The sequence below is a fragment of the Musa acuminata genome, chromosome BXJ3-1 (genome assembly GCF_036884655.1).
Source record: "Musa acuminata AAA Group cultivar baxijiao chromosome BXJ3-1, Cavendish_Baxijiao_AAA, whole genome shotgun sequence".
NCBI classification, from domain to species: Eukaryota; Viridiplantae; Streptophyta; class Magnoliopsida; order Zingiberales; family Musaceae; genus Musa; species Musa acuminata.
This window is the reverse complement of record NC_088349.1, coordinates 27,119,500-27,191,588: the sequence shown is the minus strand read 5'-3', so window position 1 is coordinate 27,191,588 and position 72,089 is coordinate 27,119,500. Positions and strand designations below refer to the sequence as shown.

General features: G+C 41.8%; 1 long non-coding RNA gene, 11 other non-coding genes and 3 pseudogenes across 12 annotated transcripts; all 15 read right to left on the bottom strand.

Moving 5' to 3' along the window:
- Window positions 1-30,804: 30,804 nt before the first annotated feature.
- Window positions 30,805-30,923, bottom strand: LOC135630028 (5S ribosomal RNA). The gene has a single exon (XR_010493587.1). It is a non-coding gene; the product is annotated as a 5S ribosomal RNA (ribosomal RNA).
- Window positions 30,924-31,273: 350 nt separating this feature from the next.
- Window positions 31,274-31,392, bottom strand: LOC135630025 (5S ribosomal RNA). The gene has a single exon (XR_010493584.1). It is a non-coding gene; the product is annotated as a 5S ribosomal RNA (ribosomal RNA).
- A 350-nt stretch (window positions 31,393-31,742) lies between these two features.
- LOC135629884 (5S ribosomal RNA) lies at window positions 31,743-31,861 on the bottom strand. Its single transcript, XR_010493447.1, has one exon. It is a non-coding gene; the product is annotated as a 5S ribosomal RNA (ribosomal RNA).
- A 349-nt stretch (window positions 31,862-32,210) lies between these two features.
- LOC135630078 (5S ribosomal RNA) lies at window positions 32,211-32,329 on the bottom strand (annotated as a pseudogene).
- A 350-nt stretch (window positions 32,330-32,679) lies between these two features.
- Window positions 32,680-32,797, bottom strand: LOC135630044 (5S ribosomal RNA; annotated as a pseudogene).
- A 350-nt stretch (window positions 32,798-33,147) lies between these two features.
- Window positions 33,148-33,266, bottom strand: LOC135630047 (5S ribosomal RNA; annotated as a pseudogene).
- An 851-nt stretch (window positions 33,267-34,117) lies between these two features.
- On the bottom strand, window positions 34,118-34,237 carry LOC135630023 (5S ribosomal RNA). Its single transcript, XR_010493582.1, has one exon. It is a non-coding gene; the product is annotated as a 5S ribosomal RNA (ribosomal RNA).
- A 350-nt stretch (window positions 34,238-34,587) lies between these two features.
- On the bottom strand, window positions 34,588-34,706 carry LOC135630024 (5S ribosomal RNA). Its single transcript, XR_010493583.1, has one exon. It is a non-coding gene; the product is annotated as a 5S ribosomal RNA (ribosomal RNA).
- Window positions 34,707-43,721: 9,015 nt separating this feature from the next.
- On the bottom strand, window positions 43,722-43,840 carry LOC135630026 (5S ribosomal RNA). Its single transcript, XR_010493585.1, has one exon. It is a non-coding gene; the product is annotated as a 5S ribosomal RNA (ribosomal RNA).
- A 349-nt stretch (window positions 43,841-44,189) lies between these two features.
- Window positions 44,190-44,308, bottom strand: LOC135629976 (5S ribosomal RNA). Its single transcript, XR_010493536.1, has one exon. It is a non-coding gene; the product is annotated as a 5S ribosomal RNA (ribosomal RNA).
- Window positions 44,309-44,658: 350 nt separating this feature from the next.
- Window positions 44,659-44,777, bottom strand: LOC135630323 (5S ribosomal RNA). The gene has a single exon (XR_010493851.1). It is a non-coding gene; the product is annotated as a 5S ribosomal RNA (ribosomal RNA).
- Window positions 44,778-45,125: 348 nt separating this feature from the next.
- On the bottom strand, window positions 45,126-45,244 carry LOC135629946 (5S ribosomal RNA). The gene has a single exon (XR_010493508.1). It is a non-coding gene; the product is annotated as a 5S ribosomal RNA (ribosomal RNA).
- Window positions 45,245-45,594: 350 nt separating this feature from the next.
- Window positions 45,595-45,713, bottom strand: LOC135629920 (5S ribosomal RNA). Its single transcript, XR_010493481.1, has one exon. It is a non-coding gene; the product is annotated as a 5S ribosomal RNA (ribosomal RNA).
- A 349-nt stretch (window positions 45,714-46,062) lies between these two features.
- LOC135630002 (5S ribosomal RNA) lies at window positions 46,063-46,181 on the bottom strand. Its single transcript, XR_010493561.1, has one exon. It is a non-coding gene; the product is annotated as a 5S ribosomal RNA (ribosomal RNA).
- A 14,144-nt stretch (window positions 46,182-60,325) lies between these two features.
- Window positions 60,326-62,795, bottom strand: LOC135628445 (uncharacterized). The gene is made up of 2 exons (XR_010492857.1): window positions 62,319-62,795; window positions 60,326-60,602 (listed from the first exon to the last, which is right to left on the bottom strand). It is a non-coding gene; the product is annotated as an uncharacterized LOC135628445 (long non-coding RNA).
- Window positions 62,796-72,089: the final 9,294 nt, after the last annotated feature.

Here is a 72,089-nt window from a genome sequence, read left to right as displayed (position 1 = left end):
ATACGGTTTCTACTCGAGTCTCGCTCTAATCGGATTCTCCCGGAGAACTCTTTCTCTCTCAACCCGAATGACCCTGGCCAGGGATTTGTCTGAGCAAGAACACATGGGATATTCCTCTCATGATACCGAGAGTGGATGATCCTCTATCGACACTCAATAGCCCTCGTAAGGTCGACTACCACTCCCAATGACCAGCTGTACTAGATTTGGGAACAACCAAACCTATAAGTCTGGTATCAAAGAGTGGAGCACTCATACAGGACATCCTTGGTGTCTCAAGTCTAAGAACCAGATACACCACTAGGACTACGGAATCGTTGTCTGACAATAAGGCATCATCAACCATCCAGCATTCCGTAAGCGGATCAATCAGTGAACTCATTCTCCAATGAGCACCTGTACTGTATCCCTAGTGTCCCTACACGAGCAGCTATGAGACCAGCTGCATCCATCATATGGATGGGTATACAGCACACCAGTCTATCCGGTTATCACGATGTCCCTCTCGAGTAACCTATGACCGGGATTATTTAGGATATGTGTTTAAAGGTGAATCGATCTCATTATCGTGATCTCATCACGATCCGATTCCCATTGCACAAATCCAAGGACATCACAATATATATGCATTTATGCAATAGTTATAAAGTGATATATGCCAAAATATAATAAGCAAAAAGATTCTGTATCAAGTCACACGTGCCATCACTCACGTGATTGGCTTGCTGGGCACTTATGACTAGCAATCTCCCACTTGACCTAAAGCCAATCACCTATGTGTCTGATCCCCATCAGACCCCTGTGACGCTCAAAGACAATCTGAGACAATGGCTTTGTAAGTGGATCTGCAATGTTATCTTCGGATGGAACTCTTTCCACTACTACATCTCCTCGGGTTACGATCTCTCTTATAAGCTGGAACCTCCTCAGAACACTTCTGATGAGACCCGGGTTCCCTTATTTGAGTAATCACCCTATAGTTGTCGCAATATAAGGAAGTCGACTTGTCGCTATCTGTATCGACTCCCAAATCTGTGATGAACTTCTTCACCCAGACTCCCTCCTTTGCTGCATCTGATGCAGCAATGTACTCCGCCTCTGTGGTCGAGTCAGCAGTGGTATCTTGCTTGGAACGCTTCCAGCATACTGCTCCTCCATTCAAGGTGTACACATACCCTGAATTTGACTTGCTATCATCGACATCAGACTGAAAACTTGAATCAGTGTAGCCTTCAACCTTAAGGCTATTACCTCCATATACTAGTAAAAGATCCTTAGTCCTTCTCAAGTACTTAAGGATACACTTTACTGCTTTCCAGTGCTCCAAGCCTGGATCCGCCTGATACCTGCTCGTGACACTCAGAGCATGCGCTATATCAGGCCTAGTACATAGCATGGCATACATGATAGACCCTATTGCTGAGGCATAAGGTATCATATCCATGTTCACCCTTTCTTCTGGAGTCTTTGGGGACATACTCGTAGAAAGCGATATCCCATGTCTCATCGGTATGAGACCTCTTTTGGAATTTTCCATGCCAAACCTTTTGACAATAGTTTCTATGTACCTGGACTGGGACAAGCCAAGCATCCTTTTGGATCTATCTCTATAGATTCTAATCCCCAAGATATAAGATGCTTCTCCTAAGTCCTTCATGGAGAAGTGTCTAGATAACCAAGCCTTTATTGTGGATAGCATTCCTATGTCATTCCCAATGATGAGGATGTCATCCACATATAACACCAAAAAGCTAATAGCGCTCCCACTTACCTTTCTGTATACACAAGGCTCATCTTCGTTCTTAACGAAGTCATAAGATCTGATTGCCTCATCAAATCTTATGTTCCAACTTCGGGAAGCTTGCTTTAGTCCATAAATGGATCTAAGCAACCTACACACCTTATCTGGGCAGTTCTTGGACACGAATCCCTCAGGTTGCATCATATACACCTCCTCCTCCAGGTTCCCGTTGAGGAATGCGGTTTTCACATCCATCTGCCAGATCTCATAATCATAGTGTGCTGCAATAGCCAATAGAATTCTGATGGATTTTAGCATTGCTACGGGTGAGAAAGTTTCGTCGTAGTCAACACCTTGCCTTTGACGATACCCCTTAGCCACTAGCCTTGCTTTATAGGTCTCTACCTTTCCATCTACTCCGATCTTTTTCTTAAAGATCCACTTGCAACCGATGGGTACAATACCTTCGGGTGCATCAACTAGGTTCCAAACCTTATTGGAGTACATAAAATCCATCTCAGAATTCATGGCTTCTTTCCACTTCCCGGAGTCTATACTCATAATAGCCTCCTCGTAGGTCTGAGGATCAATATCCTCTACATCCTCTGCTCTAATATGTCCCACATATCTCTCAGGAGGATGGGATACTCTATCAGACCTGTGTAAAGTTGAAACTTGTGTATTAGATACCTGAACAGACTCGGGCTGTAGAGTGGTGCTTGAGCTTGGTTCTCCAACCTCGCTCAACTCTATCATTCTCCCACTGTCTCCGCCAAGAATGTGTTCCTTCTCAAGGAACACTGCTCTCTTAGCTACAAAGACCTTTTGGTCCTCGAGATGATAGAAATAATACCCACAAGTTTCCTTGGGGTATCCCACAAATTTGCATCGCTCTGTCCTTGATTCTAACTTATCGGGGTTGTGTCTTTTAATGTGGGTAGGGCAGCCTCAAATCTTAACAACCTTAAGATCAGGCTTCTTCCCTTTCCATATCTCATATAGTGTAGACACTACCGACTTAGTTAGAACTCTGTTCAGAAGGTAAGCTGCGGTTTCTAGGTCATATCCCTAGAATAAGATGGGTAGGTCAGCGAAACTCATCATGGACCGTACCATATCTAATAATGTACGATTTCTCCTTTCAGAGACACCATTGAGCTGAGGTGTATAAGGAGGTGTCCATTGGGATAATATCCCATGGTCCTTGAGGAAGTGAGTAAACTCTGTACTTAAGTACTCACCTCCTCGATCTGATCGAAGAGTTTTGATACTCTTTCCAGTCTGGTTCTCCACCTCATTCTTATACTCTCTGAATTCCTCAAAGGCCTCGGACTTGTACTTCATTAAGTACACATATCCATACCTTGAGAAATCATCAGTAAATGTAATGAAGTAGGAATAACCTCCAATGGCATGAGTTGACATGGGTCCACATACATTACTATGTATGAGTTCCAACAACTCAGTGGCTCTCTCTCCAGTTCCACTAAATGGAGAGTTGGTCAGTTTTCCACGAATGTAAGGCTCACAAGTTGCATATGACACATAGTCGAATGGATCTAGATATCCATCATTTAGCAACTTTTGAATCCTTCTTTCATGGATGTGACCTAGCCTACAATGCCACAGGTATGCACTGTTCAACTCATCTCGTTTCCTTTTGGACACATTTATATTCATGATATGTGGAGTGGTGTCTAACATAAATAAACCATTATGCAATGTTCCTTTCGTGATGATCTTATCATCTAATAATATCGAACAACCATTGTTCTCAAAAACAAATTTATATCCACTAACTGTTAAACATGAAATGGAGATAATGTTTTTGATAATAGAAGGAACAAAATAACATGCATCTAATGCAATAAAAGCTCCACTAGGCAGATGTAAGGCGACCTCGCCAACAGCTAATACAACAACTTTTGCTCCATTACCCATCTTGAGGTCCATCTCGCCTCTCTCTAGTCTCCTAGGCCTTGCCAGAACCTGCAACGAATTACATATATGATAAGCACTACCGGTATCTAATACCCATGTGTTATCATAAGAGTCTGACAAATGGAGACTGATCATGAATGTACCTGAAGCTTCATCAAGCTTTTGTTTTGCCCTTTCTGCAAGGTACTCTTTGCAGTTTCTCTTCCAGTGCCCATCTTTACCACAGTGGAAGCACTGGCCTTTGTCCTTTGTTGGGTCTTTCTTAGCAACCTTTGCTTTACCTTGTTTGCCCTTGCCCTTTCCCTTCTTAAGGGACCTTTCTGCTTTCCTTTTCTTTCTGGTCTCACCAGTGTAGAGAACTGGCTTCTCTTTCTTAATAGTACTCTCTGCCTCCCTCAACATATTGAGGAGCTCTGGGAGAGTCACCTCAAGCTTGTTCATATTAAAGTTCATTATGAACTGTGAAAAGGAATCTGGTAGGGACTGAAGCACAATGTCCACACACAAGTTATCCTCTAGGACCATTCCTAGACCTGTGAGTTTCTCTATCCACTCAATCATCTTTAGGACATGGTTCTGAACCGGTGTCCCCTCAGTCATCCTAGCGCGGAAAAGGCTCTTGGATATCTCATATCGTTGAGTCCTTCCCTGTTCCTCAAACAATTTACGGACATGTAGGAGAATGGATCTGGCATCCATCTTTTCATGTTGTCTCTGTAACTCTGGAGTCATAGAGCCCAACATATAGCACTGAGCAAGAGTGGAGTCATCAATGTACTTCACGTAGCGAGCGATCTCATCCTCGCTTGCCCCTTCTTCGGGCGTAGGCATCACTGTATCAAGGACGTACACGATTTTCTCCGCTGTGAGAACAATTCTCAAGTTACGGAGCCAATCCGTATAATTTGGACCAGTGAGGCGGTTGACATCAAGTATGCCACGTAAGGGATTTGAAAGCGACATTTTCTGAAAATAAAGATGTAGCAAAAATGAATAACATGCAGATTTTGCAAGAAATAAACTATCAAGATATGGACTTCTATCTTAATATGCTCCCACTATTTTACTAACGAGTCACGCGACACCCTCAGCACGTGAAACGGAAGTCTCCGGCAGACTTCTAGTGGGGATCAGGATCCAATCAGCGTCTTAGTGTAACCTCGAGGGACTCGACCAATCACACTAAGCCTAAAAGGTAGACAACTCTTGCCGATCACAACTCCTTGTGATTCCCGTCCTGTTCGGCCTCCGAATCACCATGGCCTCGAGGGACTCGACCAACCATGATGCTCGGTTAAGTCAACACCTTCGTTACAAGATGAGTCTGATTTGATGATATACCCTCGAGGGACTCGACCAAGCATATCATGCCCTCAGGTCACCGGTGACATCTCTATGTCGTAAGCAAGATAGCGAATCGCGATATAGGTGAGTCTCGAGGGACTCGACCAACTCAACCTACACCGGGATTCGGTTCCTACTCATAACGATGGAAGGCCATGTGGGTCAATCTAATTGCCTCACGTTTACCGACTTAATATTATCGAGAGATGTTTCTATGATTTGGTCTCCTAATATGACATGTCACACATATACATATTTAATATATATCTACATCGCATGCAAATATATATACATATCTAGTATGTGTATAAGCAATCACACCAGATGATCATGGACCACAACCTAATATGATTAGGCCCGAGCCAGTAGGCCTAATCACTCACATCAAGATCTATGTGTGCAACGGTGCATCTCCATGCCTTGTGATCGTCCATCTCGTCCTCGTCGGTTCCGTCGACATCTTGATGCATCTCCATGCATCACGATCGTCCGTCTCGTGGGTCCCGCTATGGCTTCCACGCTCCCGCTGCGCCTCCTCATGTGATTACAACTTAATCATAGGCACGCAGGCCCGACAATAAACGAGAAATATAATGGAGGTTCGCAGACCTCAATAATAATAATCACAAGTACACACATCACACGATCCATGATCATCCGTCCACTCATCATACATCACATGTATAAATAATCATCATCATGTAGGACTACTAGATAATAATAAAAATAATAATCAACTAAACCTTTTAATTAATTAATATTTTCTGAAATCAGGGATATATAGGGAATTTCTCAATTCCTAAGGGTATTTTCATAATTTGGACAAAAGACAAAAACTGGAATTTCTCAAATTTCGAGGGGCAAAACTGTCTTTTGCACAGAAAACCCTAATACCCTTTCCCCTTTTCGCTGCTGCCGCCGCCGCCACCCTGCCGGCGGCGGCCTGTGCGGCGGGGCGAGGGCACTGCCCTCGCCTGCAGGCGGCACGCCCGCTGGCGGCGATGCCGCTGCGGGTGGGCGCCCTCTTCGGGTGCCGCTGCCTCCGCAGGCGGTGCTGTCCCGCCGGGCGGCCGCCCCTGTGGGGGGGGTTTCGCCCGCGGGAGCAGCGGCAGCAGGCGTCGCGCGTCGCTGCCCTGCGGCGGCAGGCGTCGCGCGTCGCTGCCCTGCGGCGGCAGGCGCCGCTTCCTTTCGGCGGTAGGCGCCGCTGCCCTGCGGCGCCTCTGCCCGTGGGTTGCCAGCCCCGCCGGCAGCAAGCCTGCTGCAAGCAGGCCGCCGGCCGGCTGCTGCAGGCACAGCGCTTGCGCATGCGCCGGCGCTGTGCTGCCTGGCTGCGGCTGCGGCTGCCGCTGTAGGTGGCTGCGGCTGCGGCTGCCGCTGCAGGTGACTACAGGCATGCAGATCGAGGGCAGCAACTGTTGCTGCCCTTCCTCGCTTTTGCGTCAACGATTTTGACGTCAAAATTCTTCCTAAACACAACACACGCAGTTCAAAACCAAACATTCGCACGAACAACCTGGCTCTGATACCACTGTTGGGGAATCATAGGGGGGGGCGACATCATATGCGCAGCGGAAGAACAAGAAAACAAAAATCTCCGATTCCCAAAAAGATGTTCATCGTCGTGCGAAGATTGGTGCGCAAAATCCGCAAAAAACACAAAAACTGCATATAGAGATTGTGTTACCTAGGGAGATCGTATATCCCTGTTTCCTTGCAGATCCTTAGGAGAGGGTGAAGGAGGTCAAGCGTCCTCCTCTCTAGCGGTGATCCACACAGCAGGGTTGCGACGACGCTCCTCAAAACTCCAGGCCTACTCTGAGGTGGAGAGGGAGAGGAGAATAGGAAGGGCAAGCAAAGACTCTAGCCTATGAGGCTGTGAATCCCTCCTATTTATAGAGATCCCGTGTCAAAACCCTAATGGGTCCTTTCCCTAGTGGGTATTGGATCTGCATCCAATAAGACAAGGGCTCCGTCGGATATCTCATATCCGAACCTCTACTCATCGCAATGCCTACCATATGTGTGTGACCCTCTAGGCCCAATATCGAGCTGGCCGTGAGTCATACCTGTCAGAACTCCTTCTAACTCAGTGAATTATTATCTCTGTAATAATTCACTCGACTCATCGACTACGGAAGTACTAGGCCACTACGCCGTAGTCCCCAGACGATACAGGGGAATCCAATCCATTTGACCTGTCTGTCCTCAGTTACCATGTACCTATAGTCCCTCATCCATCTAATATCCCAGAGACCGTATATCGAGCATGGTGCTGTCAGACCCATACGGTTTCTACTCGAGTCTCGCTCTAATCGGATTCTCCCGGAGAACTCTTTCTCTCTCAACCCGAATGACCCTGGCCAGGGATTTGTCTGAGCAAGAACACATGGGATATTCCTCTCATGATACCGAGAGTGGATGATCCTCTATCGACACTCAATAGCCCTCGTAAGGTCGACTACCACTCCCAATGACCAGCTGTACTAGATTTGGGAACAGCCAAACCTATAAGTCTGGTATCAAAGAGTGGAGCACTCATACAGGACATCCTTGGTGTCTCAAGTCTAAGAACCAGATACACCACTAGGACTACGGAATCGTTGTCTGACAATAAGGCATCATCAACCATCCAGCATTCCGTAAGCGGATCAATCAGTGAACTCATTCTCCAATGAGCACCTGTACTGTATCCCTAGTGTCCCTACACGAGCAGCTATGAGACCAGCTGCATCCATCATATGGACGGGTATACAGCACACCAGTCTATCCGGTTATCACGATGTCCCTCTCGAGTAACCTATGACCGGGATTATTTAGGATATGTGTTTAAAGGTGAATCGATCTCATTATCGTGATCTCATCACGATCCGATTCCCATTGCACAAATCCAAGGACATCACAATATATATGCATTTATGCAATAGTTATAAAGTGATATATGCCAAAATATAATAAGCAAAAAGATTCTGTATCAAGTCACACGTGCCATCACTCACGTGATTGGCTTGCTGGGCACTTATGACTAGCAGTCCCTGCACCAAAGAGGTTAACAGGAGAAGAGCTTCGGGAGCGATATGCGAAGGGGTTATGTTGGCATTGTGACGAGCCGTGGAGCCGTGAGCATCACTGTAGTAAAGGAGGACTTCTTATGATTGAACCGATAGAAGAAGAGGTCATTGAACATTCAGAAGAGAGCCTTAAACATGAAGAAAAAGATGCAGAAGAAGAGCCACAACCGACTGACGTTACAGTACACGCACTAGCCAGCTACTCAAACTCGCAAACGATAAAAGTTGGAGGCCTTCTCAAACAACAACCGATCACTATTCTCATCGACATGGGCAGTACTACTAACTTCCTAAATAGTAAGCTTGTTGTTCGGATAGCATTACCTATCGAGAATCGCTGCAGGTTTGATGTTAAGGTCATCGACGGACGGATTTTGAATTGTGATCGTAGGCGCCTGCAGGAGAAACTATTGCTGAAGGACCAAGAGATAATTGCAGATTTCTTCCTTCTCACTCTTAACAATCATGAGGCCATGCTCAGAATTAAATGGTTGATGACATTAGGTGATATTTTCTGGAATTTTATGAAACTAATTATGAAATTTTACAGTAAGGAGAAACAAGTGACATTGCATGGGAAACGTGGGGGCGACATAACAACGATTTGCATACAACAAATGGAGAATGTTTTGCATAAAGCATGCAACGGCTTTTTGGTACAACTTGAGCAGCAAACTAAGGAAGAGCCAATAGAATTTGAAGATCCAAATCTACTTCCTTTGCTTGCTGAATTTTCAAATATATTTGACGAACCGTGCAACCTACCTCTCACCCGTCGGCATGATCATTATATAACAATTCTTCCAGGCAAATCTTCAGCAAATACTTGGCCATATTAGTATCTACATCTCCAGAAGGATGAAATAGAAAGGATTATAAAAGAGATGCTCGAAACAGGAGTTATTCAGCCGAGTTGCAACCTCTACTCTTCACCGATGCTACTTGTACACAAGAAGGACGGAACATGGCGAATATGCGTTGATTACCGAGCTCTCAATGGCATAACCATCAAGGATAAATACCCTATTCTAGTACTAGATGAATTGCTATATGAAAGGGAGCACAAATCTTCACAAAGATGGACCTTTGATCCGGGTATTATCAAATACGAGTGTACGAAGAAGTCATACCGAAAACCGCCTTTCGAACACACAACGACCACTAGAAATTTTTTCTTTCTTCAACAAAAGTTGGGATATCTTGGGCATATCATATCAGAGGAAGGTGTGACAGTGGACCCCTTCAAAATTGGAGCAATGCAAAACTGGCTTATCCCGAGAAAAATAAAATTGCTATATGGCTTTCTGGGTTTAAAAGGCTACTACCGCAAGTTCGTGAAAAACTATGGAAAGATCAGTGCACCACTTACTTCCTTACTGAAAAAAGATGTCCTCCAATGGTTGGACAGAGCCTCCATGGCCTTCGACAAACTTAAGACAGCCATGACGACAACGCCGATGCTAACACTACTAGATTTCAACCGACCCTTCATTATTGAGGCCGACACATCTGGAGTCAGAATTAGAGTCATTCTCATGCAAGATGGTCGAACACTCGCATACACTAGCAAGGCATTATCTCCCTCCAATCAAAATAAGTCAACATATGATAAGGAGATGCTCGCCATTGTGCGTGCAGCAATGCGGTGGAGACCCTACTTGATTGGTCGACGATTTCAAATTAAAACCGACCAAAAAAGCCTTAAGTACTTTTTGGAGCGAAAGATATCATCCCTTGAGCAGCAAAAATGGGTAACAAAACTTCTTGGATTTGATTATGAAATAACTTACAAAAGGTGGAAAGAGAATATTGTTGCAGATGCGCTTTCGCAACTAACCGAGCAAGCTGAAGTTTCGACCGTTTCACTTCCGACCAGCAACTTCCTTGAGGATATTAAGATAGAATGGCAGGAAGATTTAGAGACTAGTAAGATTATAAGCACCAAGCAGATTTTACAAAAATTGGAGGAAGCACCAAGCTCCGTGGCTCATTACAATTGGGACTCAAAAGAATTACACTATAAGGGACGCATTGTGCTTATGATAAATTCTACTTGCATCTTCACGAGCAGATTTTGGACAAAGTTATTCCATATGCAGGGTACTAAATTGAAAAGGAGTACGGCATATCACCCACAAACCGATGGCCAGACGGAAGTTGTAAATAGGTGCTTGGAGACAGCCCAAAGCCACCCACCAAATATGACTACCCAAGGAGAACTTCAGACTCAGTCAAGTGCTATTATTGGTCGATGGATCGTGACTCGACGACGACGATCCACAACTGAATTGCTAATACAGTGGGCAAACCTACTAACAGAATATGCCACTTGGGAGAACTATGATGACTTGAAGATCAAATTCTCAAAATTCATAAATCGTCAGCCTCGAGGACAAGGCTGATTTGAAGAGGACGGGTCTGTTAGGACTCTAACTTGGAGAGTCCTAATTGAGAGGGACATTCATGTAAAACTGTTAGGACTCTAGCTAGGAGAGTCCTAATTGAGAGGGACATTCTGTTAGTACTCTAGCTAGGAGAGTCCTAATTGAGAGGGGCATTCATGTAGGAGGTGTTTTCTTAGAGAAGAATTAGGAGTTGTAAGGGAATAGGAGTCTTGACTAGGAGTCCTATTAGGAGTTGGTTAGAAGTAAGAGTCTTAAGTAGGAGTCCTATTAGGAGTTAGGGTTTAGAAGCCCTATAAATAGCCATGTATTCCTTCTCTTTTGATAAGCAATAAATGAATCTTTTCTACAGCCTTTGAGCAGCAACTTGGAGGGAGGAACCCCTATAGAGTTCCAAGGAGGCTGATCCCCTAAAGAGATCAACCCCAAGTTTAGAATCTGCAAGGGTTCTAACAGGCGGTCACATGCGATGCACATGACCAGTCCATGGGCCATGGCTGGGCCAGCTTTGTGTGATGCATGCCCAGTCATGTATAATGCACATGACTAGTAGATGAGCTGGCTTAATCTAGCTCAATATTATTGTTGGATTTGAGCCCAAGTATTGATTGAACTAAACTAGGCTTGATTAGTCTAGATCAATTCAGGGTGATTCCAAATTGATTGACTTATTCAAGTTAGTTTAACCTAAATTGAACCTAAGCTAATCCAAGTTATACTAGTCTAGGGTGGTTCCAGACCAGTTAAATAAGGATTAGAGATCGGTTCAGTTAGGTCCTAGTAAATTGAGTTCAATTGGATCAATTGAACTAGAGTTCAAGTCAATTGAGGGCTAATTTGTATTATTTGGTATTGATGATATTTGAAAGAAATGTTTAAATGTGTTATTTCATCCCTATATGGACATGGCTAGTGTGAGATTATGTTATTTCCCTGCCAAGGGCAGGTAGGGCGATTCACTTCGGGGATTAGCGGGCCGTCAGACGTGGCGGCTGGACGGTTCCTCCATCCGCTGTTGGGAGGAACATGTCCCCATTTTGGCGGGTGTGGGACACCACTCCATCCGCTGTTGGGAGTGTGATTTGAGTTTGCCTCCATCCGCTGTTGGGAGAACACAAACTCATCCCTTAGGATAAAGCCTCTCCATCCGTTGTTGGGGGAGTGCTCCTTCGGGTATTTGATATACGCCAATGGGATGATTGATTGAATTTTGATCTTGTATTCATCTTGATTTGACTTTTGGGGTTCCTACTCAGCATTGCTAAATTTTTTTTGTTTTTGATTTTCAGAACAGCCTCCCTCTAGTACTAAATCGGATTCCAGTGGAGAGCGGACATTCCTCTACCGCTAGGTAGAGCCACTTGGATGACTCTTGAAGTTAACATCACTATGTTTACTTTTTTATTTGTAATTTGATGAATAAATGAATTGTAATAAATGGTTATAGATGATGAATAAAGTGATGTTTATCTATTTGGCCTGTGTGGAAATAAAAAAAAAATTCAAGATGTGATATCTTTTTAAATATTAATATCTATTTTAAATAATTAAAGAATTATTAAAGAATTAACTCGATTTATCTATTTGTCCTAAATGTGTGGAAAGATATATATATATATATATATATAAAGTAAACACAGTGATGTTAGCTTCAAAAATTATCAGATAAAACATATAAATTTTTAACATCTTTAAATCTACAATAAATGTTAAATTTCAGGAAAAATGTTTATCAATTCTTTAAATGTTAAAATTTTTTATTATTACATTAAAGTAATCACTTGTGTAATGTTGTTGACCCATGATTAAGTTTTTATTGTAGATTTAAAGATGTTAAAAATTTATATGTTTTATCTGATATTTCCTGATATTACTGTTTATCTTTAATCTTATCTGGATTAAAATATTATTAGATTAAAATATTTTATCTAAAATCTTTTGTGATATTCATTAATTTGAAATTTAAAATATGCTATTCTGAATGATTTAGAATTTGACTAGAATATGTTGAAATTTTATATGTATTGAAAGCATGATTTTTATGTGAATTTAGAAGGTTATTTTATTATATTAAAGTTTATGTCTTTTAATGTATTATGATTTCCATTTAAATTAGAATGTTATTTCCTTGTTTTAAAGCTTATCTCCTTGTCTATCATTCAATACGTTATTATTATTTTTGTTTATATTGCTAATAAATATATGTTGCGGTATTAAATTATATATTATTTGGATTGAAATTGCTCACAGGCCAGGCCCAACCCATAGGTCAGGCCACAGCCTATTGGCTAGGCCTAATCAGTAGACCAGGCCCAGCCCGTAGGCCAGGCCCAACCCACGGATCAGGCCCTGGGCCCGTAGGCTAACCCAGCCTAACCATCATGGGCGGTCACATGCGATGCACATGACCAGTCCATGGGCCAAGGCTGGGCCAGCTTTGTGTGATGCATGCCCAGTCATGTATAATGCACATGACTAGTAGATGAGCTAGCTTAATCTAGCTTAATATTATTGTTGGATTTGAGCCCAAGTATTGATTGAACTAAACTAGGCTTGATTAGTCTAGATCAATTCAGGGTGATTCCAAATTGATTGACTTATTCAAGTTAGTTTAACCTAAATCGAATCTAATCTAATCCAAATTATACTAGTCTAGGGTGGTTCCAAACCAGTTAAATAAGGATTAGAGATCGGTTCAATTAGGTCCTAGTAAATTGAGTTCTATTGGATCAATTGAACTAGAGTTCAAGTCAATTGAGGGCTAATTTGTATTATTTAGTATTGATGATATTTGAAAGAAATGTTTAAATGTGTTATTTCATCCCTATATGGACATGACTAGTGTGAAATTATGTTATTTCCCTTCCAAGGGTAGGGCGATTCCCTTCGGGGATTAGCAGGCCGTCAGACATGGCGGCTAGACGGTTCCTCCATCCGCTATTGGGAGGAACGTGTCCCCACTCTGGCGGGTGTGGGACACCACTCAATCCGCTGTTGGGAGTGTGATATGAGTTTGCCTCCATCCGCTGTTGGGAGAACACAAACTCATCCCGTAGGATAAAGCCTCTCCATCCGCTGTTGGGGGAGTGCTCCTTCGGATATTTGATATACGCCAATGGGATGATTGATTGAATTTTGATCATGTATTCATCTTGATTTGACTTTTGGGGTTCCTACTCAGCATTGCTGAATTTTCTTTGTTTTTGATTTTCAGAGCAGCCTCCCTCTAGTACTAAATCGGATTCCAGTGGAGAGCGGACCTTCCTCTACCGCTAGGTAGAGCCACTTGGATTACTCTTGAAGTTAACATCACTATGTTTACTTTTCTATTTGTAATTTGATGAATAAATGAATTGTAATAAATGGTTATAGATGATGAATAAAGTGATGTTTATCTATTTGGCCTGTGTGGAAAAAAAAAAAATTTAGGATGTGATATCTTTTTATGGTATCAGAGCATGGTCTAGGGCCTGTAGGTGTATTAGGTCCATTGATTGATTCTAACCGATGATTGTCTTTAACCTATTATAGGAGTAATGGAGCCAATTCCAAAGATTACTAATCCTATCACTCGGGGTGCTTATGGTCGCAATGCTATTGGTCTACGCACTCGGAGAGTCCAGAATGTTAATAGTGGTCCTTTTCCTTTCTTTGAGGGTCCAGAATGTGATCCCCCATACGTAAATGGTGCAGCACTAAAAGGTCGCTTTCGATCCTTTGCTTGTTGTAATTCATTATCCAATTTCTCTACCACCAAAGCTCGATTTAACACTTCAGCATATGTTGGTAAAATCAGTACTACAATAGACTTTCTAATTGATGATCGAAGTCCCCTCTCAAAATGACAAGCTCTTTGACTTTCATTATAAGCAATATGTGGAGAGAATTGAGCCAACTCAGTGAAATGATGATCATATTCCATTATAGTTCTATTTCCTTATTGGATGCTAAGGAACTCTTGTTGTTTCTCAAAGCGAACTGAATCAGGAAAGAACTGCTCATAAAATGCATCTTTAAACTACTCCCAAGTTACCACATTACCTCCAGCCTCTAACATCCTCCTTTTTGAGGTCCACCAAGTGTTTGCCTTCCCTTCCAAAATGAAAGAAGCAAAAGGCACTTTCTGATTTTCCCTACATTCGATAGCTTCGAATGTCTTTTCCACTTGATGAATCCAACGTTCAGCAAAGATTGGATCTGGCTTGCCTTCAAAAACTGGTGGTCCCAATCTCTTAAAGTGATCTAAAGTATTATTCCTACCCAATGGAATTTCATCTTGTTCCTCTTGACGCTCAAAATATCCTCTAATAGCATTGAGGACTCCGTGTACATTATCGTGAGCATTGACAGGTGCTGGGGCATGAGGGGCATTCTGCGAAGTCGGAGAAGCTGGTCTATAATCAGTGACAGGTGTACGTGAGGATTGGGTTTGCTCTACGATGCGTGGAGCTTCCAAGTTATTATTTGTTTGAACACCTCTCCGAGTGCATAGACCAATAGCATTGCGACCATAAGCACCCCGAGTGATATGACCACTAATCTCTGGAATTGGCTCCATTACTCCTATAATAGGTTAAAGACAATCATCAGTTAGAATCAATCAAGGGACCTAATACACCTATAGGCCCTAGACCATGCTCTGATACCATTAAATTTGTTACATCCCGAATTTATAAAAAGAATAATAAATCAATAATTTATTATCCATAATTTACATAATAAACTCCCTCCTTTTCTTTTCATTCGTCTTTGAATTCAAATTATTGTCTTTACAGTAGTAGATATTCTATTAGCTAGAAAAATGACATCTTCTTCACAGGGTCACAAGTCTCTTCCACCCAAGTTTCAGATCTATTACACAATAGTCGATTACTTTGAAAATAAATATAAAATAAAAACACATTAGCAACCACACATGCTGGTAGGAACCTCAGAAAAGTCAAAAAAATAATCTTCAATATTCATGAAATATAAACAAATATCAATAATTCAATATGAAAATATATCTATTCATCATAAAACTTATGCATCAGAAAAATGATGATAATTTCTTGCATAATAAACAAAATCATGCATCAGCCACATACAACACATACATAATAACAAAGGCGTACATCACCCAATGGTGCGCTCTCCCAACAGCGGATGGAGAGGCATATTCCACGGGATGGATTCCTCCCAATAGCGGATGGAGATAATCCATATCGCACTCCCAATAGCGGATGGAGTGGTATCCCTCACCCGCCCAAGTGGGGACATGTTCCTCCCAATAGCGGATGGAGGAACCGTCTAACCATCACGTCTGACGGCCCGCTAATCCCCAAAGAGAATCGCCATACCTACCCTCGGTAGGGATACATAAACATCCATGATCATTCATTTACACTTATTTAATCACTCATGCATACATCAAGAAATCAATATGATTAAATATTATGAGAGACTATACTTGATTAAATCTACTAGACTATGTTCATTGGTGGCTCCGCACTATGATGGGCCCGTAGCTCCTTTCACAGGTTGCACTCCCAATGTGAACTACTAGTCTAGTCACATCTACTACATGATACTTATCATATCAATATCATAAACATAGAAAACCAATAATCATTTTCAAATAACATCTTCAGATAAAACCTTTAAATTCATCATATCATAAAAACATTAAATATCAATATCTCAATAGTCCTCAATCAATCAAAACCCTAATTGAAATAGCTCAATTGACTTAAATCAAACTCAATTCGATTATGATCTAATGGAACCAATACCAAATCCTTATGGAACCAGTCTGGAATCACCCTAAACCGGTCTAATTTAGATTTGATTAATCTCGATTAGGTCAAATAGGTTTGAACCAGTCAAGTTAGTTTGGAATCACCCTAAATCAGCTTTAACTTATCAAACCTGTTTGATTTCATCAATTAATGAGCTCAAACCAATAGAGAAGGAGATTGGACTATGTCGTATAGTACTAACCCAAACCGAAGCAACCCACCTGAGTCTTGGGCGGGTCATATACATTGCATATACCTGTTCCAAATACTAGGTTGAGTTGAGGTACGACGGGCTATATAAAAGGAGTGATGATATATCTAATATCAATCGCGTAACTGGGCAAGCTTAACTTCATGGACTAGGCTAAGCCTCACTTATAAGTTGGGCTAGGCCTTACCATTGAACTAAGTCATGCTTAGCTCATGAATTGATCATAGACACATGAGTTGGGGTCGTATCTGACCACCTAGACTGAGTTGTACCTAACCACATAAGCTGGCCCATGCTTAGCCACATGGTTAAATCGTACCTTACCATATGAGTTGGGTTATACATAGCCACATAGACTAGATTGTATCTAGCCACATGAGCTGGTCCATGCCTAACCACATGGTTGGGTCGTACCTTACCGCATGGGCTGGGTCATACATGGCCATATAGATTAGATCGTACTTAGCCACATGGGTTGGGTCATGCCTGACCACATGGGCTAGGTTGTACTTAGTCACATAAGCTAGGTTGTACATGATCACATGGTTTGAGTCGATTCGATCTGATCGATCAACTTGACTCAAGTCAGACCCCAATTAGACTCCTCTTATCAAATTAGATTTTAATATTTAAAATTATTAAAGAATTATTCAAATACATTAATTAAATCTTTAAATTCATGATCTAAAATTTAAAACTAATTACATTACAGAAATTCACACATAATTCTTGAAATATAGATATAACTAATTAAAAAAATTAGAACTATTATACTAAATAAGAATTTTAATAATTAAATCAATATTAAAATTCACTTAAGCTTAAAAGATAATACAAATCAAATAATTAGTCTAACATCATAAATCAATTATTATTATTCAAAAATCATGAAATTTCGAAATTAAAACATCATTATTCATTATAAAATTATAACAATCTCAATGTCAAGATTTTAAAACACAAATCAAAACTAATTAAAAAGAAAGGATCCTACCTCTTTTCGATTATCCCTTCTTTGATATCATCTCCCTGGAAAGTCATCTCCTCAATCTTTCTATTGTTAGGCCTAGTAGAGAATGAGGGATGAATAGTCCCTTTAAATAGGAGAAGATGAGATCTCCCCGAAAGGTAAGCAATAATTTAATTTTTATTTTTAATTTATTGTACATTTGCTTTCACACACAAAAAAGTAATATAATATTTATTTCTTATAGTTCACACACAAAAATGGAATGTAAACTATTTACTTCCTAAATATCAAATCACTCATTAGGAAATAAATTAATTAATAATTTAATTGACTAATAGAATTCTATGTTGGTAAAATCAGTACAGCAACAGACTTTCTAATTGATGAAAGTGTCCCCTCTAAAAAAAAAAACAAAGTGGGGACACGTTCCTCCCAACAGCGGATGGAGGAACCGTCCAGCCGCCATGTCTGACGGCCCACTAATCCCCGAAGGGAATCGCCCTACCTGCCCTTGGCAGGGAAATAACATAATCTCACACTAGTCATGTCCATATAGGGATGAAATAACACATTTAAATATTTCTTTCAAATATCATCAATACCAACTAATATAAATTAGCCCTCAATTGACTTGAACTCTAGTTCAATTGATCCAATTGAACTCAATTTACTAGGACCTAACTGAACCGATCTCTAATCCTTATTTAACTGGTCTGGAACCATCCTAGACTAGTATAATTTGGATTAGATTAGGTTCAATTTAGGTTAAACTAACTTGAATAAGTCAATCAATTTGGAATCACCCTGAATTGATCTAGACTACTCAAGCCTTTTTTAGTTCAATCAATACTTGGGCTCAAATCCAACAATAATATTGAGCTAGATTAAGCTAGCTCATCTACTAGTCATGTGCATTATACATGACTGGGCATGCATCACACAAAGCTGGCCCAGCCTTGGCCCATAGACTGGTCATGTGCATCGCATGGGACCGCCCATGATGGTTAGGCTGGGTTAGCGTATGGGCCCAGGGCCTGATCCGTGGGTTGGGCCTGGCCTACGGACTGGGCCTGGTCTACTGATTAGGCCTAGCCAATAGGCTGTGGCCTGACATATGGGTTGGGCCTGGCCTGTGAGCAATTTCAATCCAAATAATATATAATTTCATACCGCAACATATATTCATTAGCAATATAAACAAAAATAATAATAACGCATTGAATGATAGACAAGGAGATAAGCTTTAAAACAAGGAAATAACATTCTAATTTAAATGGAAATCATAATACATTAAAAGACATAAACTTTAATATAATGAAATAACCTTCTAAATTCACATAAAAATCATGCTTTCAATACATATAAAATTTAAACATATTCTAGTCAAATTCTAAATCATTCAGAATAGTATATTTTAAATTTCAAATTAATGAATATCACAAAAGCTTTTACATAACATATTTTAATCTAATAATATTTTAATCCAGATAAGATTAAAGATAAACAATAATATCAGGAAATATCAGATAAAACATATAAATTTTTAACATCTTTAAATCTACAATAAAAACTTAATCATGGGTCAACATTACATAAGTGATTACTTTAATGTAATAATTAAAAATTTTAACATTTAAAGAATTGATAAATATTTTTCAAACTAAAAGCTTTCAACATTCAAAGAATCAAAATAAAAACTAAAACTTTTAAATTTAAGATAGGTAGGGAAACCTACCTCTTGTCAATAGGGTGTAACTCCTCGTTCTCTTGTCAACAGGTGTAACTCCTCGTTTATCCCGCTGCCAGGCTCGACTAGGTGAGGAACGATGGAGAAAAATCCCTCCCTTTAAATAGGAGGAGGTGAGCCTCTATTAAGGGAAATAAATTTTAATTTTTATATTTATTTAATATAAATTATTTTCATTTAATATACTAACGAATATGATATCATCATATTTGGAATACTTACTAGTTATTTCCTTAATTCATATCAACAAACAAGGAAGTAGATTAAGATTTCCTTAAATTATAATAACAAGTAAGGAAAGAAAATCAATTCCTAACTTAAATATTTGATGTGATTACATTTCTCCCCTCCTATAGGAAATTTGGTCCCCAAATTTAGCTTACCTTAATAGATTAGATGAGGATACTGCTCTCGCATATCTTCTTCTCTTTCCCATGTTGCCTCTTGGTCTGAATGGTGTTGCCAACAAATCTTTACCAAAGGTATAATTTTGTTTCTTAGAACATGTTCTTTTCTTTCCAAGATCTGGGTTGGTTGTTCTCTAAAAGTGGCATCATCTCGCAATTGTAGAGGTTGATAAGATATGACATGTGATGGATCCCTAATATATCTTCGAAGCATTGACACGTGGAATACATCATGGATGCTAGCCAAAGCCGGCGGCAATGCCAATCTGTATGCTACAGGCCCAACCTTTTATAAGATCTCAAATGGGCCAATAAATCTTGGGGCTAACTTTCCCCTTTGACCAAACCTCATAACTCCCTTGGTTGGCGACACCTTTAAGAAGACGTGCTCACCAACTTCGAACTCTAGATCTCTTCGCCTTCGATCTGCATAACTTTTCTGACGACTTTGAGCTGTTAATAATCCTTGGCGTATAATTTGAATATTATCAGCATCTTTTTGAATTAACTGAGGCTCCAAAAGCTTCCGTTCTCCCACCTCATCCCAATATACAGGTGATCTGCACTTTCTTCTATAAAGAGCTTCAAATGGAGCCATCTGTATGCTAGAGTGGTAACTATTATTATAAGAAAACTCAATTAGATGCAAGTGCATATCCCAACTCCCACCAAAGTCTAAAGCACATGCTCTTAAGAGATCTTCAAGAGTTTGTGTTGTCCTTTCAGATTGGCCATCAGTTTGGGGGTGAAAAACTGTACTAAATTTTAACTGCGTGCCCAAAGATTTTTGTAAACTTCCCCAAAATTTAGAAGTAAATTTTGGATCTCTATCTGAGATAATGCTAACTAGCACCCCATGATATCGAATGATTTCCTTAATATATAAGCTTGCTAGTTTATCCAATGAATACTTCTTGTTAATAGGAAAGAAGTGAGCAGATTTAGTAAGTCTATCTACTATTACCCAAATTCCGTCATATCCTTTCATAGTCTTGGGTAATCCTGTCACAAAATCCATAGTGACTTGCTCCCACTTCAATTCAGGAATCGAAATCCTTTGCAACTTTCCCGCAGGTACTCGATGTTCTATCTTCACCTGTTGACATATCAGACATTTAGAAACAAACTCTGCTATATCTCTCTTCATACCACGCCACCAATAGTTTTGGCGTAAATCTCGATACATCTTAGTAGTCCCGGGATGGATATTAAATTTTGATCTATGTGCCTCCTCTAATAATTGCATCTTTACTAGATAGCTTTCGGGAACACAAAGTCGATTGTGGAATGTAATAGAACCATCTTCGGCTTGGAGAAATTCAGGTCTAGATCCTTGAGCTATTTCCTTAACTATCATTTGAAGATATGTATCTTCCTTTTGACCTTCTTTAACCTTTTCCACCAAAAATGATTCTGCCATCAAACACACAAGAAAACCTTTATTTGTCTTCGATAAAAGTTTAAGTTTTAAGTCTGCTAACTCCATTATCATAGAATTCCTTTGAATATTCATATAGGCTACAAGACTGTAGGTATTTCTGCTGAAGGCATCAGCAACTACATTAGCTTTCCCAGGATGATAGTTGATATTAAAATCATAATCCTTTAGAAAGTCCAACCACCTTCTTTGTCTCATATTTAAATCTTTCTGTGTGAAAATATATTTGAGACTCTTATGATCTGTGAAGATTTCGAAAGTCTGTCCATATAGATAATGCCTCCAAATTTTTAGTGCAAAAATGATAGCTGCTAGCTCTAAGTCATGAGTAGGATAGTTCTTTTCATGAGGCTTTAATTGCCTCGATGCATAAGCAACTACCCTCTCGTTTTGCATAAGAACGCAACCAAGCCCTTGTAGTGAGGCATCACTATACACTACAAAACCTTCTCCCCCTGAAGGAATCACCAAGATAGGAGCACTGGTTAATTTCTTCTTCAATTCTTGAAAACTTTGTTGACATTTATCATCCCACATGAATTTTATGTTCTTTTGTGTCAACTTGGTCAATGGTGCTGCTATTTTTGAAAAGCCTTCTACGAATCTTCTATAGTATCCAGCCAAACTCAAGAAGCTTCTAATCTCTGAAACATTAGAAGGCTGCTTCCATTTTATCACAGCTTCAATCTTGTGAGGGTCAACAGATATACCAGCGCTCGAAATTACATGACCGAGAAACATAATTTCATTGAGCCAAAAGTTACACTTAACTTGGCATATAGTTTCTCTCGCCTTAGGACTTCCAGAACTGTCTTAAGATGGTGTTCATGCTCCGCTATGCTTTTGGTGTAGATCAAGATATCATCAATAAATACAATTACAAATTTATCGAGATAATGGTGGAATACTCTATTCATGAGATCCATGAAGGCAGCTGGTGCATTTGTGAGTCTAAAAGGCATTACTAAGAATTCATAATGATCATATCTTGTTCTAAAGGTAGTTTTCTATATGTCTCATTCTCTTATCTTTAGTTGATGATACCCGGATCTCAAATCAATCTTTGAGTATACCTGAGTACCTTGAAGTTGATCAAACAGGTCATCTATTTGAGGAAGAGGATATTTATTCTTTATGGTCACTTGGTTGAGTTGTCTATAATCGATGCATAGTCGCATAGATCCATCTTTCTTCTTCACAAATAGGACAGGGGCACCCTAAGGTGATACACTAGGTCGAATAAAACCCTTGTCCAAAAGCTCTTGGATCTGTTTCTTTAACTCCTCTAACTCAATTGGTGTCATTCTATATGGAGGTTTAGAAATAGGTGCAGTACTAAAAGGTCGCTTTCTATCCTTTGCTTGTTATAATTCATTATCCAATTTCTCTACCACCAAAGCTCGATTAAACACTTCAGTATATGTTGGTAAAATCATTACTACAACCAACTTTTTAATTGATGATCGAAGTCCCCTCTCAAAATGACGAGCTCTATGACTTTCATTAAAAGCAATATGTGGAGAGAACTGAGCCAACTCAGTGAAATAATGATCATATTCCATTACAGTTCTATTTCCTTGGTGGATGCTAAGGAACTCTTGTTGTTTCTCAAAGCGAACTGAATCAGGAAAGAACTGCTCATAAAATGCATCTTTAAACTGCTCCCAAGTTACCACATTACCTCCAGCCTCTAACATCCTCCTTTTTGAGGTCCACCAAGTGTCTGCCTTCCATTCCAAAATGAAAGAAGCAAAAGGCACTTTCTGATTTTCCCTACATTCGATAGCTTTGAATGTCTTTTCCACTTGACGAATCCAACGTTCAGCAAAGATTGGATCTGGCTTGCCTTCAAAAACTAGTGGTCCCAATCTCTTAAAGTGATCTAAAGTATTATTTCTACCCCGTGGAATTTCATCTCATTCCTCTTGACGCTCAAAATATCCTCTAATAGCATTGAGGACTCCGTGTACATTATCTTGAGCATTGACGAGTGCTGGGGCATGAGGGGCATTCTGCGAAGTCGGAGAAGCTGGTCTATAATCAGTGACAGGTGTACGTGAGGATTGGGTTTGCTCTACGATGCGTGGAGCTTCTAAGTTATTATTTGTTTGAACACCTCTCCGAGTGCGTAGACCAATAGCATTACGACCATAAGCACCCCGAGTGATAGGACCACTAATATCTGGAATTGGCTCCATTACTCTTATAATAAGTTAAAGACAATCATCGGTTAGAATCAATCAAGGGACCTAATACACCTACAGGCCCTAGACCATGCTCTGATACCATAAAAAGATGTCACATCCTGAATTTTTTTTTTTTAATTTTATTTCCACACAGGCCAAATAGATAAACATCACTTTATTCATCATCTATAACCATTTATTACAATTCATTTATTCATCAAATTACAAATAGAAAAGTAAACATAGTGATGTTAACTTCAAGAGTCATCCAAGTGGCTCTGCCTAGCGGTAGAGGAAGGTCCGCTCTCCACTGGAATCCGATTTAGTACTAGAGGGAGGCTGCTCTGAAAATCAAAAACAAAGAAAATTCAGCAACACTGAGTAGGAACCCCAAAAGTCAAATCAAGATGAATACATGATCAAAATTCAATCAATCATCCCAATGGTGTATATCAAATACCCGAAGGAGCACTCCCCCAACAGCGGATGGAGAGGCTTTATCCTACGGGATGAGTTTGTGTTCTCCCAACAGCGGATGGAGGTAAACTCATATCACACTCCCAACAGCGGATGGAGTGGTGTCCACCTCATGCCACATGGGACAACACGGATGGAGGCAAACTCATATCATAAAAGGATGTCACATCCTTTTAGATTAACCATCAGTTTGGGGGTGAAAGGTTGTACTAAACTTTAACTACGTGCCCAAAGATTTTTGTAGACTTCCCCAAAATTTGGAGGTGAATCTTGGATCTCTATTTGAGATAATGCTAACTAGCATCCCATGATATCGAATAATTTCCTTAATATATAAGCTTGCTAGTTTATCCAATGAATACTTCTTGTTAATAGGAAGGAAGTGAGCAGATTTAGTAAGTCTGTCTACTATTACCCAAATTCCGTCATATCCTTTCACAGTCTTGGGTAATCCTGTCACAAAATCTATAGTGACTTGCTCCCACTTCCATTCAGGAATCGAAATCCTTTGCAACTTTCCCGCAATTGACTTGAACTCCAGTTCAATCGATTCAATTGAACTCGATTTACTAGAGCCTAACTGAATTTGAATAATTCTTTAATAATTTTAAATATTAAAATCTAATTTGATAAGAGGAGTCTAATTGGGGTCTGACTTGAGTCAAGTTGATCGATCAAATCGACTTGACTCAAGTCAGACCCCAATTAGACTCCTCTTATCAAATTAGATCAACTTGACTCAAGTCACTCCCCCAACAGCGGATGGAGAGGCTTTATCCTACTGGATGAGTTTGTGTTCTCCCAACAGCGGATGGAGGCAAACTCATATCACACTCCCAACAACAGATGGAGTGGTGTCCCACACCCGCCAAAGTGGGGACACGTTCCTCCCAACAGCGGATGGAGGAACCGTCCAGCCGCCACGTCTAACGGCCCGCTAATCCCCGAAGGGAATCGCCCTACCTGCCCTTGGCAGGAAAATAACATAATCTCACAGTAGTCATGTCCATATAGGGATGAAATAACATATTTAAACATTTCTTTCAAATATCATCAATACCAAATAATACAAATTAGCCCTCAATTGACTTGAACTCTAGTTCAATTGATCCAATTGAACTCAATTTACTAGGACCTAACTGAACCGATCTCTAATCCTTATTTAACTGGTCTGGAACCACCCTAGACTAGTATAATTTGGATTAGATTAGGTTCAATTTAGGTTAAACTAACTTGAATAAGTCAATCAATTTGGAATCTTTAAAATTTAAAATAAGTCAATCAATTTGGAATTTTAATTTTAAAGGCAAGGAATTGGCTAATCAAACACATTTCTTATGCAATCTCTTCAGGAACTAGTACAAATATGTGGTACTTTCCTTGGGTGAATGGGAAGAGTATATTTCAATTATATGGCGATAGAATACGAAAAGATCTTGGGGCTCCTAAAGATTGGAAGGTTTCCGAGTTCATTGCTAACGGTACCTGGTGTCTCCCTAATCCTATTTCTCCCAAAATGTTATCACTTTGATCGACTATTATAGCTATTCCAATTAGGAACAACTCTTCAGATATACTTATTTGGCCTCATGACAATGACAAATTTAGTGCCACATCCGCATGGAATCAAATTAGGCAAAGCAATAACAAGTGGGTCCCAAGCAGTTGGACATGGGATCGACCGGGATCACAAAGACATTCCTTATGTACATGGCAGGCCCTTCTCAATAAACTACCTACAATAGACAATATGAAAAAAGAGGTATCTATCATGTTAATCGATGCTCCCTTTGTATGCAACAAGAAGAAATTGTTGACCACCTCTATTTTACTTGTGATTATACAAAATGGATATAGAAGGAGATTCTCCAGCAATTTGAACTCAATAGACTACCGCAACCAAACTTGCACCAAGAACTAGGCGACTTCATGCAATGTTTCTCAAGAAAAGGGCCTCTCACACAACTGGCAAATGTTACTTTCAGATGCGCTATTTGGTGGATGTGGAAGGAGAGATGTAACAGAATCTTTGAATGTCAACACACAAACAATGCTCAGCTCTTGAAAGAGATTATTAGAGACTCAAGATCCTATATGGAGCATGATCTCAAAACGGAGCACTTTACCCAAAGAGAAAAAGATATTTTTATCAAATTTAATTTTGCTATTAGCTAAAGATCTTGGGAATGATGCCAAATTATGTACCCACAGGTAGTTTTGATATATCTGGATAAACATTTTCTATGTTGACTATAATTAGGAGTTATAGTCTACAGCATGTGTAGTCATAACTATCGCATTCGCACTCTATGAGTTACTTGGCTTTGTCTATGACTTGTATAGATAAAGCTATTTGTAGAAACTTTACACATAATCAATTTACTTTTACTTACCAAAAAAAAAAAAAATCAATTTGGAATCACCCTGAATTGATCTAGACTAATCAAGCCTAGTTTAGTTCAATCAATACTTGGGCTCAAATCCAACAATAATACCAAATGTCATTACTAATAATTTTCTTTGTTTTTGATTTTCTAATACATTGTAACACCCTTGATTAGTCCCACATCATAAGTGGGCAGGATTAAGATTGACTTATAAGGGTCTGATGAGTGTACTACTATCAACTTCGGCTTACGCATTTTGGTCAGTGGTTTAGACCAAACAAAGTTGATAGGTTAGTTAGCCCATCAGCTTCGAGTCATAACATTTGGTATCAGAGCCGACCTAGCATTTGGACATGGCACCGAGTTTTGATCGTCTTGGGATGGCCACGAGCATTCCATCGTCCGCATACAAGCCCATGCATGAGTACCAAATTCTTCGAGTTAGCAATTCCCCTCACCTCTGTGAGCTTTGCATAACTCTTTTGGTCGTTGAGCAACTCATTCCACCTTGCATGGTCTCATTCTTGCCAAGCTCCTCGCTTGCTTTGAACACCATCAAGTATGGTTGTCAACGTTGAGCCATAGCTCAAACTCAGCCATCCCAACCTTTATGCACTCCGCATTCTTCCAAGCTTGCCTGTTCTCGTGGTGCCTCTTGCGCGAAGGGTTGGCCATCCTTGGGATGGCCACGAGCATTCCATCGTCCACATACAAGCCCATGCATGAGTACCAAATTCTTCGAGTTAGCAATTCCCCTCACCTCTGTGAGCTTTGCATAACTCTTTTGGTCGTTGAGTAACTTATTCCACCTTGCATGGTCTCATTCTTACCAAGCTCCTCGCTTGCTTTGAACACCATCAAGTATGGTTGTCAACGTTGAGCCATAGCTCAAACTCAGCCATCCCAACCTTTGTGTGCTCCGCATTCTTCCAAGCTTGCCTATTCTCGTGGTGCCTCTTGCCCGAAGGGTTGGCCATTCTTTTGAATGCCAATGTCAGATGCCCACTCCTCCGAGCGACTCCTTTTCCCTACATCTCCATGACCGTTTTCCCCCAAATGGTCGCGCGTGTGCTGACTGCCCTCAACGCAGCCCCGCTAGGTCCCCCACATTTGTATGCTAAGTGTTTCTATGAGTGCTTGTCCCACTCTGATACCATCTGACACGGACTTAGCTAGTTTTGCATAAGTCATGCGGCACCCTTGCATGTCCGTCCGCAAAGGTTAGCCTCCCCGAAGCCTCCCATTGTCCCTTAGGACCAACAAAAGAGAGAAAGGGTTAGAGAGAACGCCTTAATCGGGATCCACAAGCAAACATCTCCGAAAAACACTTCATAGATAATACAAATTACAAACAGACTTTACAAGCTCTGAACAGTTGCACAACAAAGGGTAAAATGGTCCATTATAGACCGAGAATCTCTCACACGCGTCCACATGACACAACCTTTATTTACAAGCCTAAAGAGGCCACCAACTTAACTAAAATTGGACTATTACGCCTTCGGCCATCCCTCTATATGTTGTACAAGGCATGAACATGCCAAAAGATACGGACATACATAAGCATTACATCAAACATCTTGCTTAGAAGTTTGTCCGTGACAATCCAGAGCCCTTTGCGCGTCACGAAACCGTCGGCGCTTTCTCGAACGATCACGAAATCCCTATTGCAAGCTCTCTCCGAGCACTAGCCCAACGACCGCGTATCGGTCATGGCAAGCGCATGCCGAAACTGTAACATCCCACATTTAAAAAAAAAAAATAGTAAATGCTTGTTTGTAAATATGAGGATTATTTAAATATTTTTTTTTATTAAATAATATTATATTAAAGTTTATGGCTAAGGACCTAAGAGTAAATATTAAAATTTTTATATGATTTATAGAATATTTAGAATTGAGTAAATAAAAATAAAATAAAATAAAATGGAGGACATGTGTCATTAACAAGGATGAGCCACTTGCATTTATTCTAAAGTTGACACCTAAACCCCCATGCATGCTTGCCACCTCACTATTTTAGCATGAGCCAAACCTATGTAATTTAAGGCACCATTAAAAAGAAACTTTGCAGCCAACGTTATTTTGAGGAGAAGAAGAAGAAGAGAAGAAGAAGAAGAAGAAGGAGAAGAAGAAGAAGAAGAAGAGGAAACTTTGTTTGAGGTTTTGCATCAACTCCCTATATTTGGGAATCAAACTCATCTAAGGCAAGTGTTCTAACCTCTTTCTACAGAATTCCTAATCTCTTTTTTCCTTTTAATACTTCATAATTCAAAAGATTTTAGCTTAGTACCAAACCTTTCTTTCCTTTTGATACAAAGCCATGAATCTGAAATTTTTCGGTAATCTGACTTCTATACATTGTTTTGTATCTAACTTTTAGCACTAAACTCTGATTTAGGCAAAGCCTAATCCATTTGAAAGTAGACTCAAATATCTTTATTTTGACACTGAGATTGAATGATTTGGAGTTTAAATTCCTACTAGGACTTCTGTTTCAATTAACCCTACAAATTCTGTAAAATAGAGATTGAAATTTCTGACCTTCTGTTACTAAATTGCTCATAACTCTCTAGTGAAAATTCTGAATTATGCAAAACTTAGTTCTTTTGAAACTAGATTCGCATATATTTCTTTTGACATATAATTTAATAATTTTGAAGTATGTTTGCCTTCTGAAACATCTGTTTAAATTGACTCTATCAATTCTACAAAACAGAGATGATCAATTCTGACCTTCTATTACTAAATTGCTCATAACTCTCTAGCGAAAATTCTGAATTATGCAAAACTTAGTTATTTGGAAATTAGATTCGCATATCTTTCTTTTAACATATAATTTAGAAATTTTGAAGTATGTTTACCTTCTGAAACATCTATTTAAATTGATTCTATCAAGTCTACAAAACAGGGATGATCAATTCTGACCTTCCTTTACTGTATTTGTTGTAACTTCTTGTTACGAACTCAAAAAATTATAAATCTAAGTTCATCCAAAAATAGATTGATACAGATTTCCAATGACATCTATTTTTAGTGATTTGGAGCATGCTTGGTTACTCAAACAATTCAGGAAATGTACCATTCAAATTCTATCAGAATTGAAAACTTTGTTGGTTTTGCCTATTTAATTTTCATCCTGTTGGAAATTTGATTTCTGCTAAATTCTTCTTCAATTGAGCATTAAACTAGTCCTTTGAAATTCTTGTATTGTTCATCCTAAAGTTGTTATATATCTGAAATTTATTATGTAATGCTTTGTTTGCATTACCTTGTTTGATAAAGGCACATACATATCTTCGTTGTTCCGCATGTGCTACTGATATGTGCCAATGTTATTGTTCATACTACCCTTTTTGTACTCTAGTGTCTTGTGGGATATTGTGAACCTTTGCCAGAAATGGTAAAGGGAGTTATGCTTAGAGCCCGCGATTGCTCTGTCGGCCCCATTGACTTCACTCAGACGTGGGTGGATGGAGCTCCCAAACATGAGAGACTTATGCTTGGTGGTCATCCAGAAATAGATGAATCACATTATGTATGTGGTCCCACAACGCCCTCTATGTTTATTGATATGATATCCAAAGCTTTATTTAAGAGTTCATATTATGCTTTGGATAAAAATGGAATGCATGCTATATCAAAAATGTCATATAAGCTTGTGTTTATTATTCGGTTCACTTGTTATACTTTGAAGTGTTTTGTTTGTCATTATCATGCCCCCAAACACTCTTACGCCTTTGATATGTGCCTAAATGCTTCATGTGCAATTTGATACATGCCTAAATGCTTCTTTTGCCAATGAAATGCTCTAATTTCCCTTCTCCTATTGTTATGTCTAATGCTTGTTTTTGAATGAGGTAAACCTTTATGATTTTATATCAAATGATATGATTTTAAATGAACACTTGTATTTCTACTTTTGTATCTTGATACTAAGCCTGCTTGAACTTCTCCTATCGCCATGGATATGTTAGACGCTTGCTGAGCTCTTTATGCTCACCCCGTTGCTATATAAATTTTTCAGGGTAGCTTGTCATGCATTGAAAAACTAGAATTGGGTTAAAGTAGTGAAAGGCTAGAAGATTTTTGAGCTAATCTTTGTTGGATGATAGGTTTTTGTTGTATAGTATACTTTACTTCTGATGTAATGTTAAGGATCTGTTGATACTTATGGGTTGTAAAAGTTTAAAGGACCGCTCATGTGTATGGAATGATAAGTTTAAGTTGTATAAGGACAAGAACTCATGGTAAATAATTATCTTTTTTATGATTGTATATATTTCTAAGATTATAGATTTGTGTTGTGGTTGATGTTTAGTTGAGTTGCCATTAGATTTTATGAATCTTTGAGTGAAGTGGATTATGATTTATGTAACGTACATGTTTATGAATTGTGAATATTGATTTTGAATGATTCTTAGTATCCTCAAATTGTTAGATTGGATCTTGGATTGAATTGATGATGAATTATAATATTATTGATTTTAGACAGGGTCACACCTCCTGAATGTGATAATTCGGGGGGGTGTGACAAAAACCATCGGCACTTTCTAGAACGATCTCGGAATCGCTATTGCGACCCCAATCTGGAAAGCTCTCTCTGAGCTCCATGATACTGACAGTGTAGCGGTCATGGCAAATTTCGAGCCCCAAAATAATCGCCTCGGAGGTCTACGGGAGATGTTTCGTATCTTGGGACGCAAAATGGAGTGCAACACGAGGATTTCCCAGGGGGTCAACCTTCCTAGTTCTACTCTCGCCTAAGTACGTTTAACTTCGGAGTTCTGATGGGATCCGTTGCTTTAGTGCTGGTATGATCGCACTCATTTTGCGTGCTTCGTCCCTCGCCTATATGCACGTCGCGACCGGCGCATCAACGTCCGGAGCCTCTTATGCATTACGAAACCGTCAGCGGTTTCTCGAACAATCACGAAATCCCTCTTGCAAGCACTCTCCGAGCTCTAGCCCAACGACTGCATATTGGTCACGGCAAGCACATGCCAAAACCATCGGCACCATTTGGAACGATCTCAGAATTACTATTGTGACCCTAATCCGGAAAGCTCTCTCCGAGCCCCACGATATTGACAGCGTAGCGGTCACGGCAAATTCCGAGCCCCAAAATAATCGCCTTAGAGGTCTATGGGAGATGTTTTGTATCTTGGGATGCAAAAAGGATTGCAACACGAGGACTTCCCAAGGGGTCACCCATCCTAGTACTACTCTCGCCCAAGCACGCTTAAATTTAAAGTTCTGATGGGATTCATTGATTTTTTGCTGGTATGATCGCACTCGTTTTATGTGCATCCTCCCTCGCCTATGTGGATGTCGCGGCCGACGCATCAACGCCCGGAGCCCCTTGCGCATCATGAAACCATCGGTGCTTTCTCGAACGATCACGAAATCCCTATTGCAAGCTCTCTTCGACCACTAGCCCAACGACCGCGTATCGGTCACGGCAAGCGCACGCCGAAACCATCGGCACTTTCTAGAACGATCTCGGAATCACTATTGCGACCCCAATCCGGAAAGCTCTCTCCGAGCCCCACGATACTAACAGCGTAGCTATCACGACAAATTTCGAGCCCTAAAACAATCACCTCGGAGGTCTATGGGAGATGTTTCGTATCTCGGGACGCAAAATGGAGTGCAACACGAGGACTTCCCTGAGGGTCAACCATCCTAGTTCTACTCTCGCCCAAGCACACTTAACTTCGGAGTTCTGATGGGATCCGGTGCTTTAGTGCTGGTATGATCGCACCTGTTTTGCATGCTTCGTCCCTCGCGTATGTGCACGTTGCGGCCGGCGCATCAACGTCCGGAGCCTCTTGCGCATCACGAAACCATCGGCGCTTTCTCGAACAATCACGAAATCCCTATTGCAAGCTCTCTCCGAGCACTAGCCCAACGACTGCCTATCGGTCATGGAAAGCACACACCGAAACCATCCGCACTTTCTAGAACGATCTCGGAATAACTATTGCGACCCAATCCAGAAAGCTCTCTCCGAGCCCCACGATACTGACAGCGTAGCGGTCACGGTAAATTCCGAGACCCAAAACAATCACCTCAGAGGTCTATGGGAGATGTTTCGTATCTCGGGATGCAAAAAGGATTGCAACATGAGGACTTCCCAGGGGGTCACCCATCCTAGTACTACTCTCACCCAAGCACACTTAACTTTGGAGTTTTGATGGGATTAAGTGCTTTTTTGTTGCTATGATCGTACTTGTTTTACTTTCATCCTCACTCGCCTATGTGGACATAACGGCCGACGCATCAATGTTCGGAGCCTCTTGCGCATCACGAAACCGTTGGCGCTTTCTCGAACTATCATGAAATCCCTATTGTAAGCTCTCTCCGAGCCATAGCCCAACGACTACGTATTGGTCACGGCAAGCGCGCGCCGAAACCATCGACACTTTCTAGAACGATCTCGGAATAACTATTGCATCCCCAATCTGGAAAGCTCTCTCCGAGCCCCACGATACTGACTGTGTAGTGGTCACGGCAAATTTCGAGCCCCAAAACAATCGCCTCAGAGGTCTATGGTAGTTGTTTCGCATCTCGGGATGCAAAAAGGATTGCAACACAAGGACTTCCCAAGGGGTCACCCATCCTAGTACAACTCTCGCCCAAGCAGCTTAACTTCGGAGTTCTGATGTGATTCGGTGCTTTTTTGTTGGTATGATCGCACTCGTTTTGCGTGCATCCTCCCTCGCCTATGTGGACGTCACGGCCGGCGCATCAGCGTCCGAAGCCTCTTGCACGTCACGAAACCGTCGGCACTTTCTCGAACGATCACGAAATCCCTATTGCAAGCTCTCTCCGAGCACTAGCATAACTACTGCCTATCGGTCACGGAAAGTGCGCGCTGAAACCATTGGCACTTTCTAGAACGATCTTGGAATCGCTATTGCGACCCCAATTCGGAAAGCTCTCCCTGAGCCCCACGATACTGACAACGTAGCGGTCATGGTAAATTCCGAGCCCCAAAACAATCGCCTCAGAGGTCTATGGGAGATGTTTCGTATCTCGGGATGTAAAAAGGATTGCAACACGAGGACCTCATAGGGGGTCACCTATCCTAGTACTACTCTCGCCCAAGCACGCTTAACTTCGGAGTTCTGATGGGATTCAGTGCTTTTTTGCTGGTATGATCGTACTCGTTTTGCGTGCATCCTCCCTCGCCTATGTGGACGTCGTGGCCGGCACATCAACGTTCGGAGCCTCTTGCGCGTCACGAAACCGTCGGCACTTTCTCGAACGATCACAAAATCCCTATTGCAAGCTCTCTCCGAGCACTAGCCCAACGACTGCCTATCGGTCACGAAAAGCACACGCCGAAACCGTCGGCACTTTCTAGAACAATCTCGGAATTCGCTATTGCGACCCCAATCCGGAAAGCTCTCTCCGAGCCCCACAATACTGACAATGTATGTAACAATTTTGGTCCTTCAACCGCAGACCAAAATGCTTAAGCGGGAGTTTACGTAGTACACTCATCAGGCCCTTATAAGCTAATCATACACATTGCCCACTTCCAATGTGGGACTAATGGGATGTTACATTATCCCCAACACAATTAGCTTGACGTCCTCGTCAAGGCCCAACATATCCCAGATCGAACCCTAGCATAGCGAATATGAGGATTAACTCAGTGGTGGCTCCACGTCATGATGAGTTCTCTGACTCCATCCACGGGTAGCCCTTTCCTCCTCGAGCCCTCTCACCCTGCCCAAATGCTAGGTCGGCTCTGATACCAAATGTCAAGACCCGGGTCTGATGAGCCAACTGGCTAGTAACTCCATTTTGGTCCTTCAACCGCGGACCAAAATGCATAAGCGGGAGTTTATGTAGTACACTCATCAGGCCCTTATAAACTAATCATACACATTGCCCACTTCATATGTGGGACTAATGGGATGTTACAGTGTAGCGGTCAGGGCAAATTTCGAGCCCCCAAAACAATCACCTCGGAGGGCTACGGGAGATGTTTCGTATCTCGGGACGCAAAAAGGAGTTCAACAAGAGGACTTCCCAAGGGGTCACCCATCCTAGTACTACTCTCGCCCAAGCACGCTTAACTTTCGGAGTTCTGATGGAATCCGGTACTTTAGTGCTGGTTTGATCGCACACATTTCATGTTCTTCGTCCCTCACTTATGTGCCCATCGTGGCCGGCGCATCAACGTCCGGAGCCTCTTGCGCATCACGAAACCATCGGCGCTTTCTCGAACGATCACGAAATCCCTATTGCAAGCTCTCTCCGAGCACTAGCCCAACAACTGCCTATCGGTCACGGAAAGCGCGCGTCGAAACCATCGGCACTTTCCATAACGATCTCGGAATCGCTATTGCGACCCCAATCCAGAAAGCTCTCTCCGAGCCCCACGATATTGACAGCGTAGCGGTCACGGCATATTCCGAGCCCCAAAACAATCGCCTTAGAGGTCTATGGTAGATGTTTCGTATCTCGGGATGCAAAAAGGATTACAACACGAGGACTTCCCAGGGGGTCACCCATCCTAGTACTACTCTCGCCCAAGCACGCTTAACTTCAGAGTTCTGATGGGATTCAGTGCTTTTTTGCTGGTATGATCACACTGGTTTTGCGTGCATCCTCCCTCGCCTATGTGGACGTCGCGGTCGATGCATCAACGTTCGGAGCCTCTTGCGCGTCACGAAACTATCGGCGCTTTCTCGAACGATCATGAAATCCCTATTGCAAGCTCTCTCTAAGCACTAGCCCAACGACTGCGTATTGGTCACGGAGAGCATGCGTCGAAACCATCGTCACTTTCTAGAATGATCTTGGAATCGCTATTGCGACCCCAATCCGGAAAGCTCTCTCCGAGCCCTACGATATTGACAGCGTAGCAGTCATGGCAAATTCTGAGCCCCAAAACAATTGCTAGTCATAAGTGCCCAGCAAGCCAATCACGTGAGTGATGGCACGTGTGACTTGATACAGAATCTTTTTGCTTATTATATTTTGGCGTATATCACTTTATAACTATTGCATAAATGCATATATATTGTGATGTCCTTGGATTTGTGCAATGGGAATCGGATCGTGATGAGATCACGATAATGAGATCGATTCACCTTTAAACACATATCCTAAATAATCCCGGTCATAGGTTACTCGAGAGGGACATCGTGATAACCGGATAGACTGGTGTGCTGTATACCCGTCCATATGATGGATGCAGCTGGTCTCATAGCTGCTCGTGTAGGGACACTAGGGATACAGTATAGGTGCTCATTGGAGAATGAGTTCACTGATTGATCCGCTTACGGAATGCTGGATGGTTGATGATGCCTTATTGTCAGACAACGATTCCGTAGTCCTAGTGGTGTATCTGGTTCTTAGACTTGAGACACCAAAGATGTCCTTTATGAGTGCTCCACTCTTTGATACCAGACTTATAGGTTTGGCTGTTCCCAGATCTAGTACAGTTGGTCATTGGGAGTGGTAGTCGACCTTACGAGGGCTATTGAGTGTCGATAGAGGATCATCCACTCTCGGTATCATGAGAGGAATATCCCATGTGTTCTTGCTCAGACAAATCCCTGGCCAGGGTCATTCGGGTTGAGAGAGAAAGAGTTCTCCGGGAGAATCCGATTAGAGCGAGACTCGAGTAGAAACCATATGGGTCTGACAGCACCATGCTCGATATACGGTCTCTGGGATATTAGATGGATGAGGGACTATAGGTACATGGTAACTGAGGACAGACAGGTCCAATGGATTGGATTCCCCTGTATCGTCTGGGGACTACGGCGTAGTGGCCTAGTACTTCCGTAGTCGATGAGTCGAGTGAATTATTACAGAGATAATAATTCACTTAGTTAGAAGGAGTTCTGACAGGTATGACTCATGGCCAGCTCGATATTGGGCCTAGAGGGTCACACACATATGGTAGGCATTGCGATGAGTAGAGGTTCGGATATGAGATATCCGACGGAGCCCTTGTCTTATTGGATGCAGATCCAATACCCACTAGGGAAAGGACCCATTAGGGTTTTGACACGGGATCTCTATAAATAGGAGGGATTCACAGCCTCATAGGCTAGAGTCTTTGCTTGCCCTTCCTATTCTCCTCTCCCTCTCCACCTCAGAGTAGGCCTGGAGTTTTGAGGAGCGTCGTCGCAACCCTGCTGTGTGGATCACCGCTAGAGAGGAGGACGCTTGACCTCCTTCACCCTCTCCTAAGGATCTGAAAGGAAACAGGGATATACGATCTCCCTAGGTAACACAATCTCTATACGCAGTTTTGTGTTTTTGCGGATTTTGCGCACCAATCTTCGCACGACGATGAACATCTTTTTGGGAATCAGGGATTTTTGTTTTCTTGTTCTTCCGCTGCGCATATGATGTCGCCCCCCTATGATTTCCCAACAGTGGTATCAGAGCCAGGTTGTTCGTGCGAATGATTGGTTTTTGAACTGTGTGTGTTGTGTTTAGGAAGAATATTGACGTCAAAATCGTTGACACAAAAGCGAGGAAGGGCAGCAACAGTTGCTGCCGTCGATCTGCATGCCTGCAGCCACCTGCAGCGGCAGCCGAAGCTAGGCAGCACAGCGCCGGCGCATGCGCCGACGCTATGCCTGCAGCAGCCGGCCGGCGGTCTGCTTGTAGCAGGCTTGCTGCCGACGGGGCTGGCAACCCACGGGCAGAGGCGCCGCAGGGCAGCGGCGCCTGCCGCCGAAAGGAAGCGGCACCTGCCGCCGTAGGGCAGCGACGCGCGACGCCTGCCGCCGCTACTCCCGCGGGCGAAACCCCCCCCACAGGGGCGGCCGCCCGGCGGGACAGCACCGCCTGCGGAGGCAGCGACGCCCGAAGGGGGAGCCCACCTGCAGCGACGCCTGCCGCCGCTACTCCCGCGGGCGAAACCCCCCTCACAGGGGCGGCCGCCTGGCGGGACAGCACCGCCTGCGGAGGCAGCGGCGCCCGAAGGGGGCGCCCACCCGCAGCGGCGTCGCCGCCAGCGGGCGTGCCGCCTGCAGGCGAGGGCAGTGCCCTCGCCCCGCCGCACAGGCGCCGCCGGCAGGGTGGCGGCGGCGGCAGCAACAGAGGGGGAATTAGGGTTTTGGGCAAAAAGATAGTTTTGCCCCTATGAATTTGATAAATTCCAGTTTCTGTCTTTTGTCCAAATTATGAAAATACCCTTAGGAATTGAGAAATTCCCTATATATCCCTGATTTCAGAAAATATTAATTAATTAAAAGGTTTAGTTGATTATTATTTTTATTATTATCTAGTAGTCCTACATTATGATGATTATTTATACATGTGATGTATGATGTGTGGACGGATGATCATGGACCGTGTGATGTGTGTACTTGTGATTATTATTATTGAGGTCTACGAACCTCCATTATATTTCTCGTTTATTGTCGGGCCTGCGTGCCTATGATTAAGTTGTAATCACATGAGAAGGCGCAGCGGGAACGTGGATGCGATAGCGGGACCCACGAGACGGACGATCGTGATGCATGGAGATGCATCAAGATGTCGACGGAACCGACGAGGACGAGATGGACGATCACAAGGCATGGAGATGCACCGTTGCACACATAGATCTTGATGTGAGTGATTAGGCCTACTGGCTCGGGCCTAATCATATTAGGTTGTGGTCCATGATCATCTGGTGTGATTGCTTATACACATACTAGATATGTATATATATTTGCATGCGATGTAGATATATATTAAATATGTATATGTGTGACATGTCATATTAGGAGACCAAATCATAGAAACATCTCTCGATAATATTAAGTCGGTAAACGTGAAGCAATTAGATTGACCCACGTGGCCTTCCATCGTTATGAGTAGGAACCGAATCCCGGTGTAGGTTGAGTTGGTCGAGTCCCTCGAGACTCACCTATATCGCGATTTGCTATCTTGCTTACGACATAGAGATGTCACCGGTGACCTGAGGGCATGATATGCTTGGTCGAGTCCCTCGAGGGTATATCATCAAATCAGACTCATCTTGTAACGAAGGTGTTGACTTAACCGAGCATCATGGTTGGTCGAGTCCCTTGAGGCCATGGTGATTCGGAGGCCGAACAGGACGGGAATCACAAGGAGTTGTGATCGGCAAGAGTTGTCTACCTTTTAGGCTTAGTGTGATTGGTCGAGTCCCTCGAGGTTACACTAAGACGCTGATTGGATCCTGATCCCCACTAGAAGTCTGCCGGAGACTTCCGTTTCACGTGCTGAGGGTGTCGCGTGACTCGTTAGTAAAATAGTGGGAGCATATTAAGATAGAAGTCCATATCTTGATAGTTTATTTCTTGCAAAATCTGCATGTTATTCATTTTTGCTACATCTTTATTTTCAGAAAATGTCGTTTTCAAATCCCTTACGTGGCATACTTGATGTCAACCGCCTCACTGGTCCAAATTATACGGATTGGCTCCGTAACTTGAGAATTGTTCTCACAGCGGAGAAAATCGTGTACGTCCTTGATACAGTGATGCCTACGCCCGAAGAAGGGGCAAGCGAGGATGAGATCGCTCGCTACGTGAAGTACATTGATGACTCCACTCTTGCTCAGTGCTATATGTTGGGCTCTATGACTCCAGAGTTACAGAGACAACATGAAAAGATGGATGCCAGATCCATTCTCCTACATGTCCGCAAATTGTTTGAGGAACAGGGAAGGACTCAACGATATGAGATATCCAAGAGCCTTTTCCGCGCTAGGATGACTGAGGGGACACCGGTTCAGAACCATGTCCTAAAGATGATTGAGTGGATAGAGAAACTCACAGGTCTAGGAATGGTCCTAGAGGATAACTTGTGTGTGGACATTGTGCTTCAGTCCCTACCAGATTCCTTTTCACAGTTCATAATGAACTTTAATATGAACAAGCTTGAGGTGACTCTCCCAGAGCTCCTCAATATGTTGAGGGAGGCAGAGAGTACTATTAAGAAAGAGAAGCCAGTTCTCTACACTGGTGAGACCAGAAAGAAAAGGAAAGCAGAAAGGTCCCTTAAGAAGGGAAAGGGCAAGGGCAAACAAGGTAAAGCAAAGGTTGCTAAGAAAGACCCAACAAAGGACAAAGGCCAGTGCTTCCACTGTGGTAAAGATGGGCACTGGAAGAGAAACTGCAAAGAGTACCTTGCAGAAAGGGCGAAACAAAAGCTTGATGAAGCTTCAGGTACATTCATGATCAGTCTCCATTTGTCAGACTCTTATGATAACACATGGGTATTAGATACCGGAAGTGCTTATCATATATGTAATTCGTTGCAGGTTCTGGCAAGGCCTAGGAGACTAGAGAGAGGCGAGATGGACCTCAAGATGGGTAATGGAGCAAAAGTTGCTGTATTAGCTGTTGGCGAGGTCGCCCTACATCTGCCTAGTGGAGCTTTTATTGCATTAGATGCATGTTATTTTGTTCCTTCTATTATCAAAAACATTATCTCCATTTCATGTTTAACAGTTAGTGGATATAAATTTGTTTTTGAGAACAATGGTTGTTCGATATTATTAGATGATAAGATCATCACGAAAGGAACATTGCATAATGGTTTATTTATGTTAGACACCACTCCACATATCATGAATATAAATGTGTCCAAAAGGAAACGAGATGAGTTGAACAGTGCATACCTGTGGCATTGTAGGCTAGGTCACATCCATGAAAGAAGGATTCAAAAGTTGCTAAATGATGGATATCTAGATCCATTCGACTATGTGTCATATGCAACTTGTGAGCCTTGCATTCGTGGAAAACTGACCAACTCTCCATTTAGTGGAACTGGAGAGAGAGCCACTGAGTTGTTGGAACTCATACATAGTGATGTATGTGGACCCATGTCAACTCATGCCATTGGAGGTTACTCCTACTTCATTACATTTACTGATGATTTCTCAAGGTATGGATATGTGTACTTAATGAAGTACAAGTCCGAGGCCTTTGAGAAATTCAGAGAGTATAAGAATGAGGTGGAGAACCAGACTGGAAAGAGTATCAAAACTCTTCGATCAGATCGAGGAGGTGAGTACTTAAGTACAGAGTTTACTCACTTCCTCAAGGACCATGGGATATTATCCCAATGGACACCTCCTTACACACCTCAGCTTAATGGTGACTCTGAAAGGAGAAATCGTACTTTATTAGATATGGTACGGTCCATGATGAGTTTCGCTGACCTACCCATCTCATTCTGGGGATATGCCCTAGAAACCGTAGCTTACCTTCTGAACAGAGTTTCAACTAAGTCGGTAGTGTCTACACCATATGAGCAGTGTTCCTTGAGAAGGAACACATTCTTGGCGGAGACAGTGGGAGAATGATAGAATTGAGCGAGGTTGGAGAACCAAGCTCAAGCACCACTCTACAGCCCGAGTCTGTTCAGGTATCTAATACACAAGTTTCAACTTTACGCAGGTCTGATAGAGTATCCCATCCTCCTGAGAGATATGTGGGACATATTAGAGCAGAGGATGTAGAGGATATTGATCCTCAGACCTACGAGGAGGCTATTATGAGTATAGACTCCGGGAAGTGGAAAGAAGCCATGAATTCTGAGATGGATTCTATGTACTCCAATAAGGTTTGGAACCTAGTTGATGCACCCGAAGGTATTGTACCCATCGATTGCAAGTGGATCTTTAAGAAAAAGATCGGAGTAGATGGAAAGGTAGAGACCTATAAAGCAAGGCTAGTGGCTAAGGGGTATCGTCAAAGGCAAGGTGTTGACTACGACGAAACTTTCTCACCCGTAGCAATGCTAAAATCCATCAGAATTCTATTGGCTATTGCATCACACTATGATTATGAGATCTGGCAGATGGATGTGAAAACCGCATTCCTCAACGGGAACCTGGAGGAGGAGGTGTATATGATGCAACCTGAGGGATTCGTGTCCAAGAACTGCCCAGATAAGGTGTGTAGGTTGCTTAGATCCATTTATGGACTAAAGCAAGCTTCCCGAAGTTGGAACATAAGATTTGATGAGGCAATCAGATCTTATAACTTCGTTAAGAACGAAGATGAGCCTTGTGTATACAGAAAGGTAAGTGGGAGCGCTATTAGTTTTTTGGTGTTATATGTGGATGACATCCTCATCATTGGGAATGACATAGGAATGCTATCCACAATAAAGGCTTGGTTATCTAGACACTTCTCCATGAAGGACTTAGGAGAAGCATCTTATATCTTGGGGATTAGAATCTATAGAGATAGATCCAAAAGGATGCTTGGCTTGTCCCAGTCCAGGTACATAGAAACTATTGTCAAAAGGTTTGGCATGGAAAATTCCAAAAGAGGTCTCATACCGATGAGACATGGGATATCACTTTCTACGAGTATGTCCCCAAAGACTCCAGAAGAAAGGGCGAACATGGATATGATACCTTATGCCTCAGCAATAGGGTCTATCATGTATGCCATGCTATGTACTAGGCCTGATATAGCGCATGCTCTGAGTGTCACGAGCAGGTATCAGGCGGATCCAGGCTTGGAGCACTGGAAAGCAGTAAAGTGTATCCTTAAGTACTTGAGAAGGACTAAGGATCTTTTACTAGTATATGGAGGTAATAGCCTTAAGGTTGAAGGCTACACTGACTCAAGTTTTCAGTCTGATGTCGATGATAGCAAGTCGAATTCAGGGTATGTGTACACCTTGAATGGAGGAGCAGTGTGCTGGAAGAGTTCCAAGCAAGATACCACTGCTGACTCGACCACAGAGGCGGAGTACATTGCTGCATCAGATGCAGCAAAGGAGGGAGTCTGGTTGAAGAAGTTCATCACAGATTTGGGAGTCGTGCCAGATAGTGAGGAGCCGATTTCCCTATATTGCGACAATAACGGGGCAATTGCTCAAGCAAAGGAACCTAGGTCTCATCAGAAATCTAAGCATGTTCTGAGGAGGTTCCACCTTATCAGAGAGATCGTGACCCGAGGAGATGTAGCAGTGGAAAGAGTTCCATCCGAAGATAACATTGCAGATCCACTAACAAAGCCATTGTCTCAGATTGTCTTTGAGCGTCACAGGGGTCTGATGGGGATCAGACACATAGGTGATTGGCTTTAGGTCAAGTGGGAGATTGCTAGTCATAAGTGCCCAGCAAGCCAATCACGTGAGTGATGGCACGTGTGACTTGATACAGAATCTTTTTGCTTATTATATTTTGGCGTATATCACTTTATAACTATTGTATAAATGCATATATATTGTGATGTCCTTGGATTTGTGCAATGGGAATCGGATCGTGATGAGATCACGATAATGAGATCGATTCACCTTTAAACACATATCCTAAATAATCCCGGTCATAGGTTACTCGAGAGGGACATCGTGATAACCGGATAGACTGGTGTGCTGTATACCCGTCCATATGATGGATGCAGCTGGTCTCATAGCTGCTCGTGTAGGGACACTAGGGATACAGTACAGGTGCTCATTGGAGAATGAGTTCACTGATTGATCCGCTTACGGAATGCTGGATGGTTGATGATGCCTTATTGTCAGACAACGATTCCGTAGTCCTAGTGGTGTATCTGGTTCTTAGACTTGAGACACCAAGGATGTCCTGTATGAGTGCTCCACTCTTTGATACCAGACTTATAGGTTTGGCTGTTCCCAGATCTAGTACAGCTGGTCATTGGGAGTGGTAGTCGACCTTACGAGGGCTATTGAGTGTCGATAGAGGATCATCCACTCTCGGTATCATGAGAAGAATATCCCATGTGTTCTTGCTCAGACAAATCCCTGGCCAGGGTCATTCGGGTTGAGAGAGAAAGAGTTCTCCGGGAGAATCCGATTAGAGCGAGACTCGAGTAGAAACCGTATGGGTCTGACAGCACCATGCTCGATATACGGTCTCTGGGATATTAGATGGATGAGGGACTATAGGTACATGGTAACTGAGGACAGACAGGTCCAATGGATTGGATTCCCCTGTATCGTCTGGGGACTACGGCGTAGTGGCCTAGTACTTCCGTAGTCGATGAGTCGAGTGAATTATTACAGAGATAATAATTCACTTAGTTAGAAGGAGTTCTGACAGGTATGACTCACGGCCAGCTCGATATTGGGCCTAGAGGGTCACACACATATGGTAGGCATTGCGATGAGTAGAGGTTCGGATATGAGATATCCGACGGAGCCCTTGTCTTATTGGATGCAGATCCAATACCCACTAGGGAAAGGACCCATTAGGGTTTTGACACGGGATCTCTATAAATAGGAGGGATTCACAGCCTCATAGGCTAGAGTCTTTGCTTGCCCTTCCTATTCTCCTCTCCCTCTCCACCTCAGAGTAGGCCTGGAGTTTTGAGGAGCGTCGTCGCAACCCTACTGTGTGGATCACCGCTAGAGAGGAGGACGCTTGACCTCCTTCACCCTCTCCTAAGGATCTGCAAGGAAACAGGGATATACGATCTCCCTAGGTAACACAATCTCTATACGCAGTTTTGTGTTTTTGCGGATTTTGCGCACCAATCTTCGCACGACGATGAACATCTTTTAGGGAATCAGGGATTTTTGTTTTCTTGTTCTTCCGCTGCGCATATGATGTCGCCCCCCTATGATTTCCCAACAACAATCACCTCAGAGGTCTATGGGAGATGTTATGTATATCGGGATGCAAAAAGGATTGCAATACGAGGACTTCCCAAGGGGTCACCAATCCTAGTACTACTCTCGCCCAAGCACTGTTAACTTTGGAGTTCTGATGGGATTCAGTGCTTTTTTGCTGGTATGATCACACTCATTTTGCGTGCATCCTCAATCGCCTATGTGGACGTCACGGCCGATGCATCAACGTTCGGAGCCTCTTGCGCGCACGAAACCGTCGACGCTTTCTCGAACGATCACGAAATCCCTATTGCAAGCTCTCTCTGAGCACTAGCCCAACGAATGCGTATCGGTCATGGAAAGCACATGCCAAAACCATCGTCACTTTCTAGAACGATCTCGGAATCGCTATTGCGGCCCCAGTCCGGAAAGCTCTCTCCGAGCCCTACGATACTGATAGCGTAGCAGTCACGGCAAATTTCGAGCCCCAAAACAATCGCCTCAGAGGTCTATTGGAGATGTTTCATATATCGGGATGCAAAAAGGTTTGCAACACGAGGACTTCCCAAGGGGTCACCCATCCTAATACTACTCTTGCCCAAGCAAGCTTAACTTCGGAGTTCTGATGGGATTCAGTGCTTTTTTGCTGGTATGATCGCACTCGTTTTGTGTGCATCCTCCCTCGCCTAGGTGGACATCGCGGCCAGCGCATCAACATTCGAAGCCTCTTATGCGTCACGACAACGTCGACGCTTTCTCGATCAATCACGGAATCGCTATTGCATGCACTCTCTGAGCCCTAGCCCAACGACTGCGTATCGATCACGGCAAGCGTGTATAGAAACCATCGGCACATTATGGAACGATCTCGGAATCGTTATTGCGACCCCAATCCGGAGAGCTTTGTCCGAGCCCCACGATACTGATTGCATATTGGCCACGGCAAATTCTGAGCCCCAAATCAATCGCCTCGGAGGTCTACGGGAGATGTTTTATATCTCGGGACGCAAAATGGAGTGCAACACGAGGACTTCCCAAGGGGTCCCCCATCATAGTACTACTCTCGCCCAAGCACGCTTAACTTCGGAGTTCTGTTGGGATCCGATGCTTTAGTGCTGGTATGATCGCACCCATTTCACGTGCTTCGTCCCCCGCCTATGTGCACATCGCGGCCGGCGCATCAACGTCCGGAGCCTCTTGCGCGTCACGAAACTGTCGTCGCTTTCTCTAACGATCACGAAATCCCAATTGCAAGCTCTCTCCGAGCCCTAGCCCAACAAGTGTGTATCAGTTACGGCAAACGCGTGCCAAAACCATCGTCACTTTCTAGAACGATCTCAGAATCGCTATTGCGACCCCAATCTGGAAAGCTCTCTTCTAGCCCCACGATACTGACTGTGTAGCGGTCAGGCAAATTTCGAGCCCAAAACAATTGCCTCGAAGGTCTAAGGGAGATGTTTTATATCTCGGGACACAAAAAGGAGTGCAACACAAGGACTTCCCAGGGGGTACCCCATCATAGTACTACTCTCGCCCAAGCACGCTTAACTTTGGAGTTCTGTTGGGATCCGGTGTTTTAGTGCGAGTATGATCGCATCCATTTCGCGTGCTTCGTCACTCGCCTATGTGCACGTCACGGCCGGCGCATCAACGTCTGGAGCCTCTTGCGCGTCACGAAACCGTCGTCGCTTTCTCGAACGATCAGGAAATCCCAATTGCAAGCTCTCTCCGAGCCCTAGCCCAACCACTACGTATTGGTCATGGCAAGCGCGCCCCGAAACCATCGGCACTTTCTAGAACGATCTCGGAATCGCTATTACGATCCCAATCCGGAAAGCTCTCTCCGAGCCGCACGATACTGACTGCGTAGCGGTCATGACAAATTTCGAGCCCCAAAACAATCACCTCGGAGGTCTACGGGAGATGTTTCGTATCTCGGGACGCAAAAAGGAGTGCAACACGAGGACTTCCTAAGGGATCACCCATCCTAGTACTACTCTCGCCCAAGCAGGCTTAACTTCGGAGTTTTGTTGGGATCCGGTGCTTTAGTGCTGGTATGATCGCACTCGTTTCGCGTGCTTCGTCCCTCGCCTATTGCATGTCGCGGTCGGTGCATCAATGTCCGGAGCCTCTTGTGCATCACGAAACCATCGGCACTTTCTCGAATGATCACGAAATCCCTATTGCAAGCTCTCTCCGAGCACTAGCCCAACGACTGCGTATCGGTCACGGCAAGTGCGCGCCGAAACCATCGGCACTTTCTAGAACGATCTCGGAATCACTATTGCAATCCCAATCCCGAAAGCTCTCTCCGAGTCCCACGATACTGAAAGCGTAGCGATCACAGCAAATTTTGAGCCCCAAAACAATTGCCTCGGAGGTCTATGGGAGATGTTTCATATCTCGGGAAGCAAAATGGAGTGCAACACGAGGACTTCCCAGGGGGTCAACCATCCTAGTTCTACTCTCGCCTAAGCATGCTTAACTTTGGAGTTCTGATAGGATCCGGTGCTTTAGTGCTGGTATGATCGCACTCATTTCGCATGCTTCGTCCCTCACCTATGTGCACTTCGCGGTTGGCGCATCAATGTTAGGAGCCTCTTACGCGTCACGAAACCGTCGGCGCTTTCTCGAACGATCATGAAATCCCTATTGCAAGCTCTCTCTGAGCCCTAGCTCAATGACTGTGTATCGGTCACGGCAAGTGCGCGTCGAAACCATCGGCACTATCTGGAACGATCTCGGAATCGCTATTGTGACCCCAATCTGGAAAGCTCTGTCCGAGCCCCACGATACTGACTGCGTAGTGGCCATGGCAATTTCTGAGTCCCAAAACAATCGCCTCAGAGGTCTACGGTAAAGGTTTTCGTATCTCGAGATGCAAAAAGGAGTGCAACACATGGAATTCCCAGGGGGTCACCCATCCTAGTACTACTCTCGCCCCCGTTTCATTTGCTTCGTCCTTGCCAATGTAAACGTCGCGGCCGGTGCATCAACGTTCGGAGCCTCTTATGCGTCAAGAAACCGTCGGCGCTTTCTTGATCGATCATGGAATCGCTATTGCAAGCACTCTCCAAGCCCTAGTCCAATGACTACGTATCGGTCACGGCAAGCGTGCGCCGAAACTGACTGCGTAGCGGTCACGGCAAATTCCGAGCCCCAAAACCATCGCCTCGTGTCACGCCCCTCAAAATATCCATGATATTAAAATTTTCAACACAAACCAATCCAGGATCCAAACTAACATTTGAGGACACTGAAAAACATTCTATCAAATTCACATCTATAAAACCTGTGCAGTTTATAATCATATATCACGTCACCCGATAATTCATATTTATGGCAACCCAAGCCAACTTAACAAACATGAACAACATTTATAAATCCATAAGCTAAGTAATTTATACAATCAAAACTCCAACCATTTACCACAAGTTCATATCATCGTAAACTAGACTTAACATTCCGAAATTCCAAATAAGAGAGATCTTCTAACACTTTTACACAGTATATCCATTTCGATTCATCGATAACATTTCATTACATACAAAATATGCTTATACAACAATAACATAATAACCAACAAGACTTGCCCATAATTCAGAATAGCTCTCCACTACCTCAGCCCAATTTAAACATATCAAAGAGTGACAAGCTGACCTAAAAGATTTATATAACAACGGAGTGAGCTAAAAACAGCTCAGCAAGTAACAAAATCATATATAGCATGAGAAGGGACGGTTTCAAACAAACAAGATATCACAATGCAAGACAGAATCCAAGAGATTCAAGGATATCATCTCATTAGATACAAAATCGCAAATGTCATTTCATTCATAACATATTTGGTTTATAACAAATGGAGCATAGAGTAATTGGAGCATATCAATAGCGTACGAGATGTTCCGGAGCATATCAATGACAAATGGAATATTTCGGAACATATCAATAGTATATGAAGCATTTTGAAGTATATCAATGGCATAGGAAACATTTTGGAGCATATCAATACAAAATACGAAACAGAAGCTCAGACGTCGTACCCTAGCATAGTGCATGTGAAATTTAACTCAGTGGTGGCTCCACGCCGTGATGAGTTCTCGACTCCATCCATGGGTAGCCCTTTCCTACTCGAGCCCTCTCACCCTGCCCAAGTGCTAGGTCGGCTCTAAATTTCATATCAAACAGATAGATAGTGAAGTAGGATTCCAAACATAATATGGTCCATCCATTTCTGAATGACCACCAAACATAATCTAGAGCATCGTGGGCTCTAAGCACATACCCTTTACCATTTCTGGGAAAGGTCCAAATAATCCCACAAACACCATAGTACAAAAGGGTATTATGAACAATAAATTGGGACATATCGGAAACACATGCTGAACAACGGAATGCATGTGTCTATATGAAACATTACGATACAAACATGAAGTTTACATAACAGATTTAGGTATCCAAATACATGTAGGACAAGAGCATACAAGAATTCAAAGCAGTAATATAAAGATCAATTGAATAAGAAAGCCAAAGGATATCGATTTCCAACGGAATGAAACCAGAATATGCGAAATCGACCAAAGCTCGATTTCTGGCAGAATTCAAGAGGCACATTGAATAAATGATTCAAACCATCAATCGTACTCCAATTTACTTAGAAATATATTGTGGAAAGATATTTCAATCTATTTTCAGATAAAACAAGTCTCCTATGAATCGAAGTTTCCAACAAAGAGTTACAATTGATTTAGTAACCAAAGGTCAGAAAACAAAATCATTGTTTTGCATAATCCAAATGGTCGGATTCAATAGATAACTGAGCAGACATTTGGATGTTAGGATCGGAGCGGCACTAAGAGGGGGGGTGAATTAGTGCAGCGGATTAAAACTTCGATTTTAATCAAAATCTTTCGTACGTTAAGAACGAAACTTGAGAAATTTAACTTGAAGGCGTATTCTTGAAGTTGCGCAGCAAGAGTAATAAGGAACTAAAGCAGTAAGAAGATTTGCAGTAATGTAAATGACAATAATAAAAAGCAAACCGGAGATTACGCCGATTTTTAGAGTGGTTCGGTCAAATGACCTACTCCACTTGCGAGGCCCCTCTTCGATGAGGCTCCCACCTTCCACTAGCAAGTCTCTTGAAATGGAAGGGTAAACACCCCTCTTACAACCTTTTACAAGCAGCTCAACCTCTTACAAATTTTCAATAAGAAAGGAGGAGGAGAACTCTCTAGCAAATTGAAAACAAGACTTGCTAAGACTTTCTAAGACTTTTCTTTCAATCAAAATGCTTTTCAAAAGTTGTAACCTCAGCTGAGACTTGAGGGGTATTTATAGGCCTCAAGAGGATTCAAATTTTGGGCTCCAAAATTTGAATTCTCTTAGGGTTCCCGGTGCTGGCGGTTCCACCGCCCAGCTAGGTGGTGCCACCGCCCAGCGCTCGGGTGCTGGGCGGTTTCACCGCCCAGCCAGGCGGTGCCACCGCCTGGCTTTCCGATTCATTGGTTTGGCTTAATTTTAGCCCAAACCAAATTTGACTTTGGGCCCAGTTGGCCCCTAACCAGGATATAGGATTATCTCTTAATCCTAATCCTAATTACAGGTGAACTACAAAACACAAAAAAAACATCCTAAGCAAGTTTTTTTTTTTTAACCGTGAACGTCGAGTCTTGTTCCGGCGAGCTTTCCGACGAACTTCTTCCGACGGACTCCCTGCAAGCTCCCAATCTTTGTGATGACTTTAACGAGTAGCCGAGCCTTCTCGTTGATCTCCGCGAGCCTCCGACGATTTCTTCGGCGAACTTGTGACACGTTCCCGATTTCTTCTTGGTTGGTTCCGGCAGCATCTCCGATGATTCTTCGGTCTCTTAAACGTCCATCGAGCTCGACTCCGGTATCCTTGCTTTATGTTTTCTGGTTATCGTAGTTAATCCTGCATACTTAACTCAATAATATGGATTAGATCAATTAACCCACCAATTGATTATATCATCAAAATCCGAGATTCAACAATCTCCCCCTTTTTGATGATGACAATCAATTGATGACAGAGTTAAACATAACTCCCCCTATCTATATGCCATATTATGAGAAGATAAAAAAAAACACTTGAATTCCATCCCATTGGATTCAAGCATAACCCGATAAGTTCTAATTGTAGAACTTTATCGTTATCCTCATTAAACAATAGTAAGTACGAAACTTTGATGAAAATCATAAGTTAAATGATACGGGACGAATTTTGCTACGACAGAAGATAAAGATTTTCAATATAAATTTCATGATATCAATCTTGTGATATTTTCAAGGATTTGCAAGTCATATAAGACATTCATATCACACAAGTTTTTGTAATTCATATTAGTCATGCTATCGTTCTGGTGTAAGTCATCACTTCTCCGCCTTTGTCATTAACAAAAAGGGACAAGCCAGCTAATTGATGATCATAGAAAAAGGTTTAGCATTTATCAAATTTCATCATTCAAATTTGCCAGAAATAGTTTATCCAAAAGACATCATCATCTATGCAGATTAAGACAGTAGTTATCTAAAGGAAAGATCAGTTATCGTACAATCGATGACAAACATGAACTTGTTTTTAAAAGCAAACAGAACAGAATAAAAAGATACATCAATTTAATCCTTAGGAGGTAATCCACAGTGCTGATACATGATATCTATTTTTTCATTCATCTGTCGTAGTGTCTTCAAAATTTCAACTTGTTGATTCTGAATTTGTTCTTGCTGTGATTTGATCTGAGATAGCTCCGCCATAATGATATCTTCAGTGGAGGAAACAGGAGCTGAAGGTGCTGCTCCAAAGGGACTAGGAGGAGGAGATTCATTTCCCATAAGAATTGGTGTTTCGGGTTGTTCTATTGGTGTAGGAATTGGATCCGTCCTTCTAGGCTGCCTAACCCATATGCCATTGCTAAAAGTGCACCTAAGTTTTTTCAGCAGGTTTTTATTTATTATGTTATATCGATCATTTTGAATAGATTCTTCATCGGGTGGAATGCAAATGTCATAGGCATGAAGAATTCTAGTGATTAACCTCCCATATGGTAATATAGTATCTTTAGTCATAATTTCCTGCATGTGTTGGCGAATCAAGTACCCAAAACAATTATGCTGACCGGTCATAATCCAATACATGGTTCCTATCTCTATTTGACTTACTTTGTCAAGATGAAATTATTTGGGGAATATGATGCTTGTGATAATGTGATGAAGAATTTTAGAGTTGAAAGGCATTAAGAGTTCATAGCTCTTGGGTAGGAAGTCAAGGTTTGGATTTGCAAAAATTGTTTTCACGGCTTCGGAATAGGTTGCTCCTATTTTTTTGACGTCCCATTTACCTTTAAAATAACATCCCCTATCTTTTTCAGTTATGCCAATTAGCTCACAAATGGTGCTGTCAAATATTCTAATGGGTGTTCCTAGAATGTAAGTGCTTAGGCTATCATTGTCTTCATATAGGTTGGCATAGAACAATCTCACTAACCGTGGATAGATTGGTTCATCTATTTGTAGTAGAGGTAGAGCTTCTAGGTGTGCAAACCACCTAATGGGTTCTAAGTCCTCTAGTTCATCCAAATCAACGTATTTTCCCTTATGAACACATCGTGTTTCAAATTTTGGAAAGCTAAGGGCTACCTCTTTTGATCTAAAAAGGTCATGGTTATATGAATCTCCTTCAATCCTTATTCCTTTTGATCTCTTAGGAGCCATTTTCTAGACAACATGATGATGAAATTGTAAAAAATAAGCAAGAGAAAGAGAAAAGAAAAGAGGGATTTCAAGTGTTACCTCGTGGAGATTATGTTGAGAGATGGAAAGCTTGGACCACCAAGAATCCTTCTCCAATGTTTCTAAGAATTAGAATGAGGTTTAGAGGGAATGGGAGAGGGTTTTGAGAGGTCTTTCTTCGGGTTGGGGGCAGTGTCACCGCCTGCCCTAACCCCTCGGGTTAAAAGGGTGACTCGGTCGGTGTCACCGCCAAACTGGTCGGTGTCACCGCCTGGCGCCCGAGCGTCAGTCGGTGCAACCGCCGGATTTGGCGGTGCCACCGCTGGCATCACGCGGAGGAAAGAAAGAAAGAAAAAAAAAATTTTTCTTCCTTCCTTTTGTTTAGCTTCTTCCCTCAAGATCATAATTTATACTTTAATGGATCATTTTGAATTGAAGAAGGAAGAATTCAAATTCATAAACGAAGGGAAAAGAACGAGTCCTTTTTGTGAAGTTCATTTTAGGGACAATTTAGCATGCCTAATTCCCTTTGTATGAATTCAAATTGGTCTTCATTCAAGGCTTTTGTAAATATATCTGCTAATTGATGCTTTGTGTCAATGAATTCTAGAACAACATAATTGTTAAGAACATGATTGCGTATGAAATGATGCCTAACGTCGATGTGCTTAGTTCTAGAGTGCTGAATTGGATTTTTAGTAAGGCATATGGCACTAGTATTATCGCATTTTATGGGAATATTTTTAAGGTGAATTCCATAGTCTTCTAATGTATTTTTCATCCAAATTACTTGTGCACAACATGCACTTGCAGCAATGTATTCGGCTTCCGCCGTAGATAGTGCGACTGAATTTTGTTTCTTGGAAGTCTAAGAAACAAGTGCATGTCCTAAAAATTGGCATGTTCCGGATGTACTTTTTCTATCTATCCTGCATCCGCCAAAATCGGCATCTGCATAAGCTATTAGATCGAATTTTTTAGATTTTGGATACCACAATCCTAAATTTGGAGTTCCTTTAAGATATCTAAATATTCTTTTAACACTCTTAAGATGACATAATTTAGGATTAGATTGAAACCTAGCGCAAAGTCCTACACTAAACATAATATCCGGTCTAGTCGCAGTGAGGTAGAGTAGACTACCTATCATTCCCCTATATGTTTTTTGATCAAAACTTTCACCATTTTCATCCATATCTAACTTAGTCGCAGTACTCATAGGGGTGTTTATTGCTTTTGAACTATCCATGTTAAATCGTTTTAACAATTCTAATGTATATTTGGATTGGTTAAGAAATATACCATCACTAAGTTATTTGATTTGTAATCCCAAAAAGAAAGTTAATTCACCCATTAAACTCATTTCAAATTCAAGACTCATACATTTGGCAAATGATTCACATAGTGATTCATCCGAAGAGCCAAACACAATATCGTCAACATAAATTTGCACAATAAGAAAATTATTTTCAAAATGTTTAATAAACAATGTAGTATCAACCTTGCCTTTGGTAAAATTATTTAAAATAAGAAAGGAACTAAGCCTTTCATACCAAGCTCTAGGAGCTTGTTTTAAGCCATAGAGAGCTTTAGTCAATTTGAATACATGATTAGGAAGAAGAGAATTTTCAAATCCAGGAGGTTGTTCGACAAATACTTCTTCGGAAATAAAGCCATTCAAGAAAGCAATTTTAACATCCATTTGAAATAGTTTAAAATTATTACTACTAGCATAGGCAAGGAGCATCCTTATGGCTTCTAATCGAGCCACGGGAGCGAAGGTTTCTTCGTAATCGATACCTTCTTCTTGGTTGAAACCTTTGGCCACTAATCTAGCCTTGTTTCTAACCACGATACCATTTTCGTCTTGCTTGTTTCTAAAGACCCACTTAGTACCTATGACTAAGTGGTCACTTGGTCTAGGAACAAGCTTCCATACCTCATTCCTCTCAAATTGGTTCAATTCTTCTTGCATTGCAATGATCCAAAAATCATCTTTTAAGGCTTCGTCAATGCATTTAGGTTCAATTTGAGAAAGGAAAGCGGCGTTAGCACAGAAATTTTTGAAAGAAGAACGAGTTTGAACCCCTTTTGATGTATCTCCTATAATTTGCTCTTTTGGATGAGCATCTACATACTTCCATTCTTTTGGTAAAGAAATTTTGGAAGAAGATGCATTCAAATGGCTATTTTGAGGAGAGGGTTCATTTAAATTCAAATTATCAAAACCAAGATCATCATCAAAATCATTTTTCTTTAAATCGGAAATTTCATTAAAAACTACATGAATAGACTCTTCAATTACTAAAGTTCTTTTATTAAAAACCCGAAAAGCTTTAGAAACGGAAGAGTAACCAAGAAAGATGCCTTCATCGGATTTAGCATCAAATTTTCCTAAAGCATCCCTTTCATTTAAAATAAAGCATTTACAACCAAAAACTTTAAAATAGGAGATGTTTGGTTTTTTGTTATTCCATAATTCATAGGGAGTTTTGGATAAGGATGGTCTTATTAGAACTCTATTCATGATGTAGCAAGCCGTATTTACGGCTTCGGCCCAAAAGTACTTAGATAAACTATGTTCATTCAACATAGTTCTTGCCATTTCTTATAGGTTTCTATTTTTCCTTTCAACTACTCCATTTTGTTGAGGATTTCTTGGAGTTGAGAAGTTGTGATTGTACCCATTACTTTCGCAAAAATTTTGAAAGTCACGATTTTGGAATTCACCACCGTGATCACTCCGAATTGATGAAATCATGAAGCCTTTTTCATTTTGAGTGAGTTTACAAAATTTAGAGAAACACTTGAAGCAATCACTTTTGTGAGCTAAGAAATAGGTCCAAGTGTATCTAGAGTAGTCATCCACAATCACAAAAGCATATTTGCTTCCACCTAGACTTGTTGTATCAATTGGTCCAAATAAGTCCAAATGGATCAATTGTAATGGTCTAGTAGTGCTAATTTGATTTTTTGGTTTGAAGCTTGTTTTTATTTGTTTGCCTAGTTGACATGCATCGCATACTTTGTCCTTAATAAACTTTATATTTGGAATTCCTCGTACTAATTCTTGAGATGAGATCTTAGATATTGTTTTCATGCTTGCATGGCCTAATCTCCTATGCCAAAGCCAAGCATCATCATTTACGGCGGAGAAGCACATTTCATTACTTAGTTCATCAAGATTGATGGTATAGACATTATTTTGTTTTAAAGCAATCATAGTCATGTTATGATTTGGTTTTTCAATAATGCACATATTTGATTCAAATCTAACGATGTAACCTTTATCGCATAGTTGACTAATACTCAAGAGATTATGTTTCAATCCATCAACTAGTAAGACATCATCAATGGAAAAATTAAATTTGTTACCAATAGTTCCCTTGCCAATGATTTTGCCCTTGTTGTTGTCTCCGAAGGTAACGTACCCTTCTTCTTTGCTAGTGAGCATAGAGAAATGAGATGGATCTCCAATCATATGTCTTGAGCATCCACTATCGAGATACCATCTCTTGCTCCTAGCTTGTGGGTTTGTCTACAAAAGAGGATGATTTTTAGGTACCCATTTGATTTTGGGTGCCTCAAAAATTGACCCACTAACTTTGTTATTTATGATTGAATTCTTTATAGTTCCTTTAGGAACCCATATTAATTTTTGTGAACTAATTTTCCTAAATGGGCATTTGTAGGCAATATGTCCGGATTTGCAACAAAAGTTGCATTTCATATAAGAGGAAACATGTAATGTAGGTCCTTTTATGAAAGTGGTAGGATTTTGATGTAATCCTTTTACAAATCCAATTCCATTTCTATTTGCGATGTGACCCTTGTGTGCAAGGATCATATCTAATCCTTTGCTACCAACCTTAAACTTGTTTAAGGTTTCCTTAAGAAGCAAATTTTCATTTTTTATTGCTTCTAAGTGCTCACACTTAGAGCATGGAGGAGTTTGAAGACTATCAAACTTATCTTGTAGCAAAGCATGCTCTTTCTTTAAGATACTTAACTTCTTGCTAACAGTTCTACATTCATCAAATAATTCATGAAAAGCGATAGATAGTTCTTCAAAAGATAAGTCTTCATTAAATAAATCACATACCTCTTCTCCTAACGCCATTAGCGCGTAATGAGCAACTTGCTCGGTGTTGGACTCCTCTTCTTCGGATGCGCTTGAATCATCCCACGTTGCCTTGAATGCCTTCTTCTTTGATGTTCTTTTTTTGGCTTGAGGACAATCGTTCTTATAGTGTCCCGGTTTTTTGCATTCATAGCAAATCACTTGGTCCTTCTTTTGTTCAAATTTATTTTTTGTATTATTTTTAAATCTGTTCTTTCTTAAATATTTTTTAAACTTTTGAGTCAAAAGTGCAATGTCATTGTCACTGTCCTCATCACTTGATGTTCCTTTCAAGTGGTCTTCTTGTGATTTGAGTGCCATATCCTTCCTATTCTTTGGAAGGGGGTTCTCGAGTTCGTCATGAGCTTGACATGTCATTTCGTAGGTCATTAGAGACCCAATGAGTTCTTCAAGAGGGAATGCTTTAAGGTCTTTGGCCTCTTGAATGGCCGTAACTTTTGGATCCCAACTTTTAGGGAGGGATCTTAAGATTTTAGTTACTAGTTCAAAGTTAGTAAAATCTTTACCAAGAGCTTTGAGTCCATTGATGACATCCGTAAACCGGGTGTACATGTCTCCGATGGACTCACTTGGTTTCATTCGGAAAAGTTCGTAAGAGTGCACAAGGATGTTGATTTTGGACTCTTTCACTCGGCTAGTGCCTTCATGAGTGACCTCAAGAGTTCTCCAAATATCAAAAGCCGAATCACACATTGAAACACGATTAAATTCATTTTTGTCTAGTGCACAAAACAAGGCATTCATAGCCTTTGCATTTAAAGCAAAAACCTTCTTCTCCGATTCATCCCATTCGCTTATCGGAAGAGAAGATTTTTGAAATCCATTCTCGACAATAGACCAAAGCTCAAAGTCCATAGAAATGAAGAAGATTCTCATGCGAGTCTTCCAATATGTGTAATCCGACCCATTAAACAAAGGTGGTCGTGCAATAGAATGGCCCTCTTGCATACCGGAGTAAGCCATCTCTCTTGGGTATTAAACCAAATATGAGAGATAACCTTGCTCTGATACCACTTGTTAGGATCGGAGCGGCACTAAGAGGGGGGGTGAATTAGTGCAGCGGATTAAAACTTCGATTTTAATCAAAATCTTTCGTACGTTAAGAACGAAACTTGAGAAATTTAACTTGAAGGCGTATTCTTGAAGTTGCGCAGCAAGAGTAATAAGGAACTAAAGCAGTAAGAAGATTTGCAGTAATGTAAATGACAATAATAAAAAGCAAACCAGAGATTACGCCGATTTTTAGAGTGGTTCGGTCAAATGACCTACTCCACTTGCGAGGCCCCTCTTCGATGAGGCTCCCACCTTCCACTAGCAAGTCTCTTGAAATGGAAGGGTAAACACCCCTCTTACAACCTTTTACAAGCAGCTCAACCTCTTACAAATTTTCAATAAGAAAGGAGGAGGAGAACTCTCTAGCAAATTGAAAACAAGACTTGCTAAGACTTTCTAAGACTTTTCTTTCAATCAAAATGCTTTTCAAAAGTTGTAACCTCAGTTGAGATTTGAGGGGTATTTATAGGCCTCAAGAGGATTCAAATTTTGGGCTCCAAAATTTGAATTCTCTTAGGGTTCCCGGTGCTGGCGGTTCCACCGCCCAACTAGGCGGTGCCACCGCCCAGCGCTCGAGTGCTGGGCGGTTTCACCGCCCAGCCAGGCGGTGCCACCGCCTGGCTTTCCGATTCATTGGTTTGGCTTAATTTTAGCCCAAACTAAATTTGACTTTGGGCCCAGTTGGCCCCTAACCAGGATATAGGATTATCTCTTAATCCTAATCCTAATTACAGGTGAACTACATAACACAAAAAAAACATCCTAAGCAAGTTTTTTTTTTTTTAACCGCGAACGTCGAGTCTTGTTCCGGCGAGCTTTCCGACGAACTTCTTCCGACGGACTCCCTGCAAGCTCCCAATCTTTGTGATGACTTTAACGAGTAGCCGAGCCTTCTCGGTGATCTCCGCGAGCCTCCGACGATTTCTTCGGCGAACTTGTGACACGTTCCCGATTTCTTCTTGGTTGGTTCCGACAGCATCTCCGATGATTCTTCGGTCTCTTAAACATCCATCGAGCTCGACTCCAGTATCCTTGCTTTATGTTTTCTGGTTATCGTAGTTAATCCTGCACACTTAACTCAATAATATGGATTAGATCAATTAACCCACCAATTGATTATATCATCAAAATCCGAGATTCAACATTGGACTCTAAATCTTTTAATCCAGGTATTAAAAGAAAGATCTACGAGTCTAGGTTCCAATGTAAAAAGATTTGAATAAATCAAAGTTTTCAATAGGACTTATAGGCAGTTCAGTATCAAAAGGTCAGAATCTCAAACGTTGTACAGATTCGAATTGTTACGTCTAAACAAGAGATATATCAAATGCAAGGCTAGAACAATTCAAAGTTCCTCATATTCAAAGCAAATGTAGAGATAAAATTACAATAAGAAAAGATCAAGACACTTGCAATAGGAAAGATTAGAAAACTTGCAATAGGAAGGATCGAAACACTTGCAAAAGGAAATGCAATAGGAAAGATAAGAACACTTGCACGACGAAGATCATAATACTTGCAATAAGAAAAATTAGAACAATTATAGGAGAACGATCGGGAAACTTGCCTTTCAAATATTTTGATCCGAAGATCCAAAAAAGGTGTCAGCCCAAATCCTTCTACTTTTCTTCCATGTCCTCTCCCTGTTTCGTTTTCTACATATCTTTTTTTTTTCCTCCACAACTGCAGCTCATGCAGAACATAGAGGCATAGGCACTTGCTCTCTCTTACTCTGATTCCTCTATTTTCTTTTTCAAACACAACTATCGCAGCCATCGCAGTTGCCACTACCACAGTCGTAGCCACGACCGCAGTTGCTGTCACGACCACAGCTGCTGTCACAACCGCAGCCCCTTCCACTACACTACTTCCTTCCTCCCTTCTCTCGTTCCTACTTTTTCTTTCCCAAACACAACTGTTTCAGACGTAGCGGCCACCACCGCAGCCGCAATCACGGCCATAGCCCCTTTTTTTTTTCCCTTTCCTTTCTTTCTCTTTCCCAAAAGCAGCTGCTGCAACTACCGCAGCCAACGTCGCAGCCACGGCCGCAGCCACCACAACCGCAGCCTCTTCTTCCTCCCCTGCTCTGTTTCCTCTCCTTCTATTCCAACTGCAGCTGCCACTGCCGTAGCTACCTCCCCTTCTCTTCCTCTCTTCTTCCCTTTTCCTTTCTCTTCTTCTTCCTTTCCTTCTCTTCTTTCCCAGCTGCACTGCTGCAGTCGCAGCCTCAGCCACGGCCGCCAGCCTCTTCTTCCTCCCCTGCTCATCTTCCTCTCCTTCTTCTCTTCCAACTGCAGCTGCCATCTCCGCAGCCGCAGCCCCTTCTTCCCCTTCTCGTCTTCCTCTCCTTCCCTTCTTCCTTCCTCTTCCTCTTTCCCTGCCACAGCTGCAGCTGCCACAACCGCAGCCGCAGCTGCTTCTTTCTCTTCTCCTCTTCCTTCTCCTCCCTTTCTTCTTCTTCTCTTCTTCCTCACCTTCTCTTCCTCTCCTTCTCTTCTAGCTGCAGCTGCCACCGCCGCAGCTGCAACTCCTCCTTTCCCTTCTCTTCTTCTCCTCTTCTTCTTCCCTCCTCCTCCCCGGCATCACACACACCCTCTCCTCTGTTTCCTCTGCAGGAAACAGAGGTATCAAAACCTCTTCTCCTGCTTCCTCTTCTTCTTCTCTTCCTCTTCTTCTTCTTCTCCTCTTCGAACGCCCCACACCTCTCCTATATTTCCACCTACGGAAACAGAGGTGCTGCAGCCCTAGCTGCTGCCACCTCTCGCTCCTCTCCCTCTTCCCTCTCTTTTCCCTCTTCTTCTCCTTCTTCCTTCTCCTTCCTTTCTTTTTCTTCTCTTTTTCCTCACCTTCTCTTCCTCTCCTTCTCTTCCAGTTGCAACTGCCACTGTCGCAGCCCTAGCTCCTCCTTTCCCTTCTCTTCTTCAACTCTTCTTCTTCCCTCCTCCTCCCCGGCATCACACACACCATCTCCTCTGTTTCCTCTGCAGGAAACAGAGGTATCACAACCTCTTCTCCTGCTTCCTCTTCCTCTTCTCTTCCTCTTCTTCTTCTTCTCCTCTTCGAACACCCCACACCTCTCCTCTGTTTCCACCTGCAGGAAACAGAGGTACTGCAGCCCTAGCTGCTGCCACCTCTCGCTCCTCTCCCTCTTCCCTCTCTTTTCCCTCTTCTTCTCCTTCTTCTTCCTTTCTCCTCCCCAACACCCTCTTCTCTGTTTCCTCTGCAGGAAACAGAGGTATCACAACCTCTTCTTCTACTCTTCCTCTTCTTCTTTTTCTCCTCTTCGAATGCCCCCACACCTCTCCTCTATTTCCACCTGCAGGAAACAGAGGTGCTGCAGCCCTAGATGCTGCCACCTCTCGCTCCTCTCCCACTTCCCTCTCTTTTTCTTCTTCTTCTATTCTTCTCTTCTCCCTCTTCTTTTCCCTCTTCTTCTTTTCTTCTTCTCCTCTTCTTCCTTTCTCCTCCCCAACGCCCCACAGCTCCTCGCTGCAGCCCTTGCCGCAGCCACCTCTGTCACGCCCCTAAAAATATCCATGATATTTAAATTTTTTCGCCACAACTAACCCAGGATCCAAACACACATTTGAGGTCACTAAGAAAACATTCGGATCAAAAATTTCACTTCTATAATCTATCAATTCATAACCCTGTGCAATTCATAAACATAGCACACATCACTCGATAATTTATACAATCTGAACTCAACTCATCAAAATAAAAACCACAATATAAATCCACAAGTGGGGAAATCCATGCAGTCACCACAATCATCGATTTACCATAAGTTCATATCATTACACGAATTTAATTTAACATTCCAAAACCCTATACATGAGGGATCCTTTAACTTACACAAAATCCACAGGTTTAGATTCATAGTCACATTTCATTAGATGCAGCGTAGCTTATACACAACTACATATATGCTAACAAAAGTTCTGCCCAACGTCTTCTAAACTTTCCACTGCCTCAGCCCATTCTTAACATTTAAGCAAGAGTTACGCTATCCTGAAAAATTTATCAACAAATGGGGTGAGCATAAAGAGCTCAGCAAGTGACTAACATATCCATATCAAAATAGTACAATTTCCAAAGAGATGCAGTTTTCAAACACGAAGCAGAATATACGATTTCGTATACATAATATCATTAGGAGCAGAATCATAATTGTCCTTTTTAATCATACATATTTGGTTCCTGACAGATGGGGCATAGAGTAATTGGAGCATATCAGAAACAAAGGAAACATATCGGAGCTTATCAATGACATTTAAAATGTTCCAAATCACATCAACGACATATGGAACATTACGAAGCAAAATCAACAGTGAATGAAGCATTTCAGAGCATATCAAACTCATATGTCATACAGAAGCTCAAACGTCGTCCTTGACGTTGCAATCATATCATAACTATCCAGAGCATGAACAGAAATAACTCACCAAAACTCTGGATGTCATATCAAACATATAGAGGGTGTAGTGGGATCTCAGTCAGAATGTGATTCATCCATTTCTGAATGATCACCTGACAAAAGTCTCCCACGTCTGGGAGCTCCATCCACCCACGTCTAGGTGAAGTCAAAGGGGGCCGGCAGAGCATCGCAGGCTCTAAGCAATATCCCACATAGCGGGACCCCACATAGCGGGCAAATAAGCGCATACCAGAATATCCCACATAGCGGGACCCCACATAGCGGGCAAATCAGCGCATACCCTTTACCATTTCTGGCAAAGGTCCAGACAATCCCACACACCAGAGTACAAGAAGGCAGTTTCAACAAATTGCAGCATATAACGGAAGCACACGCGGAACAACCAAACGTACATGTGCCTTTTCAAAAACAATGTGATGCAAAGAACAAATCTCTCACAAAAATATTCATTTTAGGGAAAGAATTGAAAGCAAGAGTGTACAGGGATTCTAAGCAATCGTAACCAGCTCAATTCCAATAAGAAGGTTAGGCGAATTCAAGTATCCAAAGGAAATGAAACAGAATACGCGAAATCGACCAAAGCTCGATTTCGGACAGAATTCCAGTGGCACATCCAACAAATATTTCAAAATAACAAATATGCTCCAATACTCATAAGAAGGCTATGGTTGAACCATATATCAGTCTATATTCGGATGGAACAGATTTCATATGAAACAGGGCTCCCAACACAGAGTTACCTCTGATTTGGTAACGTAAGGTCAAAATCACAATCACTGGTTTGCAGACTTTATAGGATCGGATTCAACAGACGATAGGATGAGCAATTGAACTCCAAAATGTTCAAACTATATGTCAAAAGAGAGGATTTCAAGTCTAGTTTCAAATAAAATCAGTTTGGTACAAATCAGAATTTTCAACAGGGAGTTATAGGCGTTTTAGTTTCGAAAGGTCAGAAGTCTTGAACTCTGTTTTACAGCGTCTATAGGCTCTTTTGAAACAAATTTTTGGGTAAGTATTCGGTGTCCAAAATCTACCAAATCGGTGTCAAAAGAAAGACATACGAGTCTAATTTCAAACAAAAATAGTTCCTACCTGAATTCTCATTCTGTACTAAAACTTAGGGCCGAAGCAGTGCTTAGGGGTCAGTTTACCGAAAACTTTCAGAATCCATAGTTCTATGTCCAAAGAGGAATATATCAGTTTCTAAATAAAAATCTTCCAATTTATTTTGAATCAACATAAAAACAGAGTCAAATACTTATGTAGGATGGGGTTAGAACACTTGCCTTTGCAAATTTTGACCCGAAGTAACAAGATTAAAGCAAAAACCCTAAAAGCCCCAAATTTTCTTTCTCTTCTCCTTCTTCTTCTTCTTCTTCTTCTTCTTCTTTTCTTTCCCTGATCACCCACGAGCTGCCTCCTCTGCTTCCTTAACAACGAAGGCAGAGAGGCTTAAGCGGTGGAATTTGTCATTTGGTGCATTTTGCAGTTTAGTCCTTGTTTTTATCATATTCACGATTAGGTCCTTAGGGTTTACATATAGGTCCTCAGATTCTTTCTTTTTTTTTTTTTTTTTTTTTTTTTGAACAGATCTCCCAAATCTTAAAAATAAGTTACCTCTGATTCATACTCTATTTCTTTTATCAATTAAAATAGATGCTTACATTATCACCAAAAATTTATACGAACATTCGGAATTGAGGGGTGTTACAACCTCCTCTTTTCTTCTTCTTCTTCTTCTTCTTCTTCTCTTCTTCTCCTCCCCGACGCTCCACACATGAACTCCTCTATTTCCTCCTACACGAAACAGAGGTGCTGCAGCCCTAGCTGCAGCAGCTATCTCTCTTCCCTCTCCCTCTTCTCCCTCTTCTTCTTCTTCTTTTCTTCTCTTCTCCCTCTTCTTCCTCTCTTCTTTTCCCTCTTCTTCTTCTTTTATTCTCTTCTCCCTCTACTTCTCTTCTTCTTCTCCCCAAGCCCCACAGCTCCTCTCTCTATTTTGGGAACAGAGATCGTGGGAGGCAGTGGGATAAAACCGAAATTTTTGATTTTTTTTTTATTTTTGCAACTTAACAGTTTAGTCCTTGAAATTTCTATATTTACATATAGGTCCTCAAATTTATATATAAATCCTTATTAATAAATTTTTAAAATTGAGGGATATTACACTCTTCCCTCCTTAAAAGAAAATTTAGTCCTCTAAATTGGTCATAGCTCAATCGATGAAAAGATAAGGCTTATGATTTCTTTATTTCCTCCTCCTTCTCTCAAATAGCTTCATTAATACAATACAATTACACAATTATCCAAGAGTGACCGAAATATTCTCCTCCTTGATCCTCAATAGATGGTAACCTGACCTTAAATCAATCTTTGAAAATACCTGTGCACCTTGCAGTTAATCAAACAAGTCGTCACTTTAGAGAATACTCGTTTTTTTATTGTCACTTGATTCAACTGTCTATAATCAATATAAAGTCTCAATGTTCCATTCATCTTTTTAACTAATATCGGAGCACCCCATGATAAAATATTAAGCCAAATAAAATCCTTATTTAATAGTTCTTGTAGTTGCTTTTTCAATTCCACTTACTTAAATGATATCATTCTATAGAGAGGCTTAGATATTGGGATTGTCTCAAGGACCAAATCAAAAACAAAGTCACGTTTGGAGGTAATCCAAGCAAGTCATCCTGGGATACATTAGGCAAGGAGATAAATCATGTCCAATACTCTCAAAATAAAAGATCGGCTGATCAAATATGCAAAAAGTAATCATTTGTTATATAACAATCCATACTGGTATGATAAGAAGATAGCCAATTCATACCGAGTATAATATCAAAATTCCAAATCTCTAAGAGAACTAAATCAACAAAAAGTTCAAGTTCTCCAATAAAAATCAGACAAGAGGACCAGATTCAAGTTCGTTATCAAAGAATCTCCAATGATTGTATTTACATATATTATATAATACAGTGGTCTAGGATGAATACCCAAGTGATAAGTAAAATATTATGAATCAAATCAAAGATGGGACCCATGGTTAAACAAATATTTGCATTCTTTCATAAACATGAATAATACCTTCGATCACTAATTCAGAAGTTTTAGAATCATATTCAGTGATAGCATATACTCTGACATGGGCTGATGATTTATGAGGCAGTGACTCTTTCTTCTTGTTCAAGGGGCAGTCTTTTATTTTATGATCCAACTTTCTACAAGCAAAATAGACTCCAATCACCCGAAAATACAAATTTGTTTCATAATTTAACTTGTAATTCACACATGATTGAGTCTTTTGTGGTGACTTCCCATTTCAAATCCAAATGTCTTGACCCTCTTGTTATTACTTCCTGATTCATATTCAATCATATTTTTATTGATAAACTTGTCCTTATCATTCTTGCCACTGATCTCCAAAAATTCTTTTCATTGTTGCCATTAATGATCAGCCTCTACTTCCAATACAAGGTGGCAAAAGAAATCTTTCGATCATCAGAACAATTTTGTGCGTCAAATATCTTCTCTGTTTACATCATCCATTTTTCTACCACCAATGAAAATAGGTTCACCATGCTTTCATTGCGCTACTCTGATTTAGTATCCTCAATCAACCCTTTCATCCACCTTAATTAATTAGAAACAAATGAAATGGGAGGACCATATGTCCTCATTATCCTAGATTCCTAAAATGCATCAAAGAAAATTTCCACCAATCACTATAGTTCATTAGACCTCAATATATTTTGCACGTCAACATATCAAATATTTCAGTAATCCTCAAACCATGCTCTGATACCACCTCTGTCACGCCCCTCAAAATATCCAAGGTTTGGTTGTCCCAGATCTAGTACAGCTGGTCATTAGGAGTGGTAGTCAACCTTACGAGGGCTATTGAGTGTCGATAGAGGATCATCCACTCTCGGCGTCATGAAAGGAATATCTCATGTGTTCTTGCTCAGATAAATCCCTGGCCAGGGTCATTCGGGTTGAGAGAGAAAGAGTTCTCCGGGAGAATCCGATTAGAGCGAGACTCCAGTAGAAACCGTATGGGTCTGATAGCACCATGCTCGATATACGTTCTCTGGGATATTAGATGGATGAGGGACTATAGGTACACGGTAACTAAGGATAGACAGGTCCAATGGATTGGATTCCCCTGTATCGTCTGGGGACTACGGCGTAGTGGCCTAGTACGTCCGTAGTCGATGAGTCGAGTGAATTATTACAGAGATAATAATTCACTGAGTTAGAAGGAGTTCTGACAGGTATGACTCACGGCTAGCTCGATATTGGGCCTAGAGGGTCATACATATATGGTAGGCATTGCGATGAGTAGAGGTTCGGATATGAGATATCCAACGGAGCCCTTGTCTTATTGGATGCAGATCTAATACCCACTAGGGGAGGACCCATTAGGGTTTGACAGGGGACCTCTATAAATAGGAGGGATTCAGAGCCTCATGGGCTAGAGCCTTTGCTTGCCTTTCCTATTCTCCTCTCCCTCTCCACCTTAGAGCAGGCCTGGAGTTTTGAGGAGCGTCGTCGCAACCCTACTATATGGATCACCGCTAGGGAGGAGGACGCTTGACCTCCTTCACCCTCTCCTAAGGATCTGCAAGGAAACAGGGATATACGATCTCCCAAGATAACACAATCTACTCTATACGTAGTTTTAAGTTTCGCGGATTTTGTGTACCAATCTTCGCACGACGACGAACATCTCTTTGGGAATCGGGGATTTTGTTTTTCTCGGAGTTTGCGTACCAATCTTCGCACGACGACGAACATCTCTTTGGGAATCGGGGATTTTGTTTTTCTTGTTCTTTCGCTGCGCATAAGATGTAGCCCCCAAGATTTCCCAACACTACCAATCGATGACTATGAGGCAATGCTTGGTATAGAATGGCTGACTACACTAGGTGATGTCTCTTGGAACTTTTCTAAATTAATTATTAAATTCTATTGTAAGGGCAAACATATCATCCTACGCGGGAAGCGCGGAAGCAACGTTACCATTGTTTCGACCCAACGAATGGAGAAAGTTTTGCACAAGGTAAATGGTGGCTTTTTGATGCATCTCCAGCCACAACCAGAAGAGAAGAAAATAGAAATTGAATATCAAAATCTTGCTCAATTGCTTACTAAATTTGCCGACATATTTGCTGAATCGCGCGGTCTTCCTCCTTCTCGGCAACATGACCATCGAATTCCAATCCTTCCGGGCAAGCCACCAGCGAACACTCGACCGTACCGATATCCTCACCTCCAGAAAGATGAAATTGAAAAGATCGTAAAGGAGATGCTTGAAACAGGGGTGATTCGGCCAAGTTGCGGCCCCTATTCCTCACCGGTGCTACTTGTACGTAAGAAGGACGGAACTTGGTGGATGTGCATCGACTACCGAGCTTTAAATGGCATCACCATCAAGGACACGTACCCAATACCAATGGTGGATGAACTTCTTGATGAATTGAAAGGAGCTCGAGTCTTCACGAAATTGGACCTCCGATCCAGTTACCACCAAATTCGGGTATGTGACGATGACATTCCAAAAACTTATTTCGCACACATGATGGCCATTATGAATTCTTGCTAATGCCTTTTGGACTTACTAATGCTCCTTCAACCTTTCAAAGTCTCATGAATGATATATTTTAGAGCTTTCTTCGTAAATTTGTGCTGGTATTTTTTGATGATATTCTCATTTATAGCCCTTCACTTGAGACTCACTTTCAGCATTTACGGATTATTTTGACGATCCTTCGGGAGAATATTCTTTTTGTTAAGCAACCAAAGTGCAGCTTTCTCCAGCAAAAAGTAGATTACCTTGGGCATATAATATCAGAAGAAGGAGTGGCGGTAGACCCAACAAAAATTGAGGCAATGCAAGGCTGGCCGAAACCTACAAACGTGAAATTACTGCGGGGGTTCCTTGGACTAACGGGCTACTACCGAAAATTTGTTAAGGACTATGGGAAGATCAATGCACCACTCACTTCTTTACTAAAAAAAGATGATTTCCAATGGTCGGACAAAGCCTTTGCTGCCTTCGACAAACTTAAAGCAGCCATGACAACGATGCCGTTGCTTGCGCTACCAGATTTCAATAGACCCTTCATCATTGAGGCCGACGCATCTGGAGTCAGAATTGGAGCCGTTCGCATGCAAAATAGTCGACCACTCGCATACACTAGCAAGGCATTATCTCCTTCTCATCAAAACATGTCAGTATATGATAAGGAGATGCTTGCCATTGTACACGTAGTAACGAGGTGGAGACCCTACCTGATCGGCCGGCGATTTCAAATTAAAACTGACCATAAAAGCCTCAAGTACTTTTTGGAGCAAAAGATATCGTCCCCTGAGCAACAAAAATGGGTAACTAAACTTCTTGGATTTTATTATGAAATTATTTACAAAAAGGGGAAAGAAAACGTTGTTGCAGATGCACTCTCACGGCTACCTGAACAAGTTAAGGTTTCAGCCATCTCCCTTCCTACCACCGGTCTCCTCGAGGACATTAGGGAAGAATGAAAGAAGGATCCAGAGATCAGCAACATCATAAAAAAATTGGAGGAGGATCCAAGTGCAATAGCCCACTACACCTGGGATTCGAGAGATCTACGCCACAAAGGTCGCATTGTGCTTATACCTGACTCCCTTTGCATCACAATCATCTTGCATTAAATGCACTCCATACCTTCAGCAGGGCACTCTGGATTCCTAAGAACCTACAAAAGAGTGAAGCAAAATTTTTATAGAAATCAAGAAAACTCTCATTCGAGTTTTCCAATAAGTGTAGTCCAATCCGTTAAACAACAGTGGATGAACAACCGAAAAGCCCTCTTGAAAGCCATGAAGAGCCATTTCTCTCGGGTGTAAATCCAAAATGAGAAATACCGGGCTCTGATACCAATTGTCAGGATCGAAGCGGCACTAAGAGGGGGGAGTGAATTAGTGCAGCAGATTAAAACTTCGGTTTTGGAAAAATCTTTCGTACGATAAAAAACCGAACTCGAAAGTGCTTAACTTGAAAGAGTGTTCGTAAAGGTGTGCAGCAAAAGTAATGAGGAAGTAAAGCATGTATGAAGGTTTGCAGTAAGATAAATAGCAATAAGTAAATGCAAACCGGAGAACACACCAATTTAAAGTGGTTCGATCAAAATGACCTACATCCACTTGCGAAGCCTTCTTCGAAGAGGCTCCCAACTTCCACTAGCAAATCACTTTGAAGGGAAGGGACAAATACCCCTCTTACAATCTTTTACAAGTGGTTCACACTTTTATAAATTTTCAAAGAGAAAGAGGGAGGTGAACACTCAAGCTATTGAAAACAAAAACTTGCTAAAGACTTTACTAAGACTTTTATCTCAATCTCTTGCTTCTCAAAGGTTGTATTCTCTACTGAGAAATGAGGGGTATTTATAGGCCCCAAGTGGATTCAAATTTGGGCTCCAAATTTTGAATTCTCTTGGGTTTCCGAGGCCGGCGGTGCCACCGCTGGACCTCTCGGGTGCTGGGCAGTGCCACTGCTCAGTCCAGCGGTGCCACCGCTCAGTTCTCGGGTTCTGGGTGGTGCCACCGCCAAATCTGGCGGTGCCACCGCCTACACTATTTCAGCTCACTAGTTGAGCTTTAAACTTGGCCCAAACCAGTCCGAACTCGAGCCCAATTGGCCCCTACTTGGGTTATAGGATTAACACCTAATCCTAACCCTAATTAACATGCTAACTATGAATTTAAAGACACTTTCTAAGCTATTACAAAGTCCGTAAGTCAAGACTTCTTCCGACGAGCTTTCGGCGAACTTCCGACGGTCTTCCGATAAACTCTCGGAAACCATTCTGCAGACTCTCGACAAGCTCCTAGACTTCACGATTTGATCTTGACGAGTTCCAACGAGCTTCTTCGGCAAGCTCCGATCTTTCTCGGCAAGCTCCGCGAACTTCCAACGAACCTTCCGATGAGCTTCCGAAAAACCCTTCGGCAAGCTCCCTACTCATTCTCGGCTAGTTCCGACAGCATTCCCGATGAACCTTCGGACTTCCATCGAACTCTCAAACTCGCAACGAATCCTTCGTGCTTGACTCTGACACTTTATTTCGCTTTATGTCTTCATCATTATCGTAGTTAATCCTGCACACACAAGCTAAAACTCTACTCCGATCTAGACAATTATTACAACGCGAATTGACATTCTGTTGCTCGGAACGTCATTGGTTGGCGCTTCGTCCAATTCTTCAACGCATCGTCCTCTCTTGCGGCTTGTTGCCCAATCGGCGGTTGACCTCCGCAACCTCGATATCCTTGGCGCAATTCCGCTCTCCTTGGCCTGATGCCCGATGTCCGAAGCCTTCTACCGTCCAATATCCTAACGTGATCTCCTCCGGCACAACGTAAATTCCTCCTGCGTCAACTGTCTAATCCTGATCGAGTAGACCTGCATCACTCAAAATTCTTTTAAACATCTAAACACAATCAATTAGTTTCATCATCAAAATCCGAGATTCAACAAAATATAATGAAGAAGATGCGGAAGAAGAGCCACAACCGACCGACGTTATAGTACACACACTAGCTGGCTACTCATCAAACCCGCAAATGATGAAAGGGAGACTTCTTATGATTGAACCAATAGAAGAAGAACATTCAGAAGAGAACCTTGAATATAAAGAAGATGCGAAAGAAGAGCCACAACCGACTAATGTTACAGTACACGCACTAGCCGGCTACTCAAACTCGCAAACGATGAAAGTTGGAGGCCTTCTCAAACAACAACCGATCACTGTTCTCATCGACACGGGCAGTACTACTAACTTCCTAAATAGTAAGCTTGCTGTTTGGATAGCATTACCTATCGAGAATCGCTGCAGGTTTGATGTTAAGGTCACCGACGGACGGATTTTGAATTATGATCGTAGGCGCCCGCAGGAGAAACTATTGTTGCAGGACCAAGAGATAATTGCAGATTTCTTCCTTCTCCCTCTTAACAATCATGAGGCCATGCTCAGAATTAAATGGTTAACGATATTAGTTGATATTTCTTGAAATTTTACGAAACTAATTATGAAATTTTACAGTAAGGAGAAACAAGTGACATTGCATGGGAAACGTGGGGGCGACATAACAACGATTTGCACACAACAAATGAAGAAGGTTTTGCATAAAGCATGTAGCGACTTTTTGGTACAACTTGAGCAGCAAACTAAGGGAGAGCCAATAGAATTTGAAGATTCAAACCTACTTCCTTTGCTTGCTGAATTTTCAGATATATTTGATGAACCGTACAACCTACCTCTTACCCATCGGCATGATTATTATATAACGATTCTTTCAGGCAAACCTCCAGCAAATATACGGCCATATCAATATCTACATCTCCAGATGGATGAAATAAAAAGGATTGTAAAAGAGATGCTCGAAACAGGAGTTATTCGGCCAAGTTGCAACCTCTACTCTTCACCGGTGCTACTTGTACTCAAGAAGGACGGAATAAGGCGAATATGTGTTGACTATCGAGCTCTCAATGGCATAACCATCAAGAATAAATACCTTATTCCAATAGCATATGAATTGCTAGATGAAAGGGAGCACAAATCTTCACAAAGATGGACCTTTGATCCGGGTATCATCAAATATGAGTGTGCAAAGAAGACATACCGAAAACCTCCTTTTGAACACACAACAACCACTATGAATTTTTGCTTTCTTCAACAGAAAGTGGAATATCTTGGGCATATCATATCAGAGGAAGGTGTGACAGTGGACCCCTTCAAAATTGAAGCAATGCAAAACTGGCCTACCCCAAGGAACATAAAATTGCTACATGGCTTTCTGGGTTTAACAGTCTACTATCGTAAGTTCGTGAAAAACTATGGAAAGATCAATGCACTACTTACTTTCTTACTAGAAAAAGATGTCTTCCAATGGTTAAATAGAGCCTCCGCTGCCCTCGACAAACTTAAGGTAGCCATGACGACAACGCCGGTGCTAACACTACCAGATTTCAACCAAACCTTCATTATTGAGGCCGATGCATTTGGAGTCAGAATTGGAGCCATTCTCATGCAAGATGGTCGACCACTCGCATACATTAGCAAGGAATTATCTCCCGCCCATCAAAATAAGTCAACATATGATAAGGAGATGCTCATCATTGTGCGTGCAGCAACGAGGTGGAGACCCTACTTGATTGGTCGACGATTTCAAATTAAAACCGACCTTAAAAGCCTTAAGTACTTTTTGGAGCAAAAGATATCATCCCCTGAGCAGCAAAAATGGGTAATAAAACTTCTTGAATTTGATTATGAAATAACTTACAAAAAGGGGAAAGAGAATGTTCTTGTAGATGTGCTTTCGCATTTGACATCCGACCAACGACTTCCTTGAGGATATTAAGATAGAATGACAGGAAGGTTCAAAGACTAGTAAGAATATAAAAAAATTGGAGAAAGCACCAACCTCCGTGGCTCATTATAATTTAGACTCAAGAGAATTACACTATAAGGGATGCATTATGCTTGTGACAAATTCTACTTGCATCTTCACAAGTAGATTTTTGACAAACTTATTCCATATGCAGGGTATTAAATTAAAAAGGAGTGCGGCATATCACTCACAAACTGATGGCCAGACGAAAGTTATAAATAGGTTCTTGTAGACAACCCAAAGCCACCCACCAAATAAGACTACCCAAGGAGAACTCCAGACCCAGCCAAGTGCCATTATTGATCGACGGATCGTGACTCCACGACGATGACCCACTAATGAAGTGCTAATACAGTGGGCGAACCTACCAATAGAAGATGCCACTTGGGAGAACTATGACGACTTGAAGATCAAATTCCCAGAATTCATGAATCATCAGCCTCGAAGACAAGGCTGATTTGAAGAGGGCGGGTCTATTAGGACTCTAGCTTGGAGAGTCCTAATTAAGAGAGACATTCATGTAAAACCTACCTAAGCCAACCCCTATCAAAGAGGTGAAGAGGCTGGCTAGGGTTAGGAGGTTGTTTCTTAGAGAAGAATAAGGAGTTGTAAAGGAATAGGAG